Here is a 71778-nt window from a genome sequence, read left to right on the forward strand (position 1 = left end):
CTTAACTGGCCTAATGCAAAATGCAAGAAGAGACGGTGACGGGACAACAGGGCAATTTAACCGCCTTGAGCCTCCCTCTCCTCTCCTCTCCTCTCCTCTCCTCTCCTCTCCTCTGAAAGTGTAATAACATCAATTACCCAGTGGGATTGTCATTATTAAATTAAATAGCATATATTAAGCGATAAGAGAAAGACCTAAGATATATCATGTGGTAATCTAATATTTCAGTTCTTTCTTCTCCCTCAGTCCTCCCTTTCATCCCTTTTACTCCCCATCCCCCCTTTTTTTGGCTCTTTATTGGGAAAAGGGTATTTGAAATAATAGTGAGCATGGCAATGTTTGAGACCAGTGGTGTTTGAGGAGACAGGACATAGCAGAATTTCAAATATAGAGGAACTATCACTTAATCCAGAGAGGGGGGAGAGAAAGGAAGAGAAGTCACCCTTAAAGATCCATTTCTTGCCCAGAGGTTTGTTTTTCTGATTCCATTACAGGGAATGGATTTAAAGATTGTAGGTATTTAGTTACCTCTCCCCCACAGAAGTGGATATTCCCAGAATGATGAGCGAAGGATGGTCATAATTTGTTAAGATTTCTTGTGTAGTGTAACAGACACAGTGTCTTCTACCCAATTTTATTTTATTTTTTTCCCAGGGAAGAATAAAAACAAAGCAAAAAGCAAAAGGAAGTTCAGTGGACACCGTTGGATGGTGTGCAGAACCCCAGCGGAGAGCATGATCTAATATCTGAAATGAAACAAAAACATTTATTAAACCCGAGAATTGGGGGGCTGGGGTGTTCAGTGCCTTGGCTTCACAGATAAGAAAGCTGAGACCAGTGAAGTTTCTCAAGGCTGAAAAGTAATTGCAGAATTGGGCAGGGGTTCGGGGGAAGTCCATGGCACTTGGATTCTTTTCTCCCCGTGGAGGTGAAGAGGGTTTGTCCGGTTCAGGAAGGACTTCTTGGAAGGGACTTGTTTTGGGCAACTGAGAGGCTAATGTGACGAGGCAAGATGGGGAACTCCCTAGGGCAGTGGAACCCAAAGGGGACAGTTCTGGGGCCATTTGTAACCAATTACAGATGGAAGGCAGGTAAGAAAAAAATGAAGAAAGCAAGACGGGAGGACAAAAGTTTGAGCTACATGTGGACAGTAGCAAAAACGGAGACCTCAGGAAACTTTAGCGAGGAAAATCAGAGAAAAGTCCTTGTCAGGACCAAGAAAAAATAGGTAGTTTGTCAGCAAGGAGGACGGGAAGGGAATTAGAGACAGAGAATGGAAAGGAAGAGGAGAGAGGAGCTGGGGGAGGAAGAAGGGGTTGGGGAGGAAGAGGAGAGGGGACAAGAGGAGAGGATGTGGAGGAGGAGGAAGATGAGGAGGAGGAAGAGGAGGAGGAGGAGGAGGAAGATGAGGAGGAGAGGATTGCAATGGCAGCTAACATTTCTTAGGTGCTTACCACGTGGCAGACATTCTTCTAAGACACAGTGTTTGCATCTTTATTTATTTATTTAATTCTAAGGACAGCCCTTTGAGGCTGACAGCAGGCCAGACAGTCTCAGGTTCCAAGAGTCAGGAAGGATCATGGTCTGAGAAACACAGAAACAGCACGATGTTAGTTAAAGAAGGAAAGTGTTGAGCTCAGAAGCAGACAGAGGGCATTTGAATCTCAGCTCCTACTACTTTGGCCCAGATCTGCCCAGGAGGTACCTTTAAGCAAACAGCTGAACCTTCCTGATACACTCAGTGATCAGTCCTAAATTCATATTACCTGAAAGTTTGTTTACAGAGTGGCCCATGCTAAAAGAAAGAAATGGGGTGAGGAGAACCACCTGCCGGTCCTGTCTGTCACCCACTTGCCACGTGACCTTCAACCTAGGCATCGATATCTGGGCAGTTAAAAGACAGGAAGAAGGGGCGCCTGGGTGGCGCAGTCGGTTAAGCATCCGACTTCAGCCAGGTCACGATCTCGCGGTCCGGGAGTTCGAGCCCCGCGTCAGGCTCTGGGCTGATGGCTCAGAGCATGGAGGCTGTTTCCGATTCTGTGTCTCCCTCTCTCTCTGCCCCTCCCCCGTTCATGCTCTGTCTCTCTCTGTCCCAAAAATAAATAAAAACGTTGAAAAAAAAATTAAAAAAAAAAAAAAAGACAGGAAGAAGTTACCCCCTAAGATTCCTTCTAATGAAAAAAATTAAACCAGTCAATGTCTCATGGCTTTCATCCCCTAGCACTGAGTCCTCTGTTCAGCTGTTTCTGAACCAGGAACAATAAATATAATTGTATATAATTGTATAATTTGTAGCACATAAAGTCTGCTTTTGATTATAAAATCTGGATTTACAATGATAAGTCATGACCGTCAGTAGTGGTGGGAACAGAATGTGGTGATGGCGCGGGGTCAATAAAACTAAAGCCTCCTACTCCTCCGTGAGCCAACAGATAGTGCTTAAAGTGAAACACAGGAACGCGGCAACGCAAGAATGGGAGAGATAAGGAGGTAAATATCAGGAGAATCGACTGAAGATGGAGGAGAGTGAGTCTGAGTCTGGGAGAAAAAGGGCTATGGTTCTTTACAATAAGACTTTATTAGAAATACCAACTTTATGAACCATATGCCCTTAAAACTTTGATGAGACTAAATACTGAGATTAAATAACTATATCCTCTCAAAAACCCCAAAGGCATACGAACCTCATGGGGGAGAGAGCTGAAGCTTTGGTGGGTGTTGGAGCAGAAACTGGGTGAGGCTAATGTTAGTGGATATGGGGCAAGACCACGTGACCATGGACGCCATGATAAGAGTTTGTGTTTATTCTGAAATCTGCAGAAAACCCCAGAAAGAAGACGTGACACGATCAAGATTTACATTTTGAAAATGACAATCTGGCTCTCCCATAAGACTGGAGACGCCGTGAAAAGAGGAGCCAAGACAGTTACATCAGCCCTAGCATCTAAAGATAGGACCTAAAACAAAATGGCCCTTGGTAGACAACTGATGAATGAATAAACTGATGAATGCATGAAATCCTTCCCCATGTCTCAGTTTCCTCATCTGTGTAATGGGGAGAATAAACCCCCTTCTTACCTTGTCTGCCCTCTTTTTTGTATACTCCCAGGAATGCTGGGAAACAAATGATGTGATAAGGGTAAAATATCTTAAGCTTCCTATGAAGTACCACTCTTTAAAAGGGTGAGAGCTAAGTATTCTTTTTTTTTTTTTAAAGACTTTTTTATTTTTTTTTTATTTTTTTTTTATATGAAATTTATTGACAAATTGGTTTCCATACAACACCCAGTGAGAGCTAAGTATTCTGGTGAAACGAGGAGGGGCACTCCTGTAAATTAAATTAAATTAAATTAAATTAAACACAAATGTCTGGGTTCTACTAGTTTTCAATAGCAGAGAGAATTATCCCGAATGAAATATGGAGGGACTGAGTCCACCTCAGAATGGGACGGTTTTTGAAAACTTGATATTTGAAATTGTTTTTCCATTTGCATTGAAGATGTTTAAACTGAAGTGCACCTTTTCCTTTGGAAAGCCCACTCCAAATGCAGCCCGGTCCATACGTCAGAGTGTGTGTGTGTGTGTGTGTGTGTGTGTGTGTGTGTGTTGCATATTTATAATGTCAGTATAGTTTGCAGAAAAATTTATGGGAGCAGCAGGAGTTCATCATAAGCAATAAAATCTTTTATGTGGATTCTTTCCCATTCTTTCCAATGGGATTTCTCAGGATTTTTTTTTTTCCACAACTTAATTTCAGACTCAAGAGAATCCCTGCTGCTGTTTTTTTTTTTTTTTTCCCCAGCTGCTCCTGTCTTTCTCCCCTCTGCCACAGGGTACTGGGAAGGAAAGGCGGGCCATTCCCGCAGTGCCATTGGCTGACTGAATGAGGACTTTGGGCATTCATGCGTGGTCTTTTGCTTGACAGGTCAGGAAGAACTGGGGGAAACATTCCCACCCCGTATAATTCTGGACTCTGAGTTCAGGTGATTACAGAACGGAAAAGTGCATGGAGACACGACAGTGTCTCTGCAAGGTTACTACTGATAGGACCAGACTCATACTTGGAGGCCAGGGGACTACCATGGGGTATAATGGGAAGTGTGTCAAAGACCCCCCTGCCTTCTTCCATCTCTCCTTGCCAGAGCCGGATGCTTTTAGCCTAAAGTTTGCACTCTGTTTTTGCGGTGCCCAAATATTCTCCCTTTGCTTTGCCATTGCCAGACATTCAAGAATTGAACAGTCGACTCACTGCAGAAGCTCGGCCTCTCCCTCAGTCTCCCCGCACAGCCGTCTTTTTCCCTAGCTTCCCTCATTCTGTCTTACGAAGATGAGAGAAAGTTCTCGCACATTAACCTCAAAACTAAATTCTACCAGTCTTTCCGCCAGTTTGTAGAGAAACACGAGAAGTAGAAGACTTGTACATTGGAAAGTACAAAACATCATTGAAAGAAATTAAAAACCTAAATAAGTGGAAAGCAATCCCATCGTCGTGGGTCAGATGATTTAATATTGTTAAGACGGGAGTACTCCCTAGACTGATTTACAGATTCAGCACAATCCCCGTTAAAATCCTAACTGCCTTTTGTAAAAGAAATTAACAAGCTGATCATTAAATTTATATGGAAATCAAGGGACCTAAAATAGCCAAAACAGTCTTTTAAAAAAAAGAAGCGAAGTTGAACAACTCATGCTTCTTGATCTGAAAACTTTTGACAGTAATCAAGACTGTGAAAAGGGCATATGGATAGATACACAGATCAGTGAAATAGAACTGGTGGTCCAGAAATAAAGTCTTTAAAAAAAAATTTTTTTTAACGCTTATTCATTTTTTTTTTCAACGTTTATTTATTTTTTTGGGACAGAGACAGACAGAGCATGAACGGGGGAGGGGCAGAGAGAGAGGGAGACACAGAATTGGAAACAGGCTCCAGGCTCTGAGCCTCAGCCCAGAGCCCGACGCGGGGCTCGAACTCACAGACCGCGAGATCGTGACCTGGCTGAAGTCGGACGCTTAACCGACTGCGCCACCCAGGCGCCCCAACGCTTATTCATTTTTGAGAGAGAGAGACAGAGAGAGAGAGAGAGGGTGAGCAGGGGAGGGGGAGGGGAAGAATAAGAGGGAGACACAGGATCGGATTCAGGCTCCAGGCTCTTAGCTGTCAGCACAGAGCCCGTCGCTGGGTTCGAACCGTGATATCGTGACCTGAGCCGAAGTCAGACGCTTAACTGACTGAGCCACCCAAGAGCCCCCAGAAATAAACTCTTACATGTATGGCCAATTGATTTTCAATAAGGATGCTAAAACAATTCAGTGTGGGCAGTACGGTCTGCAACAAATGGGGCTGCGGCAACCAGATTTTCACGGGCAGTGAAGGAAGTTGAAACCCTGCCTTAAACTATATACAAAAATTAACTCAGAATGGATCATAGACCCAAACACAAGGCTAAAACGATAAAAAAAAAAATAAATGTAATTCTTTGTGACTTGAATTACACAATGGTTTCTTAGGATATCCAAAACACGACCACTATACACACACATACACACACACACGTACGTATTGGATTTCATCAAAACTAAAACCTTCTGTGCTTCAAGGGACACCATCAAGAAAGCAAAAGACAACCCAGGTGGCTCAGTCAGTTAAGCATCTAACTTCAGTTCAGGTTATGATCTCATGGCTCGTGGGTTCAAGCTCCACATCGGGCTCTGTGCTGACAGCTCAGAGCCTGGAGCCTGCTTCAGATTCTATGTCTCCCTCTCTCTCTGCCCCTCCCTCGCTTGTGCTCTCTCTCTCTCTCTCTCTCTCTCTCTCAAAAATAAATAAATATCTAAGAAAAAGACAATCCAGAGAATGGGAGGAAATATTTGCAAATCATATATCTGATAAGGGATTTATATCCAGTATCTATAAATGACTCTTACCATGAAACAATGAAAGACAAATAGGCCAATTAAAAAATGAATTTGAGTAGAAATTTCTCCAAAAGAGATATACAAATGGCCAAGAAGCTCACGAAAAGATGCCCAACATCATGAGTCATTAGGGAAATGCATATCAAAGCCACACTGAGATACCACTTCATATCTACTATGATGGCAACGTTAAGAAAGACAGTAAGAAGTATTGCCTGGTTGCGGAGAAAGAACTCTTTTTGTTTATAATTTTTTAAAGCTTATTTACTTATTTTGAGAGAGACAGAGACAGCACAAGCCAGGGAGGGGCAGAGACAGAGGGAGAGAGAAACCCCATTCGTGCTGTCAGCTTAGAGCCCGATGTGGGGCTCGAACTCACAAAACGTGAGATCATGACCTGAGCTGAAACTGAGAATCGGGCGCTCAACCAACTGAACCCTGAAAGTAGAACTCTTATACAGGATAGTGGGAATCCATTCTGGCAATTCCAACTTCTGGGTAAATGGCCAGGGGAACTGAAAATATATCAACACAAAAACTTGTACACAATGTTCACAGCAGGGTCACTCTTCATAGCCAAAAAGTGGAAACAACGCAAAGGTCTATAAGTTGATGAATGGACGAATAAAATGGCATAGCCATACGATGACTATACAAGAGGGCATAGCCATTCAATGGCTTATTCGGTCATAAAAAGGAATGTACTATTAATACATGCTACAGTATGGATGGACCTGGAGGCCATTATACAAAGTGAAAAAAGCCAGATGTGAAAGCCCACATGTTGCATGATTTCGTTTATATGAAATGTCTGAAATAGGCAAATACATAGAGACAGAAAGTAGATTAGTGGTTGCCAGGGATGGAGAGGGGGATATGGGGAGTGACTGTTAACAGGTACGGAGTTTCTTTTTGAGGTGATAAAATGTTCTGGACGTAAATGGTGAGATGGCTGCAAAATGTTGCAAATACTGAATTGTACACATTAAAATTTTATGGCATGTAATTATACCTCCAAACAAATTTGCAAAGAAATAACTGTTACAAAGAATGCATAATAACAGCTGATGTTTATTAAGGCTTTACTATGTCTGAGGCTAAAACTGACGTTGGCTAAAATTCCGTAGAGTAAAATTTGTTACCGGGGAAAACTAATGGAAAAATCAAATCTGTCAGAGAAAATTTACCTCTGTAAATTTGACACAAGGAGGAAACCACTACAAACAAACAAACAAACAAAAAGGCAGAAGTTATATCACACACAAAAAATGAACGAATCAGGGGCGCCTGGGTGGCACAGTCGGTTAAGCATCCGACTTCAGCCAGGTCACGATCTCGTGGTCCGTGAGTTCGAGCCCCGCATCAGGCCCTGGGCTGATGGCTCGGAGCCTGGAGCCTGTTTCCGATTCTGTGTCTCCCTCTCTCTCTGCCCCCTCCCCCGTTCATGCTCTGTCTCTCTCTGTCCCAAAAATAAAAATAAAAATGTTGAAAAAAAAATTTAAAAAAAAAATGAACGAATCAAATCTTTATGAAATATTTAAGTAGAAAATATTTAATTCTAGTAAAAATGCTTTAAATAATAAATAAATAATAAATAATAAATAATAATAAATAATAAATAAAGAGGATGATGGCAAATTTTAGAATGGCTTAACAGTACTTACAGGGAATGGTCTTAATGGAGCTTACAATGGAAAATGCTTTCCTTATAAAAATTGGTTAGGGTCTCCATTTTTCTCGGCCTCATCTTTAAATTTGTTCTTAGGTGCCCTGTATGAATCAGTCAGGCGGCCAATCTTGGACAAAAACCTGCCACCTGTCACCTGCCACATACACATTCGTGGACTTGCCCATGCAACCAACACTTGCTGCGTACCTACTATGTCCCAGACATCATGTCAACAAACACATGGCCGCGTGCTAAAAATAAAATGATTGAGACAGACATGTAAAGGGCTACTCAGAGAGCAAGGAGACCAGTGTGGTAATAGAGGTAAACGCAGGGTAGCATGGGTATACCAAGAAGAGGCACTTGACATGGCCTGGTATGAAAAAAATCTAGTTAAGAAAACCACTGTTGTCCTTCAGGTACTTCTCAGAGCTGTTTAGTTCTGAGATACTACATTTTTGTTTTTGTTTTTTTTTGTAAGTAAATTTTTATTTTGAGATAATTTTATTTTTTCGTTTATTTATTATTTTTTTTTTTTTGAGAGAGAGAGAGACAGCAAGCAGAGGAGGGGCAGAGAGAGAAAGGGAGAGAGAATCCAAGCAGGCTCTGTGCTGTCACAGGGCTTGATCTCATGAACCATGAGATCATGACCTGAGCCGAAACCAAGAGCCGGACGCTTAACCGACCGAGCCGCCCAGGCGCCCCTATTTTGAGATAATATTAGATTAATATGCAAATGTAAGAAATAATAGAGAGAGAGCCTGTATACCCTTTGTCCAGTGTCTCAGTCTGCGGGGGCTGCCACAACCAAGTTATGGGCAGCTTAAACAGTGGAAATTTATTTCTCGCCGTTCTGGAGGCTGGGAGTCTAAGAGATCAAGGCGTTGCCAGGTTTGGTTCCTCCTGAAGCTTCTCTGCTTGGCTTACCAGAGGACTGCCTTCTGTGTCTTTATATGGCCCTTCTTCTGTGCAGGCATATCACTGATGTCTCTTCTTCTTCTTATAAGGACACCACCAGGCCGATTGGATTAGGGCCCTACCCTTTTGAATTACTTTTTTCGAGGCTCCGTCTCCAAATGCAGTCCTATTGGAGCTTCCCAATTCGTGTGAATTCCAATTCATACGGGGGCTTCCCCATGAATTTTAGGGGATGCAACTCAGTCTATAACACTCAGTCTTCCCCAATGACAACATCTTGGAAAACTGCAGTATGACGTCATAATCTGGATACCGACAGGGATACAGTCACGATACAAAACATTCTTCATCACGAGGGTCCTTCATGGTGCCTCACTGCTCTCCCGCCCCGACCCTCTCCTTCAGCCCCTGAAACCACGTAGACTCTAATTCCCTATTTCTGCGACTTTGACATCTCAAGAATGTCATCCGATTGGAATCACATGATGTAACCTTTTGGTTTTGGCTTTTTTTTCGGTCAGCATAGTTCTCTGGAGATTCATCCAGGTTGTGGTGGCTATCAGTCATTCATTCCGTTTTATTGCCTGGTAGTAGTCCATGAACGGATGTAGCACATTCTGTTTAACTATTCACCTGTTGAAAGATATCTGGCCTGTTTCCAGCGTGTGGCTTTTACAATCAAGTTTCTGTGATGATCTGTGACGATGTGTATACAGGTTTGGTGTGAAAATCGGCTTTGGTTTCTCTGGAGTAAATGCCCAGACTGCATTTCCTGGGTGGCGTGACGGCAGCCCCGTGCTTAATGTTTTATTTTAAAAGCTGCCAAACTGTCTTCCAGAGTGACTGTGCCATCTCACCTATTAGCCAGGATTGTGTAAGTGATCCTGTCTGTTCGCATCCTGGGCATCATCTGTTTTATATTAGTCATTCTGATAGGTGTATAGTTAGTGGTTGTAAGTTGCATTTCCCTAATGACCAATAACGTTGGACAGCTTCCCTTGTGCCTATGTGCTCTCTGGACACCTTCTTCAGTGAAATGTCTGTGTGTGTCTTTTATCCATTTCCTAAGTGGGTTGCCTGTTTTTTGCTTTGTTTTGTTTCACTGTTGAGTTTTCAGAGTTTTTAATATATTCTAGACCCTAGTCTCTTGTTAGATACGTGGTTTGCCAATCTTTCCTCCCAGTCTGTGGCTTGTCTCTTTTTTCTCTTATTGAGGTATTTCGAGGCACGAGTGTTTTTAATTCCGATGAAATCCATCTTATCCATTTTTCCTTTAATGCATCGTGTTTTGGGTATCAAGCCTAGGAACTTGGCTTAACCCCAGATCCCAAAGGTTTTTCTCTTTTTTGTTTCCCTAAAAACTTCACAGATTTGTATTTTACATTTAAGCCCATGATCCAATTTTGAGTTTATTTTTGTGTAGATCAGGGATCATTATTTTGCCCTTGGATGACCAGTTACCCCAACATTGTTTGCAACCTTCTCGAAAGTAAGTTTGGCATATTTGTGTGGGTCTACTTCAGGATTCTCTGTTCTCTTCCTTTGACCTCTGTGCCCCCCCTCCCCCAACACCACACAATTTTCACTACACTAGCTGTATTTTCAGTCGTGACATTGGGTAGATCCCACACGTTTTACTCTTTTCAAAAATTGTTTTAGGGGTGCCTGGGTGGCTCAGTCGGTTAAGCATCTGGATTTCGGCTCAGGTCATGATCTCACAGTTTGTGGGTTCGAGACCCGCGTTGGGCTCTGTGCTGACAGCTCAGAGCCTGGAGCCTGATTCAGATTCTGTGTCTCTGTCTCTCTTTGCCCCTCTCCTGCTCACACTCTGTCTCCCTCTCTCTCTCAAAAATAAACATAAAAAATTTTTTAAATTGTTTTAACTATCTCAGTTCCTTTGCATTTGCATGCGAATTTTACTATTTTAAGTTATGTTACGTTACATTACATTACGTTACATTATGTCATGTTATGTTATTTTGAGAGAAAGAGTGAGCCCATGTGAGCAGGGGAGGGGCAGAGGGAGAGAGAATCTTGAGCAGGCTCTGTGCCACGTGGGGCTCGATTCCATGACCCTGAGATCATGACCTGAGCCAAAATCAAGAGTCAGACGCTTAACCAACTGAGCCACCCAGATGCCTCTTGCATATGAATTTTAAAGTAATCTTGTGTATATCTATGAAAAGTCTGGCAGCATATTTAATATGAATTACATTAAATCTGTATGCCAGTTTGGGGAGAATGAACTGCTTTATGAAGCTGAGTCTTCCAATTTATGAACAGGGAATGTGTCTCCATTTATTTTGGTCTTCTTTGATTTCTTTCATCAGAGTTTTGTAGTTTTCAGCATACAAGTCCCATATATGTGTTGTTAGATTTACACCTGAATATTTCTTTTTGTTGAGTAGTCGTCAATGGAATGGTGTTTTAAATTTCAGTATCCACGTTCATTGTTAGTATATAGAAGTCCAGTTAGCTTGTACACATTTGTCTTGCAGCCTGTGACCTTGTTGAACATGTATTGGTTGTAGGAGATTTCTTTTGTTGATTCCTTAGGATTTTCCGCAGACAACCATGTCTTCTGCAAAGAGACAGTTGCTTCCTTCCTTCCTTCCTTTCCTTCCTTCCTTCCTTCCTTCCTTCCTTCCTTCCTTCTTTTCCTTCCTCCCTTCCTTCCTCCCTCCTTTCCATCTTCCCTTCCTTCCTTCCTTCCTTCCTTCCTTCCTTCCTGATTTGCTTGCCCTTTATTTCTTTTTCTTGTCCATTGTACTAGCTAGAACTTCTGACAACATATTGTACAAAAGTGGTCAGAGAAGATAACCTTGCCTTGTTCCTGATCTTAGAGGGAAAGAGTTCCCTCTTTCGCCATTAAGAATAATGTTAATTATAGGGGCGCCTGGGTGGCGCAGTCAGTTAAGCGTCCGACTTCAGCCAGGTCACGATCTCGCGGTCCGTGAGTTCGAGCCCCGCGTCAGGCTCTGGGCTGATGGCTCAGAGCCTGGAGCCTGTTTCAGATTCTGTGTCTCCCTCTCTCTCTGCCCCTCCCCCGTTCATGCTCTGTCTCTCTCTGTCCCAAAAATAAATAAACGTTGAAAAAAAAAATTAAAAAAAGAATAATGTTAATTATAAATATTTTGTAGATGCTCATTTTCAAGGTAAGGAAGTTCCCTTCTATTCCTAGTTTTCTCAGCATTTTTATCACGAACAGATAATTGAATATTGTCAAATGTGTTCTTTAGTGATTAAAATGATCGTGTGATTTTTCCTTTAGCTATTAATAAGGTGGATTATGTTGGTTGACTTTTAAATAATGAACCAGCCTTCCATTTGTGGAACAAACCCCACTCTATTTGGTCACGGAGTATAATTTTTTTCTATATATTGCTGGATTCTCTTTACTAATATTTTGCCTCTAAATTTATAAAGTATATTGGTCTGTTGTTTTCTTTTTTTGTACTGTCAATGTTTGGTTTTAGTATTATGATATTACTAACTTTATGAAACAAATTGGGAAGTATTCCCTCCTCTTCTATTTTTCTATAAGATATTTTGCTGAGTTGGTGTTAATTCTCTTTTAAATATTTGATAGGATTCTCCATTGAAACCACCTAGGTCTGGATTTTTGGGACTTGGCAAGAAGTCCCTTGCCAAGTCCCTTGGCAAGAAGAATAGAGAAAGATATGTCTACTCAATCTTCCTAGGAGTGAAAGCCTGACTCCAAAATGTTAACGTGACCAGTTTACTGAAGAGCTTGGATCCCAAAGCTCCATTTTTGCCTCATCTCTACCCTTCAAATCCAATCTTCCCATCTCCCTTCTCTGGATGGTAGCGTGAGTGGGTCCTCAGACTTTCCAGGTCCACGTGTGAATGGTCTTTATTTTCAGGGGTCAAAAAGGCAATCCAAACCAAGCCAAAATTCAATTTTTCATCCACCTCAGAAGATTCTTTTTCTTTCTACCCACCGGACTTGGCCCCAGCTTTGTAACCTGCATAGGGCAGAACTTGGCTTTCTCCTCTGCTTTGTTCTTCCTCTCCCTGGCTTCTTTTCCATCCATGGTTGGGGTCAGGGGAGGGGAAATTAAAGGACAGGGCAAAGTGTTACGTTATGGCTGGAGCTGCTTCAGTCAGACAGGAGTGCCCCCTGCCAGTCAGGGGCCCAAATGTGGCTTCTCCCTCTCTTGCAGGCTCTCCTGAGCCCCTGCTCTAGGGGGACCACAGACGCGGCACCGCTCTGTCAGCCTCTACAGACCCAGGGTGACAGACACTGTCTCCTGGCAGCTGCTGCCCAGAGTCGTCCGTGTAGGGCACGGTTCTGTCATGACAGTTCAAGCCCAGCTGACTCCCACAGCATCTGCTAAAAGTGTCGCCAGTCTGCGATGTCTTCTTTTGACTTGCATAAACAGCTCTGGTCGACCTTTCTCCTCTAGAGTTCTCCCAAGGAGACTCAGGCAGATTCCAAGGGATGCTGTCATGTCCTCCCAGGAGCTCATCTGCTCCTCCCCGTTGTGTTGTCCCAGCAGCACTGGGCAGCAGGCTCTCCACACCGGCTTGAAAAGGGGGTGAGAAAAAGCTTTCCTCTGACTCTCACGAGGAGAGTGGAGGTACACACAGGACACTCAGATAAGCTGCTTTGAAGAAATCTTTACTCCCCAGCATCCTTGATCAACCTCTAGCTTTCACTTATATATCGGTTAGAGAGGGGCGATGGGCCACCCCTTAGCAAATCCCACATAGACGGTCTAGCAACTTCTTTAGAAAGTGGAGTCATTTGTCAACTTGGGGTCCTCAGGAGAAACGCTGAGAAAATAGGGAAAGTCTCACTGAACATTCTGTCAGGAAGAACGAACAAAACACCATAGTCTAAACCATGCCCTAGGCCTGGAGAACAGTGGTTCTGAGACGCAAGCTTATCCCTCAAATCACCTTCATCCTCATGTACGCGTTGAGCTTTAAGCTGATCGCAGCCCGCTCAGTGGCTAAGACGTGGTCTCCTTGTAACACAGCCACCTGTGCCATGGACTGGAGCACATTCAGCACAGACGGAATGCAATTAGAGCAAGTCGCACCTCAAAGGGCACAGCCTGCCACGGGACAGCTGGGAAGTGGCAGCAGCAGAGAGAGAAACCAGCTACAACAATCTGAAGCTGAAGAAGCCTTTTCTGAACAACAGACATTCTATGTGGAAAGTCTGTGGAACAAGAAAATGGGACTTCCTAGAGTAGTGGCCTTTGCGGCCTAAAGCTATTGTGTCCTACGCCTGTGGTAAGTCTTCCTGGGGTGTCCACGACAGCCCCTTGGTCCTCCGTGTGTCGCTTCAGCCCAGCTGGTGTCTTATAACACATTCCATGACATCACCCCCAAAATAAAGGATGAAGGGTTTGGGCAACACCCCACGTCTCATTCTGACAGCCCATTGTTCTGGTTACTAGAGTCTTCAAAATTGAGGCACACAAGTTGCCAATCTTCAAGGAATTTGAGTGAATAAAATACGTGGAGCCCTGAGAAGAGAGGGAGCTCAGAAGTTGACTTAGGATCTTACAGGACCCAAGGGTCATTAGCGTGTCACATGCTCTTGGACGGACAGCTGCAAGGAGTGTCAGTTAATTAGCTGTCCACTTAAGAGAATACACTTTCAAGGAATCTCAGGACCTCAGGAGGTAAGCTAGTTTGTCTAATTTCAAATTTTTTTTTAACGTTTATTTATTTTTGAGACAGAGAGAGACAGAGCATGAACGGGGGAGGATCAGAGAGAGAGAGGGAGACACAGAATCTGAAACAGGCTCCAGGCTCTGAGCTGTTAGCACAGAGCCCGACGTGGGGCTTGAACTCACGAACCGCGAGATCATGACCTGAGCCCAAGTTGGATGCTTAGCCAACTGAGCCACCCAGGCGCCCCTAATTTCAGGCTGTGGGTGTTGCAAGCTTGGAGCATGGGGTTCTGGACTCCTATTCCTTGGTTCTTCCCTCTAGCTGAGCAAACGCTGAGAGGGGCCCCCGAGGGTGAGCTTATCACTGACGTGGAGCTGAAGTGAGGACTGAGGACCAGACGTCAACAGGAGAGCATGGCATTGCCATCCACCTCCTCTACAAAGTAGCAAATTCCGTCCAGACAACAGATGAATGCAGTGGCTTTCCCTTTCTCTCAGTGGCCACCAAAAAGTGTCAGGCCAAAGCAAGACTATGCCCAAGCCTTCAGAGTCTTATTTTGTTCAGCTGAATGATAAATTTCCCCTGGCCAATCATTGTGCGGTCCATGACATCTGAAAGGAGGTATCTCACGCTGCCCGCCCAGAGGGCAATCCATTTGGAAGTCTCTGGGGGGAGAGCAGAGCAGGGCTGATTTATGGCACCACCGCAGGCATTACCGCAAGTATTGGGACCAAATGGAGGAAACGCCACAGAGCAGCCCTGAGGCCGGGCTTCCAGCCTGTGAACAAATCCTGCGGGTTGGGAATGCTGTTTTGAACCCAGCATGCACGAACCGCCTGCCCATACAGAAACCTCTGACAACACTTTCCTGTGAGAGACCTGGGCTCTAGGGAGGCCGGCTTCCTTCTGCGTCACCGTGATGTGACCACGAGGGTGGGAACCGGGCCCAGGAAAACTTCCTCCTGGACTGGGGCGACCCTTGTGCAGAATACTGGCTCGGAGCGGAGTGCTTTTCCCTGAGATATCAGGGCCTCTGTCACCCTGTCCAGAGGGGCCCCTCTGGCCACTGCCCTGCCAGGATCTGCCTTACTGCACCCTTGAGACTCTAGGGCTAAGAGCCGACTAATAGCAGGGCCTCTCTGTGTCCCAAGCCAAAGGGACCAGATTTAGAAAGTTTGATGACTCGGGTACCTGGGAATTCAAGGGCCTCTCATGCTATCAACAAAGCAAGCAAATTCTAAAAAATGAATACAATGTCAATTAGAACACAAAAATGCCAATGGAACTGTCTTGGAGCAGTAGAATTATGCTGATTTTTCCTCCTCGTACTTCATTGGATTTTCCAAGTTTTATATGCCTTTTGTATCGGAAACATAAGCTTTATGAAGTAAAAATGATCAGAATAACCACTAATTGATTCAATTTAATATTGCTCTTCAAGAGACTCGTAAATACTGCTAGTAAGTAAAGTCTTATAACTTAAAGCGCCCGAAGGTTGACTTGACTCCTGGGACCTTTTATTTCTCTGGGCCAGCTCCCCCAGATGTTGGCTGTCGCCAAGACCTTAGTTGTTACCATGTCACAAAACTCCTGAATTTTCTAACAAAGGAATCATCTTTGTATAGCTTCCTCATAGTCACATAAGAAACAAGACAGCTCAGTAAGCCCGCTACGCAACTTGTAAGAAAGCGACACAATGTCCAGTATTAAGAAGGAATGATGACATAAAGATAATGGCCATTTATTGAGTATATAAGGCACTTTGCCTTCATCTTTAATCCTTACAACAAGAAATAATGGGGGTGGGGCGGGGCTAGGATAGGAGCAATTCAGACTGCTGGGCTTGGATCCCGGTTCGACCATTTGTGAACTCTGTTACTTGCATGGTTACTTAACCTCTTTTATCCTCATCTGTAAAATACTATCTACCTGATCCAGTTGTTCTGAGGATTAAATGAGATTCCTCTGGTGAAACACGTAGCATGATGACTGGCATAAAACAAGAAGGCCCCATACACCAGTTGTTATTATATTTGTTTTACAGAGTAAGGCCAGGATGGGGGGGCGGGTGATGAAATGCATACCATATGGCTCCTGCCTCAGTGGAATTTATTTGAATGATACATAGATAGGTCTCCAGCTGATTAGTGCCTATATCCTCAAGTTTTAGGAGCAAACGACAATTGAATGTTCTCTTTTTGCCTTGCTATTGTGATTGGGAGTTTGAGGCCCAGTGTTGGAGGATGCCATTAGCTAGTTAGACGGCGGATGTCTGACAGGCTACCCATGACACCATGACACCACACATCTGTGAGAGCCAAGGTCTGTGTCAACTCAGGTTTCCAAGGGTCATTAGTACGTATTCCATAGAGTGATTACAGTTATTAGGAAAGACCACTGCCTAATGGGGACACCCTTCCAAGAAAATTCAAATGGCAATGTAGCTTCCTGGTGGAGGAAAATTCCAGAGCCCGCATCTATTCCTTTTAGTGTGGCCTTGTACAGTTAAAACCAGAAAAGTCTGTCTCCCAACCTGAAGCCTCAGGAGTGAGGATAAGGAAGAGGGGAAGGAACAGAACTGCCCTTGGAGCATTTCCCACATTAAGTTATTTCAGGATCTGTGTTGCTAGGTGTCCACATAAAATATATTCACCAGAGAAGCAGGAAGTTGAACACATTCTGCTCAAGACTTTTTTCAGCTGTGTGTCCACATTAGTGCCTTCTAGAAAGAAAACAGAGACAAAGACGGACCTGCTTGGATTTTATATCCAGAAGCCCCCCAAAACAAAAATACTTGGGCAACTTTGACCTATAGACTTGTTCTTTCATCTGAGCTATGAGACTATTGGACGAGGCAAGTCCTCTAGGCCACTAACATGTTTGAGTTATTCTTTCACAGACAGTGGGGAGAATTCTGGATTGGATGGGTCCCATGAGCAATGTAAAGGGCTCTCTCTGTGTGTCTCCTCTCACTTTCTGCCTCCTTCCTAGGTGATGCCATCACTCCACTGGTTTTTACTGATCACATATGATAATGTCTTGAAAAATACAGACATTATAGTCAAGGAAAAACTGCATGACTCATTTCAAGGTCTCCTCTATGCTCCAGACCCATTGAATCATTAAGACTCCTTTTAGCTGCAAGTAACAACAATAAAAAATTCAACTTACAGTGGTGTGGCAGAGTCTATTAGCTATCCACAAAATCCATCCTTCCATAGAAGCTGGAATATGGTCTCCTGGTTACTCTGTATTTCTCAGTCCCCCTTGCAGCTAGATGTGGCCACATGACTCAGTTGTCTCCCATGCAAAGGGAGTGGAAGTGAAATAGGCCATTCAGGGGCCTGGCCTATAAAATCTCCCTTCTCCCCCTGCTGGCCAACTGATTCTATGCTCAGAACAAAGTCTGAAGCCACAGGTTGAAAACAATAGATCCACTATTACCATGTGTCCCTGGGCTTTCCACCACCAACAACCCGCAACATCCAGCCTTGACCGACCAAAACTAAGAAATACGTGTTTATCATGTCTGAGCAATTACTTTTGGAATCTACTCATTACCTTACTGTATCCTACCCTAAATAAAACAAACGCCTTAAACTAACAGAACATTTTTATCTTACTTAACAAGAAATTCAGAGAGAGTAGCTGCAGGCATTTATCCAGATGCTCAAGGGTGCCATCGGGGACCAAGTGTCACCTTCTGCTTACCATCCTTAAGGTATTGTCTTTGTTCTCAAACTCTTGTCTCATAGCCACAACATTGCAGCTGCAAAGGGATATGTGGGCTATGGGGGTTATGCTCACCTCCGGACAGGGAGAAGGGAAAATCAGCAAAGTGTTAGTTCCCCAGTCGTGTGTCTTTTTATGCCTCAAGGGAAGCCCCTCGATATATTTTAGCCAGAATAAATGAGTCACTTGCCCACGGTTTGACTAAGTGGCCAAGGGGGAAGAGATTAGCACAACTGGTTCAGACCAACCTCACTTCATCCGTAGGGGTTGGGCCTAAACCCTTCCAATCTCAAAGGATTTCTGCCTGTAAGTCAATAAATTGGGGCTCTAGCAACAAGAAGGTGGGACATAGGGGATGGTTGTTATGTAAGCAAAGATCAGTGTCTGCCATAATTGTGTATTGAACCATTTGCTGAACATTTCCACCTACTTGGCATTTTTAACACCTTTCTTCCTCTCACTTCTAGATCCAATTTTATCTTCTAAATGTCCCCTCACTCCTGCCCTTTTTCTCTGTTCCCACTCCCTATTGTCTGCTCCAGCTGTCTCTAGCCTGCCCTTCTATTCCATTTCCTGCACAGTCACAGCAGGGATCTTACAGAAACTCAAACCTGACCTCAGCACTCCACTCTGTAAATTCTCCAACAGCCCTCGCTATGGAATCAACTCTTATGTGTGAAATCTAAATACCACATATTGTAAGTCATGCACACACACACACACACACACACCCTTTACACCTCTATGGTCTCTGCCCAGAATACTTTCCCTACCTTTTCATCTGTCCAACCTTAAAACTTAATTCAGTCTTTAAAATGACTCTTTCCCTGCCTCCTCCCCAGTACTGACTTAGGCCCTCTCCTTGCTGCTATGACTGTGCCCTGAAAGTATGCTATGTTCCACTAGTGCGTCTGTTCTAAGTTCTTCTAGTGCCTTGTCTACGTGTCTGTCTCCACAACCACCCTGTGACCTGCCAGAGGACAAGGGCCGCATCTTATTCATGCATCACCTCACCCAGTAATTGGCCCAAAGAAAACACTTCTGCAGGGGCGCCTGGGTGGCTCAGTCGGGTGAGCGTCCGACTTCGGCGCAGGTCATGATCTCACGGTTCGTGAGTTCAATCCCCGTGTCGAGCTCTGTGTGCACTCTCTCTGTCCTTCCCCCACTCGTACTGTCTCTCTCTGTCTCTCAAAAAATGAATAAATGTTAAAATAAATTTCAAAAAAAAGGAAACACTTTTGCAAATAGATGGAATAAAATCCGATTTTCATCGGCACAATACCAGTGGTTTAAAATGACTTTTTTGTGCATGCGGGGGGGGTGGGGGGGTTGGGTGGGGGGGATGCCTGGGTGGCTCAGTCAGTTGAGCATCCGACTTGGGCTCAGGTCATGATCTTGCGGTTTATGGGTTTGAGCCCTGTTTCGGGCTCTGTGCTGACAGCTCAGAGCCTAGAGCCTGCTTCAGATTCTGTGTCTTCCCTGCTTGTGTTCTCTCTCTCTCTCAAAAATAAATGAACATTAAAAAATTTTTTTAAATGACTTTGTAAGTCTTTTTTACACATAGAGCAGCCATACAATTTCATTAGTATTTTTCTTCAGGATTGGCAAATGAATGTCTGTCTTCATAGTGCACACCCTTAGAAGATTAATTCTTTGTTAAGTAGGATCTCCAGATAACCACAGTGAGTTACCAACAGAATAGTAACGTGAAAATGCGTTCCTGGGATGAATGAGGACCGCGGCAGTATCTGGGAATAATTATACTACAATATTATTGCTTAATAAGGGCGGTAACTGCAGCCAATTTTGGGGCACTTGAATTGTGACAGCACTTTGCAGCTGTTTTTAAATTTAATCCTATCACCTCATGAATGAGGTGCTCTTACTAGCTTCACTCCGTGGAGAAGAAAACCGAGGCCTGAGGGTATAAGAGATGGCTTAGATTCACACAGTCAGGAAAAACCGGAACCAAGATGGAAACCCACTTTTTCTGACCCCAAAGCACACCTTTAACTGATCTACTGCCCTCCCTTTAACGTCATCAACCAGGAAATCTTGAGAGCTTCTTTACTATGTGAAAAAAGATGGCTAGAGAGAGTTTTTTTTGGTTTTAGGTTTATGTTTTTATTTTGAGAGAGAGGGAGAAGAGAGCAAGCAGGGGAGGGGCAGAGAGAGAAAGGGAGAGAGAATCCCAAGCAGGCTCCACACCACCAGCATGGAGCCCAATGAGGGGCTCGAACTCACGAACCGCGAGATCGTGACCTGACCCGAAATCAAGAGTCGGACACTCAACCGACTGAGCCACCCGGGTGCCCTGAGAAGTTTTTTTCTTTTTTGTTTTTGTTTTGTTTTTCCCAGAAAGACTGAAGTTAAGCCTGGGATTGGATTTATTCCCCATAATGAGAGACCCCAGCTTGATTGAATGGCGGTTGGCAAACACACAGTTCACCCTGTGGTTCGGCTGTTGCCATCGGAGAATTTCCCTTCCTGTGATCACAGGGACTCCTTGAGAGAAGTGGGAAGGTTTGGGTGGGGTTTTTTTTTTTTTTGCCTGTTTGTTTTGTTTTTAGCTCAGCGCTTCTGAAACTGGAAGGTGCGCGCCCATGACCTGAGGTGGGATCTTGCTGAAACGCAGACCGAGGACCCCTGCGCCGGATCCGCGTCAGGCGTGGTCACAGCGGGGCCGTGTGGCTCCCGCACAGCCTCACCTCGCGGGGGCACCAGGCCCAGAGCCCAGCCCGCCGGGCCGAGAGGGCGATCCTCGCCCTCCAACCACAGGCCCAGGGGGAAGCCAAGCAGTTCCCACCATCCTCTGCGTGAGGGAGGAGGGACGGCCTGGCGGGTGAGGCTTGGTTTTCTCCCTCCCTGGAGGAAACAAAAACCAACTTAAAAATAAGTTCAACATCCATTTCGGTATGTGCCCCAGCCATTCTGTGAAATCCTCAGAATTTGATCAGCCCGTCAACCTCTCTCTTAATTACCTTTTCACCTCACACTTGCCTGACCCAAGAAAGTCTCCTGCCATAGAGGGATGCGAGGTGTTTTCAGAAGCTGGAAAGCAGCTGAGCACAGTGTCGGATCCTCGCCCCCGCCCCGCTCGGGCCTCGGGTCAGGCCTCGCCTGGCAGGTGCACTCGTGGCCGCTCTGAAGTGACCGTCCGCTCCCAGGAGGCCTGCAGCTTCCAAGGGCGGTTGGCCCGCCACGGGGACTCACCCCGCAGCGCGTCCGGCTCCAAACGGAGCAGAGGAAACACCATGTCCTCAATGACTTATCCTTGACTGACACCATTTTTTTTCCCCCTCAGCGGGGCTCTTCTTGTTATGTGGTTCCTGCAATATCCTCTCCTCCCACACATTTTTTTCCCCCCCTGTCAAAAAAGTTTCTATTTTCTTCCTTGAAATCTTTTTCCTGGTCTTTTTTTTTTTTTTTTTTTTAATCTCGCTTTCCAGCCTTCCTTTAATGAGGTCAAAGACTACAGACAGACCTATAGATTTTGGCTTCATCTGAGGACACGGAATTCAAACATCCAGGTTGTTTTTTTTTTTTTTTTTTTTTTTTTGGTGGGGGGTGGTAAATGTTGAATAAGCTGCAGCACAGGAATGGAGGAGAGAAAGCGCTATCTCTCGAGGGTTGACCATGCGCCAGTGACCGTGCTAGCTGCTTTTACAGACCTACCGCGTGGGCTCCTCACGGCATCTCTGCAGAGCAGACCGGTCCAGACTGTTACCCCTTTTCACAGGTGGAGAAACCGAGGCTTAAAGAGATCAAGAGGCTGCCCACACTTACACAGCTGCTAAGGGACAAGGTCAGAATTCAAACCCAGTTATTCCCAAAGCCAGCGCCCGGGTCCTGTCTACTGTACCGTGCTGCATTCTAGACCCTGACACTTCTTGGTCAGAAAGCTTCGACTTTCCCTCTTTAACTGAGAAGGAAGCGGAGACCCCAGGGCTTTGGGGACTTGCCGTGGTGGGTCCAACTGGCTTCATTCTTTCCTTCACCAACAGGAACTTTGTGTTCTTCCTGTCATGGGTATTGTCGTGTCCCTGAGGGTTTCTCAGCCTCCTGATGACCCCGGCGTGGCATACCCAAAGCCTCAGTTTCCTCCTCTGCAAAATGGAGGCAATAATGGTATCTACCTCATAGGAATCGATGAGAAACATTTGGCCCAGCATATGACTCATAATAAACATTTAATTATTATTTCCTGTGAGTATTGTGGCTGCTGCTGCATTATCATCATTATGACTGGTGCTCAAGATGAAAGTCAATAACAGTATGCCCCATTCGTGTATTTAACAAATAGCCACTGAGTGCCTAACTGTGCCAAACACTCTTCTGTGAGCCAGGGACAAGGTAGTGAGGTCTCGATCATCCTGGAGCTTCCATCCCGGTCATGGGGGAGAACCAACACATAAAACACAGGGCAATTTCTGGCAGTGAAAAGCACTGAAAGAACCAAAACAAGAAATGAGACTTAGTAACTGGGGCTTGAGGTGGGGAGGGCTGCTTTGACATGGGGGTCAGGAAGAACACTTCAAGAAATACGTCGGAGCCAAGCCCTGAATGATGAGAAGGGGCCAGTCAAGCAAAGACAAAGGTAAGGAAGGCATTCCAGGCAGAGGGAAGAGTCACTGCAAGGTCCAGAAATGGGAATGAGCTCAGCACGTCAACCATGCTTGTCCGTTTCCAGAACGTTCCTACACGGGGTAAGAAAGAGTGGTATTTATAGCGGTTACAAGTACAGACAGATGCTGGAGCCCATGCTGCCTGGTTTTATATCCAGACTGTGACCTTGGGAAAGTCACCCAACCTCGCTACATCCCAATTTCCCGGTTTTCAAATTGGGGAAAACAATAGTGAATATGAAATTAGTTAGACGTGAAGACACTTTTCACAGTTCTTGTCACATAATAAGCAGTCAATGAGGGAAGCTTCTTGACATGATGATTATGAATCCTTCGTTAAAATGTACACAGCCCTCGAACAGTTCTTGGAAATAGTAAGTCAACAGGTGTTAGCTGTTGGTGGTGATGCCCAGCACCTGCTGGGGTGTCACCGTGTATCCAGAATGAGTAGGTCACTCTGGTACCCTTCTACCTAGATCAAGTATAGAAGAAACACTTGGCATATCATTTTACCATTTCATTTTAAAATGCACCAATATAATCTCCATGGTCAGGTTGACTTCTGTTTTATCAACATGTGTTTATCAACATACCCATTCCGTACTGAATGGAAACTATGCTTTAAAAAAAAAAAATAGAAGAAAGGAAAAACAGAATCACAAAAATCAGGGCGTGTATTGGAAACTGATCACTTATTTGCCAAGTGATTTAACTACTGTTTCCTCAGCAGTGACTTACACAGTGTGGTACAAAATTCCTCTATTTTCTTCATCATTTCCTGAGGACATTCATTCCCCTCAGGAGGTGAGGTGCTGTGAAAGGGTGAGTTCAGATTCGGCCTCCATGGAACTTGGGTTGATTTCAATGGTTTCCCATCAATGTTTTTCTGGCTTCGATGTTATTACCTATGGGTTCTTGGCCCTGGCGACACCATAATTCATGGCTGACATGGTTTTGTTCCCATGCCATCAGAAAGTGCAAATTCTCCCCCTTCAACCATCAACAACTGGGTTTTATGAGCCCAACCCAAGAGAATTCCTGGTGGGGCCCACCGTGGTACAGGTCTGTTGTAGCAGGAGACCCTGGTGGTGTTTCTCTGCGTGGGGGAACTTCCCCAGGGGTGGAGCCACCAGGCCTGGGCATCAGCGCTTCTTGGACAGCCCCCCATTCCAACCGTGTGGCCCTTCAGAGAGAAACTGATTTTACAGATTCTCTATTTAGGACATCAAGATAGGTTGCCATGGAAAAATGACATCTTCCAATTAAAAACACAGAGAGGTCACAAGTTTCCCAGAACAACTAGGGCACAGATCCTAAAAGGAAAGAAATGAAACATTTAAAAAAAAAAAAAAGTCAAACAACCCTCCAGAGCTGCGTCAGCCTGTAACTTTCCAAACCTGAATGAAATGCCTTGTGTGGACACAGCATGCCGAGTGGACAGTGTAAATTCACCCCAGTAGATGTCGATTTGGGCTGGCAAGGGCTCAGCAGGCAGAAGTTCAGGGATGCTCAGGGAATATCGACCTAGGACAATTATCCATGTAGATGAGCCTTCTCAGCACTGGGGCAGTGGGTGGTACATGGAAGGGAAGGGCGAGCAATCAGGAAGCTGTTAGTTGCAGAATGGTCTTAACACTCTCTGCCAATTTCCCTTATTTGTGTACTCTGTGCATGTATTGCGAACACCCACAACATGAGTTGTACTTATTTCTGTCTCCCCACACTGGACTAGGGGTTGCTCCAGGACAGGCACGGTGTTGTGTTTATTACCTCCATATCGCTAGTGCTTAACATATTGTTTGGCACATATAATGTGCACAGTACATCCTGGTTGAGTGAATGACGACGATGACGCTGATAGTGTTATGCCCAGAATTCGTGATCCCCAAAGACCACCAGGGAGCCGAGTCCGATGCAAAAGCAAAAGAGCCTTTATTCGAGCTAGCTCGAGCTCAATCCCCTACCTGCACCGACGCAACGGTGAGATACCTGGGGAGAGAGAGCGAGTTTCAAAAGCACAAAGGTTTTATTGGGGTCTAGGGGCAGTTGGTGAGGTAATGGCTGTGGCCTCAGCCGATTGGCTGGGGAAGGGTCGTGGCCTCAGCCGATTGGCTGGGGAAGGGTCAGAGTCCTGTTACAAAGATGCCCAGGCTTGTTTTGATTGGGAAGTTTGAACGGGTGAGTGGGAGGTTACTCAAGGGGAGGAGGTGTGGTCAAGGTGAAGGACACAGAACAAGATGGAGTCGGCCGGCGTAGTCCCGCCCTTCCAATAGCTGCAGTCCACCGAGTGCCCTGGGCATTGGGACATTATTAATCTTCTTTTACAGTAAAGAAACTGCATCTCAAGGAGGTACATTAACCCACATACATTCACACTGCTAATAAGTGACAGTGATGGCAACATGACACTCTCTGACTCCAAAGCTGAGGAGTAAGCGAATCCTCATGGGGCTGATTTTCTTTCACTCAGAGGTTGCTGAACCCACATGTGGTTTGAGGGGCCCTTTGCCCTGGCTCCTCTCCCCCTTTGCTGACCGCTTGTTGGCACTTTCAAGTCCCCAGTAATTCCTGAACTAGACTAAGCAAGAAAAGGAAAAACTCTGCACTTCAGTCTGGCTGCTTGACCAAGGCTCGTGCGGAAAAAGAGAAGCCCACATGGCAGGGGGTGAGGATGTGGGATTCCTGGTTCTTTTCCCTCCCCTCTTCTGCCCATGCCTGGTCAGTGTTCCCCAAGTGGGGAGTGGAATCACACTCCCGGGATGCCAGCTGCCACAGATAGGAAATCAGCTGTGCTCTACGCTCCTTATCACTGGGGAGGTAGGCGTCCTGAGTGTGGACTGGGTTTAGAATGGAATGCCATCTAAAAGTTCTTAACGATGAGCTGAATGGAGTGGGTTCTCATTTACCCAATACCTCCCTGTCACACAAACCCATGGGCACCGTGTGCATAGAGCATTATGTGGATAGCACCCCTGAGGTCTGTGTAAGAATGTTTTTGATGTTATCTTTCAACTTTCAAGTATATTTGGCATAATACATTATCAGCAGGTGTAAAAGGGCTTTTACCCACATAATTTCATTGCACCCTGTGAGGTAGGTACTACTGTTACCCTCCTGTAGAGATAACAGGACTAAGTTTTGAGGGATGAGTCACTTTTGCTCTATCAGCCCTATCCGAAGTATTGTCCACAGACGGCAAGTAGCGACATGAGCTAGAAGCTTGTTGGAAATGCAGATGCTAGGGTCCTAAATCCCCGACCTCCTGGATCAGGGTGGTTGGGCCCAGGAATCTGTTTCAACAGCTCTCCAGGTGGTTGTTGTACATGATGGAGTTTCAGCAGCGCTGCCCCCGGACACAGAATAAGTGATAGTCTCTCCCACCCTGAGTCAGGCCATGCTGCAGGTACCAGGAAAGGTAGAGAACAAGCCAAAACCTTTAGTACAAATCACAGGGCAACTTCTATTTGTTGAGAGAATGTGAACTAGCCATTTTGCTTCTGTGAAGTTCAGTTGTTCCATAAAACAGGCATACTGTTTACTGGGAAGGGGTGAAGATCAAATGCAATATTGTGTATGAAAGTACCTTGCAAGTTGTTAAATAGTAAACACTATAAACTTTTGTTCTTTACTATTGGTTTGTAACCATAGTAATTTTATTATTAGTATTATTGTTGTTGTTGTTGTTATATTTTACACATAGAAAACCCAGGCACTAGTGGGTAAACTGAGATTTAAAATTTGTACTAATTCCCAGTAGGTTTCCATTATGTAATCCTATTCTGTAAATATAAAATTATTTTCACAGAAGAGAAAACAAAGGCACATTGAGGGAACCCAAGCTGATAAACAATGACAACAACCATCGCGATAATTACTTGTGTAAGGAGAGGTGCCATTCTGTCTACCCGCAGGGATAAACTTGACAGTGGAAAGACGATGGGAGTCAGCTCAGTACCTGCATCAGCATCCGGGCTTCCCACTTGCGGGTGATTTGATCTCAGACAAGTCTCTTCACCTCGAAAAGCCTTGTTCTTTCCATGCAAACTTGAAATTATAATAATAACTACATGAGAATAATACTGATCTGTTGGATGTGAGGCTGAGATAAGAGGAGGTCTGTGAAAATGCTCGGCAAGCTGCAGCTTACCGTTCAAGTGTTAATTGCGCTGGTCGCTATTGTTGTTTACACTAAGAGAGACTAAATGGCGCTGAAGAGAGAAAACAACGTCTCATAGAGGAATCTTGGAGGCCTGGTAGGAGGAAGGCTGGGAAAGGAGAAAAACAAGAAAAAAGGAGGGGGAAAAAAAAAGGTGTTTTTTTTTTTTTTTTTAAAAACTCTCTCGACCCTGGTCAGCAAAGAAAGAGAGGTCTCTTGGTTGGGAGGAGGATGAAAAAGCCCCCAGAGCCCGAGAGGACCACGCAGTCACCCAGGAGCTGATGGTCCTAGTGGCTCAGACCATCAGAAATGGGCCTGCCAGAGACCAAGGGTGTCCAGCTCGGGGCTTGTCACATGCCTGGCTCAACTGTTCGGGATTCGCATTCACAATGGCCTCAGATGTAGACTTTGGACGCCACTTCCAAATGAGTATGCGTAGGCACAGAGATACTGACAGAATGAGAGATGTGGGTCATGCAGCCTCACGCGGGTGTCTCATCACCAGGCTGGGCCTCTCTGTGGTGCACTAAGAATTCATTTTTTTATAAATCCTTTGGTCACATTGCAAATCTCCCATTATATTTTTTTTATAAAAATGTTTGATTTGTTAATTATAAAATGTTTACGATATTCCGGAATCTTCATGAATGTTCGGGCCTGCTTTCACTTTTCACTCTATCCGGAGCCCCTGAGAGATGCCAGTCAAGATCGGCAAATCTAGAAATCCGGCTCCTCTGTGGGACGTAGCTGGAAACTCTGGCACGTGGACATAGATGTATTTGTGTGTTACCTGCGTTGTCCTGTGATAACTGTGTTTGTGCAATACTTTAAAATGTACATGAACAAAAAAATAAATAAATAAAATAAATAAATAAATAATAAAATGTACATGAACTTCATGTACATTCTTACTGCTTCACAACCACCTTGTAAGTAAAGCAATTTTATCCTCATCACTCGTATTCTCCATCGCAATGTCACACACTACCCCTAATCGAATGGGATAAAACAACCAAATGTACTTCGTTCACGAACCTTCCACCTGCCCTGGGGAGGGACAGCTCAGCTCTGCTCCACTCAGCATGGGCTGTTGTGGCTCCAAGTTCGGGAACTAGAATCACCTGGAGCCTTGCTCACTGGTCCGTATGTCTGGGGCTCTGGCCAAGGATATCCAAACCGAGAGCTGGGACAACAGGAGCTCCTCCATTTCTCTATCTCATGTGGTCAGTTACTGATTGTAGTAGAAGATACGGAACTTCTAAGATAGCTAAGATAGTAGAAGATACGGAACTTCTAAGATAGCTAAGATAGGCCGCTTACGCGAGAGGTGCTCAGCAAATGACAGCTACTTGTTTTTGAAAGCACCTCTCCGGAGAAAAAACTCTGTAAAGTTATTGTTACACTTGGCAGAAAGTCAAAGAGAAGACTTTCGGTATGGTCAGATATCTGAGGATCTGAGTGGTATTTGCTTGTAGGGGATGTCACCAAAATAGCTCACTCATTTTCTGCTTTTGAGTAGGGGCACTTCTCAGGGTTTGATTGCAGAAAATGGAAATAGACATGGACACTGAGCTGGTCACCTCAAATGCCCTATCAAGAACTTCTAACTCCCAAAACACATCTTTGGAGAAACAGGCCCTACGTATACTCACATGCCTGTGCCTGTGTGATTTTTGTTTCTTAATGAGCTTGCTTTCCAACTCTTGCTGGGGTTTTTAACCTCATGGTAGGTCACCCACCCACGTGACCCAAGATCTAACTGCCCGGAATGAGGTGGCAAAAAGTCAAGTGGCTTGGTAAAGAGCATAAAATGAGAAAGCTGCTCTCAGAGGCCTTATCTCCCCTCTGCTTTCAAAGCCGGACACACTTTAATTGGGTTTATGTATCTCAAAGTGCACACAGTTGTGGCAAAGTCTAACAGACAGGGCTATAACGTACAAGTCCACAAAGGATGCTTGTCTCTCTCAGATTTTTAAGCGCCGTGACTAATCAGGAGGAGGGCTGGATGCGTGCAAGTTCTTTTAGGATGCTGACCTATCCTTTTGCGAATGCAGAAAATGCCATTCATTTTCACATAATGAGAAGGGATCCTCTTTGAAGTCTAATGCCTCAACCTTCTGACCATAGTCTATCTGTTGATCTTCAACTGTGCACCAGTGCTGAATTCCTTGTGGATCTGCTGGTAAAAGTGGCTCCAGTATGTTTTCTCTGAGAAAGAAACATTCAAAGCCTTATTTAGGAGGTAGGAACTAGGCTGCCTTTCTCCTTCTGAGTTTCCTTTCAAAAACAGGGAGTTTAGGCTCTTGGCTGTTCGACTGACCCCGGAGGCATGGTGACGACGATGGTGACGATGGTGGTGATGGATAGTTAGCACTTACACAGCACTTACTATGTGTCAGACACAGTTTTGTACATATTCCCTCAGTTCATCTTTGGAATAATACTATGATGTCGGTACTATTTTCCCGGTTTTGCAGGTGAGAAACTTGGAGCCCAGGGTAATTTGCCCAAGGGGGACACAGCTAACAAGCGGTGGGGTTAAAATTCAAGGCAAAGCAGTTTGGCTACAGAATCCACACTCACCAAGGACCGAAGCATGGCCAACTGTTGCATTTAGGGTGTGGAAGCAAGAAAAAAAAAAAAAAAGTGTTTGCAGAGCTCCCATGGGGCGGTGAGTCATGGAGCACTACCTTCTCTGTGGATGTGTGGGTGCACACGTGACCCAGTTGGCCAATCAGAGTGCTTTATCTAGGGGCTTCACTCACTGATCCAGGGTGGGCTATGTGATCAAGCGGGACCAATCGGAATTCCTAAAAATGCGTGGCTTCTGGGAGGAACGGTCTCTCTACTGAGATCAAGAGTGCTAGGAGAGGGGCAGCCAGGTGGCTCAGTCGGTGAAGTGGGTTAAGTGTCCGACTTTTGATTTCGGCTCAGGTCATGATCTCATGGTTCATGAGTTAGAGCCCCCGCGTTGGGCTCCAGTGCAGAGCCTGCTTGGGATGCCCTCTCTCCTTCTCTCTCTGCACCTCCCCTGCTCATGCACTCTCTCTCTCTCTCAAAATAAATAAATAAATAACTTAAAAAAAAAAAAAGAATTCTAGGAGGAAACCTGTAAAGTCTTGAGCTGCCAAAGACTGTCTTATGAGGGACAATCATTCCTGAGACTAAAGTCACCACGGTGAAAACCTGAACTGGGGGTTGGGTGGAGAGTGGTGGAACTCGTAACATTACTTGACTCAGGTGGGTGGGAATGCCAGCCCCCCTCTCCCTTCTACCTCTGCTCCCCCACCTTCCAGTCACCTGGGCCAATACATATCCACTTTTGCGAAAGCAGGTTTGAACAGGGTGTCTGTCACTTTGCAATAAAGGACTACCAGGATCTTCACCAAAAACATTTAAGGGAGCATAGTGAACACGGCAGAGCTAGGATGACCAGGCATAACTTAAATGGAAGGAGATTTGTGTCAGTCTGTATTCAGTGACTACAATGTCATAGTGTTTAAAAACAAACAAACAAAGAAACCCCAAATTTGTGGAAGAAAACGTTGAAAAACTGTTTCTAGGTCTGATCAGACTACAGGTTACTGACCTATTGCATCCACCAACATGGATTGGTTTCTGGAGTTCCCCAGGATTATTTCCAAGTGACTTTCCTGGGAGCAAACAGTGCCATTCTGGGCCTGGCTGCTACTCCTCTGGGTATCCCGTCTAAAGCACGGAAGCCCTCAAGACCAACCTCAAGGTCAGAGATAGGAGAAGACTGGCACCTTCTTCTCCCTTCCGGATGGCAGTCCAGGGCCTATGATGCTCCGCCCCAAAGTCCCACAGAGTTTTAAGTTCGACTGCTTGTTCAGTTTCTACTTGCAGCTCCTCTGCCCTTTCTAGAATTCAGAATCTTATGGAGAGTGGACTGGGAGATGAATACGAGTGACAGATATTGAATTATTCTCTCAAATGTCCTCCAATACCAAGATCAATGTTTTTTTTTGTTTTTTGGGTTTTTTTTTTTTTTTTTTGCTAGGTAGTGTTAATTATGCCTCTTTCTTTCTGCCCTTGATTTGGATTGTCCCAAGGGACTTCTAGAACCACCCCTCCCCCCCCCCCCACAAATGGACTTCTTATGGTCAGCTTTATGGTCATTGAACATGCCCAGACTTGCTGGATCTCACGTGTATTGCACATTTAGTTAAGTACAATAAGGTTGAGAGACAGGGATGTAGCATAGAGTGTCTGGAAGACGAAGGTAGAGAGGCCCCTAGAGGGCCCAACAGGGACCGGAAGTGACTTTCCTTACCAAGAGAAGGGGAGATGGAGAATAGAGAGGATAAAAAACAAAATAATTCCCTCCAACAGAAGAGTTCAGTTCTTCCCTGTCCCCCTACTTCTGGCAGCATCAGAACAGATGTCTACTGCCCTCTTGTAACTTTCATAGTGGGTTTGACAGGCATCAGTTACTGCCTGTTAAAGGATATGTATTTTTTGAAGCTAAAAAGAAAAATTCTCATATAAATATAAAGTAAACACATGTCAATGACTTTTTTTTTTATTTAAATTTTTTTTTCAATGTTTATTTATTTTTGGGACAGAGAGAGACAGAGCATGAACGGGGGAGGGGCAGAGAGAGAGGGAGACACAGAATCGGAAACAGGCTCCAGGCTCCGAGCCATCAGCCCAGAGCCCGACGCGGGGCTCGAACTCACGGACCGCGAGATCGTGACCTGGCTGAAGTCGGACGCCCAACCGACTGCGCCACCCAGGCGCCCCTGTCAATGACTTTTTAACTCATTAAAAACTAATAAGATTCAGGGCGCCTGGGTGGCACAGTCGGTTGGGCGTCCAACTTCGGCTCAGGTCATGATCTCGTGGTTCGTGGGTTCAAGCCCCGTGTCAGGCTCTGTGCTGACAGCTGGGAGCCTGGAGTTGGCTTTGCATTCTGTGTCTCCCTCTCTCTGCCCCTTCCCCGCTCCTGCTCTGTCTCTCTCTGTCTCTCAAAGATGAATAAACGTTAAACAAAAAATTAAAAACTAATAAGATGCAACGGGAGAATTAATGGAACATTCAAAAAGTGCACACATATATTGACCATGAAGACTATGAGATGAATTTACAAATAAATTCAGAATTGGTCTCTATCTACAGGGCAACCATCAAGTGCATCTCCAGGAGACATAATTTGGGATTCTCTACACAACAATTATTTGCATTACTATCAGTATTCTACAATTTACAGAGCTTTCAAAGAAACTCAAAGACAATGAAAGGTGGGGATAACCTGGAAGAGTGCCCTAGACAGGACAAGCTGTCATCATTTTTGCCCATTTCCAGTCTTTCACAATTCTTCCTGCCATGCCCAGTTGGTTGGGGGGCCCTAGGAGACAAGAAGCAAGGAAATCATGATTAAGAACCAGTTCTGGGGAAGAAGAGGCACTGTGCAAGTCTGACCAAGTGGGAGTTGGAAAGGAATCTCTATGCTTCCCAGATTAAGTGGATAAATGGCTGTCCCAGTGGATAAATGCTGGGAGATCTTCATGGAAGCCAATTTATAAAGGAATTAAGTTTCAGTAGCTCTAAGTAAGGTGAATGAATTTTGTAATAGTGAATCACCCAGTAGCTTTCTAAGATGGTAGAAAGGATCAGTTAGATCTGAGGTTTCCACACTGTTTGACAGAGCCTTAGAACTCCATGTAGGGGCCCTGAGGTCATGATTGGGACAAGGAGATGGCCAAAGAAAGATCAGGACCCCTCATTCCTTCTACTAATGCAGCTCACCTTCATCTATTTTATATATTTGAACGATGCATAAGACTTCATTTGAATAAAGGATTTAAAAAATAAGTTGAGAAGGGGCGCTCAGTCGGCTGAGCATCCGACTTCTGCTCAGGTCATGATCTAGCGGTCTGTGGATTCGAACCCCGCGTCGGGCTCTGTGCTGACAGCTCGGAGCCTGGAGTCTGCTTTGGATTCTGTGTCTCCCTCTCTCTCTGCCCCTCCCCTGCTTACATTCTGTCTGTCTCTCTCTCTCAAAAATAAATAAAGATTAAAAAAATTTTTTGAAAAAAAAATAAGAAACAGTGAAATTTATGTGAAAATAACTAAAGAGTTGGGCAATGGGTTGATACTTTATAAATACTTTATATATGATACTTTATATATATATATATATATATATATGACACTTTATAAAATACTTTATTTCAGGAGATTGTATGTTACATTATAATATTTTGTGTTTATATTGAATAATATGAAACAAACAAGAACTGCTTGCTGGATCGTCCCTGTCTGCTGGGATGCCTAGGCTCAGGGCTAGGACCTTGTTTGTCATACTTACAATGAATCTTCTCTAACTCTCCTTACACTCACACTGTTATAAACCAACAAAAAGCAGTTTGTTAATAAGGCTAACACCCAAAGTAAATAACCATCCTCTCCCTCTCTTACAAATTCACAATCAACCTGGGCACCTGGGTGGCTCAGTCGGTTAAGGGTCTGACTTCGGCTCAGGTCATGATCTCACGGTTTATGAGTTTGAGCCCCACGTCGGGCTCTGTGCTGAAAGCTCAGAGCCTGGAACCTGCTTCGGATTCTGTGTCTCCCTCTCTCTCTGCCCCTCCTCTGCTTGCTCTCAAAAATAAATAAACATTTAAAAAATTTTTTTTAAAAACAAAGTTACAGTCAACCACCTTTCCTACTGGCCCTTGTTCATCCTCACCACACCCTACCTGGAAAATTAGGTCCTTGGCATTAATCTCTAAACTTCTACCAGAATAAGTTCTAATCACAGAGATAATGGAATCCTATTTGCTTTTCTCATGATTTCCCACGTCCCACGCCTCAGTGAGGAAGCCTATTTATAGATAGACAAATTTATAAATCCCACACTAAAGACAAAAACAAAAAACAAGCTTTGCACATCAACAACTTCTTCATCCTGTATCCTTTTTTTTAAGTTGATTTATTTATTTTTGAAAGGGAGAGAGAGAAAGAGCATGTATGTGAGCAGGGGAGGGGCAGAAAGAAAGGGAGAGTGAATCCCAAGCCGGCTCTGCACTGTCAGCTCAGAGCCCCATGTGGGGCTCTATCTCACGAACTGTAAGATCATGACCCGAGCTGAAATCAAGAGTCGGACGCTTAACCGACTAAGCCACCCAGGTGCTCCTTGACCATAAATATCTTTAAGTTTATTTATTTTGAGGGGGGGGGGAGTGAGTGAGCAGGGGCTGACAGAGAGAGAGAGAGAGAGAGGGAGGGAGAGAGAATCCCAAGAGAGCTTCCCATCGTCAGCTCAAAGCCCGACTCGGGGCCTGAACTCCCGAACCGCAAGATCATGACCTGAGCCAAAATCAAGACTCTGACACTCAACTGACTAAGCCACTCAGGCATCCCCCTTCATTCTGTATCTCGGACCCAGAAATTTACTGCATCCTCCCCCAGACATCTGGGCCTTTTGGTCCTTATATGTCATACTCCCTCCCACCAGGTGGCCTTGACAGTCTACTCCATCTGGAAAGGGTGGTCTTGCAACACCCTTTGTTGAATTAATGCCTATTCATCCTTTAGACCTCAGCTGAACAGTCTTCCCTGACTTTGATTGGGTCAAAACCCCCCTATTATATGCTGTCATAAAACCAAGTACTTCAACTTACCACATAGGACAGTCATAATTTTACTCTTATTTTGAAAACTGTTTGATAATTCTTCCCCTTCCCTGAAATGTAAGTTTGATGAAGGCAGAGAACATATAATTTTACCCACATTTCTATCCCCAGCACTCAACATAGCAGGGGCTCAATACATATTTGCTGAATGAATCCATCAATATGACCATGTTTTCAAAATAAGAATTAGACCTTGCATGGTCTGGTGAGTCCCTTACGTCCTTCAGACCTTCACTCAAAGCAAGTCCTTAGTGAGGTCTTCTCCAGTCATCTGAACTGAAGTTTGCATCCTCACCAGCCCTTAACCCCTGCCGCTCTACTCCGCGCATGCGGGCACACGTGCCCACACGAACACACACACGCATACACACGCACACACTTCCTAACCTCTTGGTTTAATTTCCTCCTTCGAAATTTATCCATATCTAACAGAGCATAGGATCCATTTATTTATTTTGTTTGTCTCTCCCAGCCACCAAGATGAAAAGCTCCACAAAAGCAAAGATTTCTATTTTTACATGCATGTCTGGCACGTGGTAGGTGCCCAATAAATATTGGCTGGACAAATGAATAACTTCTTTTTTTTAATGCTTATTCTTTTATTTTGGGAGAGAGTGATAGCACGAGCGGGGGAGAGGCAGAGAGAGAGGGAGAAAGAGAATCCCAGGCAGGCTCCACGCTGTCAGGGCAGAGCCTGATGTGGGGCTCGAACTCACAAACCGTGAGATCATGACCTGAGCTGAAATCAAGAGTCAGACGCTTAACCAACTGAGCCACCCAGGTGCCCCACAAATGAATAACTCTTTAAAGTGCTAAGAGGACAGAATATTTAAAATCTGAATTGCACCGGTAAATCTAGTTGAGGCCACCACAGTGATGTCCCTGGTCTCCCTAAGGCCACCTTTGCCCCCCTTCACACTTTTCACGACACAGAAACTGCAGAAATCTTATTTCAAAGTAAGTAGGATGATTACTCTGCTGCTCAAAACTCTCCAGAGACTGTTTATCACACTTGCAACAAAATCCACAGTGCTTACTTACAAGGCCAGTGGGACTGGCCCCTGGCTCCCTCTTTGACCCCATTTTCAACCCCTCTCCCCCATCTCTGCTCTGCCCACCCCACCAACCTCCTAGCTGCCCCTTCAGTACCCCACAGTTTTTCCAACCTCACACACACACACTCTCTCTCTCTCTCTCTCTCCTAGAGATCTGCATCTCTTTGTCTCTGTGTGTCTCATCACTTCCTCTGGAAGCTTTCTTAACACTGTCTAAAATAGGGGTGCCTGGATGGCTCAGTCAGTCGGGCATCGGGCTCTTGATTTAGGCTCAGGTTGTCATCTCATGGTTCGTGACATTGAGCCCCGCATCAGGCTCTGCTCTGACATCACAAAGCCTGCTTGGGATTCTCGCTCTCCCTGTCTCTCTGCCCCTCCCTCCTTGTCTCTCAAAAATAAATAAACAGACTCAAAAACCCACTGTCTAAAATAGCCACATCCTCCCCCATCATCTGCTGCAATATATTTTCTACAATTGTTAATTATCTGTCCTTCACCACTAGAATGCAAGTTCCATGAGGAAAGGATTTTTTTCTTTACTTATCCAATCCTTAGTACCTAGAGTAATGCCTAGGCGCTCAGTAAATCCGTGTTAGTTGAATAAATGGTTGTCTACCCTGTATAGTCTCCATATCCATCAAACTAAACAGTAGAGGGAGCAGGAAAATTCAGATTCAGTCTGTTGTATCAGATACATCAGTGAGCCACGCTCTCGACACCGATGTAGCTCCCCACAATTATGGCATGAGTTTGCATGCAGGGAAGCCAGGAGGAGTTGGATGGGGAGGCTTTGTGATGCATTCACAGAACATAATGTGGACAGACAGGGCAAAGGAGAGGATGAACAATGCAGGTAGGAATGAAGGGATGGTCTCCTCGAAGGACTCTAACCTACAGCAAAAGCAGAGCCACTAAGGGTTCTGGTGGCAGAGCAGCAGAGGTATAAATTCTTCTTATGTCTGCAAGGAATAGAGCACAGCTTCAGTGCCCTGAGGACAGAGAGAAAGGAGCCATCGGGTGGCCAGGGGAGCAGTGTGGAGGCAGTCCAGGGCTGCGATGGGGCATTCTCATGGAAAACACTTCCCCCCAGTGGCAATGATGAGACGTCTCCCAAGGGGCTTCTGGGCAGTGGACACACGCAATGTGGCTAGAGAGAAAAAAAATCCTTGCCCCTCAAAAGACACTTGGTGACCCCTGCAACCCCCAAATAACTGCTGAGTATGATAGACGGCTTTGATAGAAGCTGAGATAACTGAGGCTTTGATAGAACTGAGTAATATGAAAATGGAGGAAACAAGTCAGCAAATTAGGATATAAGTGGATAAAAAGAACCCATGTGGCTCCTGAGGTGTAGGGGACATTTTTGCAGCTGTTCTCCAAGGAATTGCACCGTCCCATATTATAGCACATGCTCTGAATTATGAAAATTGACGAGCAGATTGAACCTCTTGTCCATAACCAAGGCTCGGAATTTGTTGTCAATTCACTTACTATGGTGTTAAGACATTGTTCATTTGGAATTACGTATCAAGATTTTTAAAATGTTTTGTGCTCTTTGACCCAGAAATTCCACTATGGGTCTCTACCCTGAGGAGATCATCTGAAATACAGGGAGAAAGAAAAGTTGGGTGCACGGAGATGTTTATAAACATTATTTATGATAGGGAAAGTTTTCCAGGTTCATAAGGAAGTAGTCACATTTTTTATTACGTAAAAATAGTGGAGAAATGATGCATGAACTCCTACAACCTGAGAATGAGGAAAACCTTTGTAGTTATGGCTTAAATCCGGAATCAACAAAAAGAAATACCGATAAATTCGGGAAGACCCAAAGGAAAAACCATTGTTTTGCATGGCGAAACAGCACTATATGTATTGGAAGAGGGAAAGCACTGAGTTCAATAGAGAATTAGGCCAAAGACATGAACAAACAAAACTCATAGAAGGAAATAAAAAATGGCCTTTAAAATACTAAAATTGCTCAAGCACATTCATAATTACGGCAATGCGAAATAATAGCACAGCAAGATACCATTTGTCCCCTATCAGATTGGCAAAAATCTACAAGTTTGATAACACATTCTGATGACGAGCCTATGGGGAACTAATTTTCCCCTCATTGCCTTTAGGAATGCAATGGCATTGCCCCTCTGGAGGGGGGTTGGCAACATCAAGCTAAATGGCAGATGCACTGACCCTTGGGCTTGGCGGTCCTAGTTCTCGGAATCTGTCTCAAAGATTCAGTGACGTGAAAACAGATGCAAAATAGCATACCCACGAAGTCATTACTGGTGGCCTTATTTGAAATTAAAGGATTGAAATCAACCTGAATCTCCATCACCCAGGGATTGATTAAATAAAGTATGGTAGGGGCACCTGGGTGGCTCAGTTGGTTAAGCAGCGGACTTCGACTCAGGTCATGATCTCACAGTTGGTGAGTTCGAGCCCCGCGTAGGGCTCTGTGCTGACAGCTCAGAGCCTGGAGCCTGCTTCAGATTCTGTTTCCCTCTCTCTCTGCCCCTCCCCCACTCTCTCTCTCTCTGTCTCTCTCTCTCTCCCCCTTTCAAAAATAAATAAACATTATTTTAAAAAAATTTTTAAAAACTATGGTAAGCCCACCCAGTGGAGTGCATGCAGCTGTGAAAATGATGGGGAAGAGTTCTAGCAGTTTCGCGGAGGGATCTTCAGGATATCCTGTTAAGTGAAAACAGAAAGAGGCAGAAAAATGCAAATGATGTGCTATTGTTGGGTTAAAGAGAGGTGAGGGTATAAATACAAATGCGTTTTTACATATACATATTTTTTTTTGTATTTGTAAAAAAAGAAACACGGGAAGCATAAATCGAAATCTTACAAAAATATTTGCTATAGGATGAGAAGGAACATGGTGAAGAGACAGGAAGGAAGCAGGATTCATCTGCATAACCTTTGGCCATTCATTGACTCGCTGTACATTTGCTCTACAAGCGTGGTGTGATTTCGTCAAGGACAAAATTTTAAAATAAGTAAGCATAACACCAACAAAAAACTTTCCGAGGAATCTAAATCTTTTAGTTACACCCTATTGTTAGAAGTGATAATTAGCACTGTCATTTTGAAGCTAGCTTTTGTTTTCTAAGATAGTTTTATAATGTAAGATTTATACTGCAAGATAGTATAAAAGACATAAAAGTGAAAAATGAAAGATATTAGGTAAAAATCCTATATAGTTAAACTTGAACTACACATATTAGTGTAAACCTAGACATTCAGGGGCTCCTGGGTGGCTCAGTCCGGTAACAGTCTGACTTTGACTCAGGTCACGATCTCACGGTTCGTGGGTTGGAGCCACGCGTTGGGTTCTGTGCTGACAACTCAGAGCCTGGAGCCTGCTTTGGATTCTGTGTGTGTCTCTCTCTGTCCCTCTCTGCTCATGCTTGCTCTCTCTCAAAATAAATAAATAAACAGTAAAAAAAAAAAAATACCTTAGACATTTAATGATGTACATACGCATGCCACACTCTTTTGTTTTTTAAGAATTTAAAGCTCTATCTTTGCTCTGTCCACTGGAAAGCCCTGGGCTCAACACCAGCCCCTGTAATGAACATCTTCAGTGCCCAGATTTGGTTTCTAAATATCATTCACCACTGAAGGGGATTGGAGGGGTGCCTGGGCAGCTCAGGCGGTTGAGCATCTAACTCTTGATTTCTGCTCAGGTCATGATCTCAGGGTCATGGGATCAAGCAGTGAAGCTCTCAAAGGTTGTGGTGTATTGTCTAGGGGACACAGAAGCCAGTTTGAAGAGGCTCTCATAAGCCAAAGTCCAGACAATCTGTGTGCCACAAAAAAAAATAGATTGAAACACACTATTAAAACAAAATAAAATGAAACAAAACCAAAAAATCATTGTATTAATAATGGTATTGAAAATGAGAAAGCCTCACACTCAGTTCTCAGAAAAACATCTAAATTTGTCACCATTCAAAATACCCATTATACTGGCCTCTTACTCTAAATACTGATAATTAAATGGGTAGAGTTAAACATTTATTTTCCTTTCCTGTAGGAACTATATTTTAGGTTGTACTGGACTGTATTTTCCAGAGGTGGCCACAGGGTCTCCCATCCCACAAGCTCTTCTGCAACATGACTATTGCACTTTCCCATCACAAGGTGGGTCTGGGGGCACCTGGGTGGCTCAGTCAGTCAAGCATCCAACGCTTGGTTTGGGCTCAGGCCATGATCTCAGTTCATAAGATCAAGCCTTGCATTGAGCTCTGCGCTGACAGTGTGGAGCCTGTTTAGGATTCTCTTGCTCCCTCTGTCTCTCTGTCTCTCTGTCTGTCTCTCTCAAAAAAAAAAAAAAAAAAAAAGTGTCTGCTTCCCCTCCCCTTGAACCTGGGCAGGTTTGGGTGCCCAAAGGTGATGCTTTGTAGTCTGAGGATAAGTCACAAAAGGCAGCTGGGCTTCTGCCATGTCTGCTGGAACATTAATTCGGAAGTCCTGACCATCTCAGTAAAACAGTTCAGATTCCCTGAGGCCACCATGCTGTGAGGAAGCCCAAGCCACAGAGATGGTCCAGATGTACAAACTCTGGTTAACAGTCCCAGCTGAGCTCAGCGTTCAAGTCATTCTGGGCCCCGAGAAACTTGGGAGGGAAGGAGTTCCTGAATCAATCATGCATCCAATAGCTGAGTAATCCACACCTTCCCGTCTCCTCACTTGAGGCCCAGACATCACAGAAAAGAGACACGCCACCCCACTGTGCCCTGTCTGAATTCCTTTGCCCACAGAATCCACAAACATAATAAAATTCTTGTTTTACGCCACTGTCTGGGGTGGTTTGCTACATACCCATATTAACCGGAATGCAGGCTCACTAAATAGCTCTAGCTAATAAGGGGAAGCTCTACTTTACAGAAGAATTCCCATTAATAAATTAGAAATAAATAGAATCTCAATAGAATTCCAGTGACTAAATTAGAGGAATTACTAGAACAAGAAATTGACATTTTGTAACTCTCGATGAGATATTTGATTTAGGGGCTGTTCAGCCGTGGAGGCTAAAATCATTACAGTAAAGATTGAGGGAGAACTAGATATTTGTAGGATGCTAGAACATCTCCCCCATTGATTACTTGTTGGTCTAAAGGAGGGGCGGGGGGGGGGGGAATGTACAATTCTAAAATGGACAGATCAAGCTGTTGCTACCTAAGCTCACTGATCAGTTAAATTTATCTTTAATTTTTTTTAGATTAAAGATCAAAAGATCTTTAATTAGATTAAAGATCTTTAGATTAAAGATCGACACTTTTGGTCGAACAATTTTCTATTATGTACCTGCTGATACAATATGAGACATGGTCCTCTACGAAGTATTTTTACCAAGAATATGATTAAGACCCAACTTTTCATTTAAATGCAAGGATAAGGAGAAAATGTTTAATGACACTTCCAGAAAGCAATCCAGAAGGTAGAAAAGTCTAATGGAAAACTGACCCAATTTCCCCATCAAGTCAATGGAATAGAAAAATATTGGGACCAGGCAGGGGATTCTAGGTTAAAAGGGACTACTCAAAAGCCATAACCACAAAATGCAATGCGTGGGTGGACCTTGTTTGGATTTAGGTTTGAGCAAACAGTAAAAAGACATTGTGGGGCTATTGGGAACTTTAATATTGACCAGGTATTAGAAGATATTAAGGAATAAATGTTCATTTTGTTAGCAATGATTTTGATTTTGACATCCTTTAAAAAAAATTTTTTTTTAAGTTTATTTATTTTTGAGACAGAGAGAGGCAGATCATGAACAGGGGAGGGTCAGGGAGAGGGAGACACAGAATCCGAAACAGGCTCCAGGCTCTGAGCTGACAGCACAGAGCCCAACGCAGGGCTCAAACTCACAGACCGTGAGATCATGACCTGAGCCAAGTCTGATGCTCAACCCACTGAGCCACCCAGGCACCCCTGGTTCTAACATTCTTAAAATTAAGTCCTTATTGTTTACAGATGCAAATTGAAGTATTTAGCAATGAAATGTCATTTTGTTTACATTTTTTTAGAAACCTGATAATTATTTTTAAAAATGTAAGCAGCCTAGGGGCACCTGGGTGGCCCAGTTGGTTAAGCGACCAACTTCAGCTCAGGTCATGATCTCGCAGTTTGTGAGTTTGAGCCCCGCGTCTGGGTCTGTGCTGACAGCTCAGAGCCTGGAACCTACTTCAGATTCTAAGTCTCCCCCTGCTCACCCTGCTCACGCTCTGTGTCTCTCTCTCTCTCTCAATAATAAATAAACATTTAAAAAAATTTTTTTTAATGTAAGCAGCCTAGGGGCACCTGGGTGGCTCAGTCAGTTAAGTGTCCGACTTCAGCTCAGGTCACGATCTCATGGTTCATGGGTTCAAGCCCTGCATCGGGCTCAGTGCTGACAGTTCGGAGCCTGGAGCCTGCTTCGGATTCTGTGTCTCCCTCTCTCTCTGCCCCTTCCCTGCTCGCACTCTCCCTCTCTCTCTCTTTCTCAAAAATAAATAAACATTTAAAAAATTCTTTTTAATGTAAGCAGCCTAAGTGTTCAATTATCAGGAAATGTATAGCTCAATTATGGTTCCTTTTCTGGATAGAACAGGTAGTTATTTACAATCAACATTATTGAAAATATAAAAATGAAAAGAGTTTGTAATTTATATTAAGTATGAAGATACACAATTATGGTTTCATAGTGACTTCAATCATACCGGAGTATGTCTGTCTGTCTGAGTGGATAGCGACATCTTATAAACTGAATCAGTTCTACATCATTTCACGTTTTCTTATTGATTAGCCTCAGGAATGGAGACCAATGCCACCATGCACTGTACCAGATACTCTGACGGGACAAAGATCATCTCAAGTATGGCATTCAGCATCACCTTGAAGGAGCTTCTGATCATTTTTTTTAATATTTTAATTTTTTTCAACGTTTATTTATTTTTTGGGACAGAGAGAGACAGAGCATGAACGGGGGAGGGGCAGAGAGAGAGGGAGACACAGAATCGGAAACAGGCTCCAGGCTCTGAGCCATCAGCCCAGAGCCCGACGCGGGGCTCAAACTCACAGACCGCGAGATCGTGACCTGGCTGAAGTCGGACGCTTAATGACTGCGCCACCCAGGCGCCCCGGAGCTTCTGATCATTAATGGGAACCCCAGATCATCTCTTACCCACCTTACGATGTGAAAAGACAGTATTCTTGTGGGCTATCCATTTAAAAAGTTTTCAAAACCAAGGAGAGAAACTGCCAAGGTTGAGAAGAGGGCCACGTTGAGATTCTAAGTCCCGTGAAAGGTAGCGGTGTCTGGCTTTTGTTTTCTTGCCCTGAAGACCTTAATAATGACAGTGCCGGGCAGAGGCTCAGATCCTGGAAGAATGAGAGAAACGCAATCAGGTGAACTCACTCTTCCCCTATCCTCTGGCGCTGGGTTGGTGAGCGTTGCTCCCCTCCTCCCCACGACCCTTCTCATTTCTGCATCTTTCCCCGGAGCGTGCAGGTAAAGCCTGAAATCGAAGAGTTGTTATTCTGGCCAGGAAGCTTCTAGGGGGCCAGTAAGGTAGGCATTTACTTTTAATACATGTTTTCTCAGAGCTCCTGAATTCATACTGCATTGCTTGTCGCCTTCTCTTCTTCCAGGTAAGGTGCTTATCCTGGCTGAAAGAAATACTAAAAAATTAAGAAGAGACCCTTTTGGGAAATTATTGAGGGTGTTGATAAAATGGGCCCACAAGGGTAAGAAGGCATTTACCTAGAGCTGAAATGTTCCTTCAGCAGACAGCAGCTTTTACTGAGTGCCTATCCCATGCCAAGTGCCGTGCCAGGCCCTGGAGACTGCATTCTCTGCCACTGAGCAGAAATATGTCAACAGATGACTTACCATACAACGAGGTAAATAATAGAGATCGGTACACCGTGTCATGGGAACACAAAGCAAAAAGCAACTAGTTCTGCCTGGGTATGTCTGGAAAAGCTTCACGCAGAAAATGACATTTGCCTTGGATGACTAGGGACAGCTCATTTAACTTCCCTGCGCCTTGACTCCTCATCTTTAAAATGGAAATAATAAGACTACTGTTGCGGCATCGTTGTATTCATAGGTCTGTATTTATAGGTCTGACTCTGCTTTTCGTTCATTGATTCATTAGATTCCACTTATGAGTGGAATCATATGGTATTCACCTTTCTCAGGCTGACTCCTTTCGCTTAGCATGATTCGCTCTAGGTCCAACCACGTTGTCTCAAATGGCATGATCTCTCTTTCTTTTTGTGGCCATATAATATTCCATTGTTTATGTACACCACATTTTCCTTAATCATTCATCTATTGACGGACACTTAGGTTGCTTCCAGATTTTGGCCTTGGTAAATAATGCCACAGTAAACCTAGGGGTGCATATATCTTTTCGAAGTAGTGTTTTCCTTTTCTTTGGGGAAGCACCCGGTAGTGGAATTATGGGATCATATGGTACTTCTATTTTTAATATTCTGAGGACCCTCCGTACCGTTTTCCATGGTGGCTGGACCAATTGACACCCCCACCAACAGCGCATGAGGGTTTCTTTTTCTTCACATCCTCGCCAACACTAGTTGTTTATTGTCCTTTTGATTTTAGCCATTAAGGAATGTAACTCTGGAGTGGTGGAGAGAAGGCATTAGAATTAGGTGGGTGCTGGCCTGGGGAAGAAATAGTTGGCTTCAATCATTTGTGCATGGGTTTGCTTTGGTCTGGTCTCTCCTATTATACTCTGAGCTACTGAAGGACAAGGATTTTTTTTTTTTTAATTTTTTTTTTCAACGTTTATTTATTTTTGGGACAGAGAGAGACAGAGCATGAACGGGGGAGGGGCAGAGAGAGAGGGAGACACAGAATCGGAAACAGGCTCCAGGCTCTGAGCCATCAGCCCAGAGCCCGACGCGGGGCTCGAACTCCCGGACCGTGAGATCGTGACCTGGCTGAAGTCGGACGCTTAACCGACTGCGCCACCCAGGCGCCCCAAGGATTTTTTTTTTAACTGCCAGCACCTATATCGTTACCTGCCACAGAGTAGGTGCTCAGCAATTGCATATTGAATAAATTAATAATAAAGGGAATGAAATGAGAGGTTGAAACCCGGAATTAAGGCAGTGGTGGTGCAGAGGGAGCGAAGAGGCCAGATGTGGAAGATAACCCCGCAGCCGAAGCAACAGGACTTGGTGGCCAATGTAGGAGTGGGAAATGAGGGTAATACAGCAGCAATAACGTCACTAGGTCTCTAAGGTAGGCACAGAGTGATTGGCGGGTAGAAGCATTCAGAGAGATTGCCCATGAGGAGACAGACGGGTTTGAAGGTCAGATATAAATTCTTTATAAAGATATAAAACTGGACTGTGAACTGAAAGGTGGCAGGAAAACCACCCACGGAAGAGACTGCAAGCTGTCACCCCATATCTGTCCTTCGTGTCCTCTGTGGTCACAGATTGTTGCATGGACCCACGGTTACCCAACTGAAGACTCCATTTCCCAAACTGCCTTGCGGCTAGGTATGGCTCTGTGACAAGGTTCCAGAACATGAAAAGAGGCCACTCACACAACTCCCAAGTGGGGTCGCTATAAAGCCTGGGCCAGCCCCCACCTGCCTCTCCCAGGCCTGCTGGCTGTAGTGGCCCAGATCTGACAGCTGGAGCTGTGACAGGTTGCCCGGAACGCAAGGTGGAGGCACATCCTGAGGGTGGCAGGGCAATAACACAGAAAGATCTTCAGCCCCTGATGCTGTGGGCCACGACGATAACCCTCGCTAAGAGAGGAAAAGATAAATCTCTGCCTTGACTAAGTCACTGCCATCTCAGCCTTTGTTACAGTAACCAAACCAATGTTCTAATATCCCTCCCCAGCCCAAAGAATCTTCCACACCAGTGCTGCTGCCTGAAACTCCACAACTAAAGATGTATTCCTTTGGATTAAGCGCTGCTCTCCTTTTTCATTCTGAGGAAGAGAAACCTATCCCTTCTGAATTCACATTCAAAGATTTGACCAAAACTTACTTTCTTCAGTGAAATGGGATCCAGAGAGGGAAACTAGTGACATCTAATAAGGGATCAACTCTTTCTTTGGACGATGAAAGTTGGGGGAGGGGGGGAGTAAATATCTCTGGAAATAGTAACCTCCAATTTCTGAAATTTTATAGGTCACAAAGAGAGGGGCTGGGAGTGCCCAAAGACATCCTTCTCCTGTGATCTAATCCTGTCCAGGCTCTCTCCTGGTAGGGACTGAAGGTACAACGGTACATCTGGACACAAGAGCTCATTGTCAGATCAGTGTGGGAAGACCTCCACAATGGAGGGGTGAGGTAGCTGCAAAAAGGGAGGAGAACCTACTCCGAGTGGACATTTTTAGATAATGGGAGCAATAAATGTCATGGTATAATTTTTAAACTGGTGAGGAAGCCAAAAATTCTCTCCTTTTCTTTTCTTTTTTTTTTTTCCCCTCTTTGCTTTAGCTATATTTGGGTGCCAATTATACACAGAAAAGCCAAGCTCGGTTTTGTAATGTCAGGCTATAGACACATGTGATCTGGCAAAGGGCAATCCCTTTGCAGTTTGGGAACTTGTCATCAGGATTAATGGACCCAGAGCAAAATGTCTAGAGCGATGTTTGGTCCTTCAAAGACCCTGAAACTCACATCCAGCAGGGCTGGGCAACCTCCCAGAGCTGGTCAGGCACATTCCCATGATTCCATATCTCTTGGCAGACTTCCAGGTCTGCTGCTCCCACTTCCCTCCCCCACGCTGCAGAAAAGTTCAGAAAGTGCAGGTTACTCCCACGGGTCACCTGGCAGATGCCCAATCCCTCTGCGGAAGAGGCTGGTTCTGAAATCAGGGAGTGGAATATTCCCTGGAATGATGTATAGGTCTTCTCTTTGCAGTCAGAGGTGGTGATAACCCCCAATGCAGAGATGGCCACCTCTCCTGGGTCAGTGGTAGTGCACTTTCTTCTCGGACCACTCACTTGCTGGGGGCCTTGGACTGACCTTGGTGTGCCTGGGATCATGAAGACCGAAATAGGCATCTGGAAGAAAGGTCAAGACTCTCTCAAAGCCTTGCACATATCCTTGGAGCTATGTGAATAGTGTTTATCTCCTCCACTAGAAGGCAAGAGGGCTGAGTCACATCTAATATCTTCCTGCCACACCAATTATCACAAAGGACTTCAAGTTCTGAAGAGATATGTGCTTTTCAGCTTTGTACCTACCTTCCCTCCCTGCCTTAAGAACTAATGATACTCTTTCCTTTATTAATACCTTAACTTCTGAATTATTTGTGGGGTTTTTTTAGAAGTAGACTTGCCCACACTCCATCCATTCATGCCTACTATGTAGATATAGAGTTGGTGCTGTGCTGTGAACAACTGTTATTTCCAAGCCCAACACTCATGATCGGTTTGGGAGAAAATACCTCATGTGTTCTGGGAAACAATACCCATCCACACCCACTGGTTGGAGGAGATATTAGCCCCCCACTCCCTTAACTGAGGCATGGGCATGGGACCAAGCAAGGCCATCCAGACTACCCCAGGGTCCCAATCCTGGGCTGAAAAAAAAGAGGAATGAAAATTCATTGGAACTAATTCCTCCAGCATAAGTCCCTTGAAATTAACTGCCCATGATGCCCACACAGAGACCTCCAGAACCACCTGGTCTTATCCTTTGCAAGGCCTGGCTCTTCTCTTTTCCTTCAATTCTAAGAGTTCTCTACGTATTCCCAATAAATTTTTGCTTGTGTAATGTTAGCAAAGATACATTTCATGTTTATAACCCAGTGACCCTGACCAAACCACAGGGACATCTGTGATCTTTAAAGCTCCATTGGCCTGCAGAGTGAGCTCAGACACCCTGGCCATCCACGTGTCAAGATCTATGATGAGGTTCTACACACATTTTCTCATTTAACCTCATAAAAAATCCAACAAGTAAAGAAAATGAGGCCCGCAGAGGTTTAGCGCCGTACCACAGGTCATATAGGTAATGAATGGCAATTCTGGGATTTGAACCCATTTACTTCTGAGGCCTCTCAATCTCATTGCCAATGACAATGCTATTCCACTCTCTTGGTCTCCCATGGCCCTCTGACTCTTTTTAATGTTTCATTGTCTACCTTTCGTTCAGTCTGTTATGTGTGTGCCTACTAATCTGTATTATTAAACCATGAGCTCCTTGAGGGCAGGTTTATATTACGATACACTTTTATGTGTCCTAATATGGTACTTTTCGTACTTCTATGCTACATACAGAAATTCCCCTACATTGTTGAATGAGTGAATGAACGAATGAATAATGATTATTGGTTACCACACAGGGTGAATCAGTGTGTGACTGGCCATTGCTGAATTCATATTGAAGTGAGGAAGCAGGAAATGTTGACATGGATTGACATCAACATGTGACCACGAAGGCATTTCTTCTTCCTCAGACTCATCAATTAGTGACTTTCCTGGACCCTAGAAGTTTTTCTTCCTTCAACTCCCTAGACAGCTCCTTTGACACCCGACCTCAGCTACCTTTTCCAGACATCCTTCTCTCTCCCTGCTTCAGGTCTAATAGCTGAGGAGAGGCAGATAGGATGAATCAATCCCCACCAGCTTAGAGAATATCATAATTTCTCTTGATCACCCCAAAACAGAATCTAGATAAGCCAGGACAATAGTCTGGATAGGATGAAGCTCACATTCAACATGAAAATTCCCTGGGTTTCCCAAGCAGGCTGTAGGCTCGGAGCTGTCAGCACAGAGCCTGACGCGGGGCTGGAACTCACAAACCGCGAGATCATGACCTGAGCCGAAGCCGGTCGCTCAACCAACTGAACCACCCAGGTGCCCCAGTAAGAAGAAGTCTTAAAGGAGCCCATGGTCAACTAGGGGAGACCAACCTGTAAACAGGCTATTTCAACATGGGTGTCAAGAGCCAAGGTGAGATGAGTTAGAGGCTACTGGGGAATGGAGGGGAAGGTTGTGAACCTGGCCCCCTTATCTCCTGCTGGGGCTGCCTAGAGAAGGTGTTTTTGACAAGATAGAACTTTCTTCACATAAAGTAGCTCCCTCCAGACTTCTACTTAACTCCATGAAAAGCCTTTTGCCCCCTGCTATCCCAAAGGACTTTACTTACCCAAAGGACTTTACTTCACCATTGTTGGTACTGAATTGTAAGTGACCATAGCACAGCACAGGCCAGTTAAGATGGGACAAGGGGTCAACTGTATTTTTGCCACCGGTAGTCAAACACTCACTACATGCCTGATAGCACACTGAGAAATTCACCAAAGTATCTTACTAAATTCTAACCAGACAGATTTCATAGGATAGGCATTTTGACTACCATTTTCTAGGTGAGTCCACTGAGGCTCAGGGAGGTTCAGGAACTTGCCCAAGATTTCAATAGAGTGGAGCCAGGATTCAAGCCCAGGTCTCTCTGACTCGACTGCATGTGAAATCACTAACACACCTGCTTCCCAAGCTCAGGCACATGGCATATACTTTAACAAGGAAGATTTCATTCCAAGAAAGACTTTGCAAATCCATTATAGAAACAAATGAAATTTTAGGGTTTACTGTAAATCTCCATCTACCCCAACTTCATTCTTAAAGTTGCAAAAAAATGTGAAGTTCAATTTAAAAATTTTTAAACATTTTTATTTATTTTTGAGAGACAGAGAGCGAGCAGAGGAGGGGCAGAGAGAGAGGGAGACACAGAATCCAAAGCAGTCTCCAGGCTCTGAGCTGTCAGCACAGAGCCTGATGCAGGGCTTGAACCCGTCAACTGTAAGATCATGACCTGAGCTGAAGTCGGGTTACTTAACCGACTGAGCCACCCAGGCACCCCAATATGGAGTTTAATTTGGAGACAAGTTCCAATATGCAGGACAGAGCCCACGGGCCTGAACATGCTAGAGGAGTCTGGAGAAGTCCTTTCCTTGGTGCAGTGAGCCAGCTGACAGTCGAACATGCCAGGCCCAGGTCCAAGGCCCCCTCCTTCTAGAAGCCTTCCTGGATCCCCCCCATGAGGGTAAATCTCTCCCTCCTATGCAGCCTGACCTGTGCCTGTCTCTCCTGGGAATCTGCAAGCTTTAGAGACAAAGCCAAGTTTTTTTCACTTCTCTTTGTATTTCCCCTGAAGCCAGGTGGGTGCTGAACATACAGTAAGTCCCCAAGAAATGCTCACTAAGAGTATTGAAGATTTTGGAAACAATAGGCCCATTCTCAATACAAATAGTTGCATTCTTCATCACTCAACCCTTTAAATAGCTGCCTGAAATATAAACCAAAAGAGGCCCTGACACGCACACCCCCAACAGACTCCAGTGTTTTTCATAAAACACTTTGCAACATACCTCTACATACACTTTTCCGAGAACTGATGAATGGCTCTCAAAACCGCTTTTAGTTATAATCTGAGACACACATCATGATCAAGCACAAACTTTGCTATTTTAAAATTAAAAAATGGTGGTGTCACACACACACACACACACCCACAATTTCAAAGGGCTTGTTTATTTCCTGAGTCTCACAAAAATGTCGGTCTGTAAAGTAACCTGAAAAAAATCACCTATGGCAAATTCTTGCCAGACTTGGATCTCAGAAGCGCTGTCTCCCTCCAAAGGCAGTTAGAAAGTCTGTGGTACGTAATTAAATCAAAGTCGTTTGTTGTGATTGCCCTGCAGACTTTCTGCAAAGCTTTGAACCTCGGTGCATTAGCCTCTACAGCCAAACCATTTCAGCAGCCACTCGGCCTGTGTTTACTCCTGCTGCCCCCAGGAGCTCCCTTTGGGGGCCTCCCAAGCTGCCTTGAGGACCCCCCTCTCACCTCCATTGTTCTAAATGTGTCCAGATGGCCCCGGCTTACTGGCTGGGCTTCAGAGCCCCATAGAGAAAGCCGGGGACAATTACAGGGGGCCTTGTGCTTTGCTCACTTGAAACACGATTTGGGATCTTTAGAATTGTACTGTGTGTTTGCACTGAGAATCCCGGGCGGTTGCTCGAAATGAGACCTGAGAGAGAAATCTCAAGCCATTCTGGTAACGCCCTACGTTCCGTCTGCAATACTAGAGTCCAACCGCACAGGACGACACTTTCCACAAGGACAAGAACCACAACTGTCCTGTCACTGTTGAATCCCCAGTGTCTAGACATGGGGCCGAGACATAACAGGTACCCCACGAACGTCTGGAAAATGAGTAGCTGAAAAGGGAATCTTTTAATAAGGCTGCAATGTCACCCCTGCCACAGACGATGTTTACTGACCGGCTTCGTTGCTTTTCCCCCGCACCAGACTGACCAACCAGATAGACTGGCTGTCCAGGTATCTGACACACACTTGGAGCGTTGTCATTCAGGCCTGACTTTCGTCCCAGCACACACAAGAGACCCAGTGTCAAATCTCTCAGGAACACGCCTGGGAATAGAATTTGTTTTCTCGGCAGCAATATTCCGTAGAAAGAACTTTTTCTGTGATGATGAAAATGTTCTCTTAAAATACCCACGTGTAAGCGAGACGCTACCGTCCTGGACAGCACAGCTCTTGATATTCTAGATTAACTTGTCAGATTTCCCAAGAAGGCGCCTGGAAACAACTGGCCAGTCCCTTGTGAATAATCAAGCCTGTTCGGGTGACATGCTGGTTAAGACGATTTCGATTTCTTGCTGTGCCAAGCCCAATTCGCTAAGGCAGGAGTCTCAGAGCCACATCCCGACCACTTGGCGTCTGGACATACGTGTCGTCTGAAATTTACTAGCGCCGTATGAGGCAGGTGTGATAATAAGCAGCCCTGATCTGTGCGGCCACGGGCACTTCCCAGGCGCACGGCCCCTGCTGGCTTCTCCAGTGATTCTGGTAAAATTGGTCTTCAGACCACAGTGAGCTGTCCGAGGAGTAAGTCCCAGTAGGCCACCATTCCCTGGAAACCACAGAGACCTCACCACTCCCCCCCACCTCTGTGCTCCACCTGCCCCTGACCTATGGGCTCCTGTGTCCTGCTTCCCCCAGTAACATCCTCATCAACGTTCAGAATTCTGTGCACACCACCTCCAAGGGAGCCGCGTACGCCTCACTTGGCTCCCGGTGTGGGCAGGTGAGACGCACAAGGGCAGGGGGCGGCCTCGTTCAAGTCTGCAGACGCAGTGGCCCCGATGCCTAGCCCAGCATGGGTATCTGTCGTCCCCTACCTCCTGCTCAGATTCCTCCAAGTCCTCTCTTCCAAGAGGTCACCACTCATCCTTCAGACCCGAACGTGGTCCCGGGAGCACAAAGCAAATGAGAAGATCAGATAAGAGACACCAGAGTGGCGTAGTCACGGGCAGAAGGCTCTGGATTTCCCACACCAGGGAGAAACAGAGAAGTTGCAATCCAACTTCAGGTCAGATTCAAGGGCCCTGGGGGGGGGGGGGGCGGGAAGGGCCTTGGCAGCTTTCTGGGAACTCTGGACTCTGCCGTGTTGCTCTTCTCCCAAGGGCTCCAGGGCCCTGGAGAGCACGGCGCCCCCAGCACCCACACACACACTCGCACCGGGCCACGTTTCTGCTCATCTCCCGCCACCACCGGCTGGGGTTGTGGTCTACCCAGAGCTCCTTGCACTACTGGCAAAATTAGAGTTAATTTAAGCAGCCTTGCATGCGAGGTGCCTTCCAGATTGGCCTGGTTGACCCTCAGGTGAAGGGAAGCAACTTCCCAGGATGGGGAGAGGCAGGGGCTTCAAGTGACCCACAGATGCTCGCTCTTTGTCGGGTCTTTACTCAACTTACTGGGGCGTCCCAGCTATTATTCGCAGAGACCAGACTTGGATCCCAGGGACGTGAAGGCACAATGGTGTTTGCCTTCTTTCTCAACTCCTGTTTCCACAAGCGATTCCTTGGCTTTTATATATTTCACAAGCGTTTACTGAGGCCCTACTACATGCAAGGCATCACTTCAAGCACCACGAGGCACGCGGATGTATGAACACGGCCTCGTCATCACCAGGAATTCACGGTCCACTAGGGAAGCCTGATACAGAGACTCGGCAGACCAGCCAGGCAGAGCAGGAAAGCGTGGTGTGCAACAAGACTTGACTTATCTTTATTTCCAAGCTGTACCCCATTTGCTCCCTAAAAGTTAGCAATTTTGTATAAAACACATTGAAAACTATTCTGGTAGACATTTTCTTTCTTTCTTTCTTTCTTTCTTTCTTTCTTTCTTTCTTTCTTTCTTTTTTAACCTTTTAAATATGTATTTGTTTTTGAGAGAGAGAGACAGAGCGTGAGCAGGAGAGGGGCAGAGAGGGGGGGAGATAAGGAAACCGATGCGAGCTCTGGGCTCCTAGCTGTCAGTGCAGAGCCCGCCACGGGGCTCAAACTCACGAACCGCGAGATCATGACCTGAGTCGATGCCGGACGCTTAACCGACTGAGCCACCCAGGCGTCCCTTCGGTAAACATTGTCAGTGAAAGCCATGCAGAAGGAGGGGGCAGCAAATGGGTTGATCACTAAGATAAGATCCTGCTGGTTCTGTACGGCATTTAGCTTTGAGCGTCCTACATGTCAAGGAACAAAAGGAAATTGCAGGATGGGGTGGAACAGGTGTTCCATAGCCATCCCCTTGCACCTGCAGATACCTTGGCCTCGCTGCAGTCTCTCCCGGTGGCTCTCTGTCCTAGGCCAGCAGCTGGGACTCCTGGACCCCTGTCCCCAGTGTATTGAAAGGAATCCCTCCTGGCCCCTTGAAGAGCCTTACTTTGCCTGTCCCTCATCCCCCAAAACTCTGTGGGGCCTGAAAAGCCAGGCCTGTGGGCTCCTTCACCTCCAACCACCTGGTCTCCAAACTCAGGCTGGTGCTGATACAGCAAGGGAGGGACCTACATCTAGACTTTGGCCGTGCTGCTGGAGACCAAGGTTTAGGCACTGGGATGGACCGAGGGCAGAGATTCCAGGCAATGAATTTCAAACCAGGGACCAGGGCTCAAAGAGCGTGCGAACTGGGGCCAGGGCAAGCTCGAAGGGGATTGGAGTTTCTGTCCTAAGGCAATAAAGAAACAGCTGCCATGTCACCAACGTGTGATCTGTCGCTAGTTTTTATAACCAGTGCCATTGAGGTTGTATGTCTCACTTCACTTCATCCTCGTAACCACCCAGGGAGATGGGAATGTATTGTCCCCATTTTTACAGGTGAGAGACCTGAGCTTCAGGAGGATAAATAACGTAAAGTGCACAGTCAGTGAATAGCAAACCCAGTACTGGCCACCAGGGCTCCTGATGCCACAGCCTGGCTCTCCCACTGCCCTGTGACACTTCTCTGAAATGGCATGGTTTCCACTGGATTCAGCTGTGGCAGAGATCAAAAAAAAAAAAAAAAAAAGGGCAGTTGACCTTGTGGGGACACTTTTGGGAACCCCAACAACTATTGAGTTGGAATTGCTCTAGGAAGGAGTAGAGCTTGTCAGTAGGGAAAGCCCAGGAAATCCACACGCACCCGCAAACAAGAAAACGCAGCCCTCCTCGACAGCCTTGGGCTACTCCCATTCTGCTTGATCTAGGATGGAAGTGTTCTTTCCCAGAGGGACAGTGGGGCTCACTACCGTACCAGAAAGTGCCATGGCATTCCATTCATGACAGAAACCAGGACTCTATGGGATGCGGGCAGAGTTGTGTTGCTATCGCAATGACATTGACTGCCATGGGAATGTGACAACCTGTCCCCACCCCGTCTCTACTCTTGAAATCATTCTCAAAGGGCTCTCAAATGATCAATAATGCTGTGGGCTCATGTCATGGCATGTCAGGACAGGGGTGGTGCTGGGGATTTGGGGGAGGGGATGAAATGCCCTGGGGTATATCTCTGTATCTCTGGGTAAAGAAAGTCACAAACCCAACACCTATTCTATAAAGTGAGCCATTCTCCTGTCCCCTGGACCACTCCTCTCTCTGATGACCCCTGTGGGCAGGAAGAAGGTAACACAGGATGTGGCAGAGGGGAGATTCAATCCCCACTCTGCCACTTACCAGCTAATAATTAGGACGTGTTACCCAACCTCTTAGGTCTTGGTTTCTTCCTGTGTTATAGGGGTACTGGTCCACTCCCCTTGCATCCAGGGCCAATGTGGCATTGGGAGAAGACCCTTCTCCTTTCAAACTCATGACTTTTTACCTCTGAGCCTCTCTGCCAACTCACTACTGTCATTACCAACCTTCCAGCCCCTACCCTGCCCCCACCACATCATTAATCAAAAACTTTGGCTCCCGACTTACAGGCTTCCTCCACCTCAAGCACCCAAGATCATCTTGGATGGACCACCATCCACACAGAGGGTGACCTGGCCGGCACCCCGGCCTCTAAGTTCCTTGAGTGCCCTTCTGTCACTGACCTTCTTCCTCACTCCACCTCAGCCATCCACTCCCGTGTCTTTCCCTGGACTTTGTCATCATCTGTGACTGTTCCACTTCCAAGAAGACCATCTCAAGCATCCCCCTCTCCACCAGCTCCTTACCTTCCAGCTTTAGGCTCCAGTATCCCCACCAACCTGCTCTTTCTTCTCACCTGTCCACAGCCCTCTGCTTTCCTCCAGTGCATCCGTCTGGTCCTGTCTGGACTTCTCTCCCATATCCTACTTATTATATTCCACAGTCTATCATCCAGTAACGTGTTTTTGCCAAGACCCTACATTCCTTTGTGCCTCATCCTTAATCAACACATTTGGCAAAGCCCTGGCCCTGGATGAACCCAGCCATGCACCGTCTCTGCATTTGTACCCGAGCGACCAAGCACTCTGGTGGTGGTAGGAGAGTCAGAAGATAGGGCAGCCTGGTGCCTGGTTTCCTATGCAGTGTCTTCTTAATTCCTCCCAGAAATTCTCTTGGTTTCCCTGGTCAACTCCTTTCTTCTTTCCATAATTATTTCACACCTTCTTGATTTTCCTCATGCCTCCAGACGTCTCTGGAGAGGTCCCTGCTTCCTGCTTGTCAGAGATGAAACCAGCCACCAGAGAGGGAGTCCCTCAGCTTCCATACCAAGCAAATAAACTACCAATGCAGCACACATCCCGCCTCCCTTCTGTTCCAGGGCAGGGGCTGCGGTCAGAGCTGATCTCAGGAGTCTTGCTGTATTGATGAAGTCTTCCCCTCAGGTGAGTCCTTTCTATGCCTTTAAATATAGTCAACTCCCTCCCATTATGAGGAAGGAAGGAAGGAAGGAAGGAAGGAAGGAAGGAAGAGAAGGAAGGGAGAGAGGAAGGCAGAAGGAAGTGAAGGAAGGAAAGAAGAAAGGGAGGGAGGGAGAGAGGGAGGGAGAGAGACAAAGCCTCTCACTCGGTCCTCATTCCCCTCCAGTTCTCACCATCTTTCCTCTTTACAGCCCAACTTCTCCAAACAACTGCCTATACTATGCTGTCTTCTTCTCCTGACCTCCTTCCTTCGTTGCTCAGCTATCCCTGGCTTCCTGCCCCTCTGCTCCCCCCAGAAAAGCTCCTGCTGGCAGCACCCATGGCTGAAGGTCCACTTTTTAACCAGAGTCTTACCTGACTTTGCGGTGAGACCATTTGCTCATCGCTCTCCTCCTGTGGCTTCAGGGACCCCTAGTGGTTTTCTCTGGCCACTCCTTTTGGGTCTCCTGTGTGGACTTTGTCCAATACTGGTCCATTAAAGCTTGGAGCCCTGGACCTTGCTCTGTACTTTCTCCCTGGCTGGTTTCATTCAGGACCCGTGGCATTAATTACCCATGACAAAGGGCGCATAAATCTTTCTCCAGATCCACACAGCCTGCCATCTGCCATTGGACATCTCCCCTGAGATGTCTCACTCATAGCGTCACACTCAACCGGTCTTCAAACTCATGATCTCTCCAAGCCTCGTCCCCTCCTGGAATCCGCATGCTTTTCCACAGCACCCTCCTTCTTCCTCACTCCCTAGATGGGATTCACCACCAGGTCTTGTGAATTTTATTTCCTAAATTGCTCTCAGTTGGATGCAGTCTTCTCTATCCCCACCATGCCCACCCACCCTAGTCCAAGCTTCCACCAAAACTCTCAAGTTCAGGGGCGCCTGGGTGGCTCCGTCCGTTGAGCGTCCGACTTCGGCTCAGGTCATGATCTCGCAGTTCGTGAGTTTGAGCCCCGCCTCAGGCTCTGTGCTGAAAGCTCAGAGCCTGGAGCCTGGTTCGGATTCTGTGTCTCCCTCTCTCTCTGCCCCTCCCCCACTTATGCTATCTTTCAGACTCAAAAATAAATAAAAACATGAAAAAAAAAAAACCCTCTCAAGTTCAACCGCCATGCTTCCTAACGCATGTATGCTACACTAGCCTAGACCCATTCTAGTTCCTTGCTCATCCCCATTGTAGCGAGGGGGCCTTTTGTGAAGTGCAGTTTGAGAACCTTCATGGTTCAACACTCAAGTCAGCAATGTAAGGAGTTCTGGATCTTGCTGCTTAAATATGCATCCTGACCTCACCACTCCCTGTCAGTCTGAGCCTGGGCGAGTTACCCCCTGAACCCCCCGTATCTCAGTCCTCTCACCTGTAAAATGGGGTAATTATGACATGTACCTCCCAGTTCTGCTGAAAGCTGTGCCTTGTCTGCGTGTGGAATGCCGCCTGGCACACAGTAAGCACTCAGTAAGTGTCTGCTGTCGTCAGCCCCCACTTCCTCAGCCTCCATCTTTCACCCCACCCCCTCTCATCCGTCTGTTTTAATCATACAGATTCTCTTACACCCTCTTTCTCACTCTCTCCACAGGCCGTTTGCATGCACTTCTGCCTGCAATATCCCATTCCTCCCCTGGCAGAAAGCACCGTCACGGAGGCACAGAACATAGAATGCTGGAGTGTCTGAGCTGGGAGGCACCTTAGGGGACATCCAGCCATCTGCCTTATTATACTTATTTAGAAACTGAGGCCCAGAGAGGGAAAGGGACCGGTCCAACATCACACAGCAAGTTCATGATAGAGCCTCGTCCAGAGTTCTTTGCACTGCCTGTCACAGTTCACTAGCTGACTCATTTGACAAGTGTTAGGCCATACTTTGTGCCGGGCAAGATGCCAATGCACACACACGTAAATAACTGATCCAGGGGGAACTGAGGTCGTGGTCTCATGGAAGGCTCATTCCTACACTGTGTAGCCTGCTGGAGAAAGCAGTGGATTCCAGGCTGAGTCAGGGCCTGGTTCTGGAGAAGGTGCTGATATTTAAAGTGGCGCTCTTTCCCATAAACACCTGCTGCTGACAGACCCTTGCCGGGAGGCGACACTGAGGCCCCTGGTCTCCTCCAGCAGAAGGAGAATTCACCCGTCTTCCTGATGGGAAAACTGAGACACGGCCTGGGAGAAGCCAGTCAGGGGCATGGTCAAGGTTACTACAGAGAATGGAGCTTCAAGGACAGGGTGGGTGGGGTCTGGGCAGGGAGTTTAGAAACCCAGGTTCTCTGCCTGTCTCAGCCCTGACTTTGTCCCTGCATAGTGCTGTTTATTCCTTACCAGCCTCTGCCTCCTCTTGGGGGGGACCAGGGCCAGGCTGAGACAGAGTGCTGCTGGCATCACTGGGCACAGCATCCTCTCTCACAGTCCCTTGTGGCCACTCCGCACCCACCTACCTCCATGGGTAGACTTATTAGTGACTGCCTGCCATGCGCCCTGGGATGATAAGTCAGTGCATAGGAAAATCGTAACTTCCTCATGCATGCAGTGGACAAAAGGGGAGGGGCTCTGGGGCCACAAGCTTCAGTGGATCCCAGAGAGAGAGCCTCACACTGAGGGAGGGCAGGATGCCTCTCTGGGGACTCCTGCTGGTGTCCTGGGACTCCCGCACCAGCGGTCTCCATGGAGACCCCAGTGACCCAATGATTCAGGCAGAGGGCAGTGGCAGGGGCCCAGGGGTCCTTCCTACTCTGCCGCCACTGGCTTTCGGATATGTACTGTCATCCAGTCCTCCGGTCCCATTCAGAGAGGTCCTGGCGACTTACCCCAAGTCACGTGGACAATTGAGAAGTAGTGCAAGACCCAGAAGCCGTTATCTTTTGATTCCTGCCCAGAGCTCCTTCCTGCCAGGCCCAACCCCCCACCCCCCCCCCGCCCTGGCCCCAACCACGAGGTACCATGGGGGGATTCAGAGGTGATGAAGTCATGCCCTCAGGGGGCTCACAGCCTAAGCAGCACGAAGGGTGTGGGCACAGGGCGCTCCACCGGGAAAAGCACAGGGAATGGATTTTACATGCTGCTCCTCTTAGCAGGACTAGCCGGCTCCAGAACCATGGACAAGTTCCCGCTTGTCCTCTGAAGCCTCAGTTTACTGATTTTTAATCCAAGGATAATGCCAACACCTACAGCCCTGAAGCTTGACTCAGACGATGCACGTAAAGCCCTCAGCCCAGTGCAGGAAACGCGGTAAGAGCTCAGCTGCTATTCCTAACACGGGGCAGATGGTCATGAAGATTTAAGATTCAAAAGGCAGCCAAAAAGGCAAAAGAACGGCTTAAGGCAGCCCAAAAGAGGGGGGAGAAAGGCTTAACATCCATCTGGTGCCGCGCCCTGCCCTGTGGGAACAAGTTATTCATTAGGGGAGACGCAGGGTTGGGAGGGGGCTTCTTGGAGAAAGTTTGGGGACTGCACACAGGACAGGAAGGCTTAAGAAGAGGCAGGTTTGATAACAGTAATAGCGGCTAAGCCCGTGAAATGCCTAGGATTTCACCGAATCTCTTCTCACGTCTCATCTCAAATCACCACCCTCCCAACAACCCAACGGTCCCCTTGTACAGATGAGGATATTAAGTCTCCATGAGTAAGTAGCAGGGGGATTCGGACACATGCCTGCCCTGTTGTTTTCAAAGCCGGTTTCCCCTGCTCCAAGGTTTCCAGAGAGAACCTGCCCGGTTGGGAGGAAGGTAGGAAGCCTAGGACGAGGGTAGCCTCCCCCCTGGGCGGTGGGGTGCGAGGTAGGGGAGGGTAAAACCATCCTCCCTTGCTTCTCCAAGAGAGAAGAGTCAGGCCCCGGAATTGGGCGGCGGAGGGGGGGTCAGGCTTTGGAAACACAGTTGTGCAAATTTACCAACTGCTGTGTGCAGATCCTCGTACAAGACACTTTGGGAGCTCCGAGCACGTGACCCCCATTCTCAAGGTGCTTTTATTGCCTCATATGCGCACAGAGACCCTCCAAGGTAGGCAGTATGGTTACACCCATTTTATAGAGGGGCTCAGGAGGCCCAGAGAAGTTAGGTAGGGCGCTCAGAGACACACAGGTAGTAAGGGGAGGCTCCTGCAATCAGGCATGTCACACAAGCACTCGGGCCTCCTGCCATCCTGTACTGCCTCCCCACCATCAATCCAGACCACGCTGGCTGCCAGCTCGGGGGGGCAAGGAACAAGAGCTTAAGGGGAGGCAAGGCCAGTGTGAACTGCAAGCCTCCAGATAAGCTGCCTAGAGGACGGGAGCACGCTGGGCTTTGAAGGATCGAAAACCTGGGAAGGGGCACCTGGGTGGCTCAGTCGGTTAAGCAGCCGACTTCGGCTCAGGTCATGATCTCACGGTCCGTGAGTTCCAGCCCCGAGTCGGGCTCTGTGCTGACAGCTCAGAGCCTGGAGCCTGTTTCCGATTCTGTGTCTCCCTCTCTCTCTGACCCTCCCCCGTTCATGCTCTGTCTCTCTCTGTCTCAAAAATAAATAAACGTTAAAAAAAAAAATTTAAAAATAAAAAACCTGGGAAAAAAAAGAAAGGGAGAAGCAAGATATTTTCTCAAAGGGCATTGGCAAAAGTAAAAGTCCCAGAGCAGAAGGCACCTTCTTTGAGATAAAACCTCTGACCTTCCATTTCCCCATCTGTAAAATGGGAACCATAAAATTACCAGCCTCACAGGAAAGCTGAGGATCAGATACGATCATAATTGTGAAAACACTTGGGACACCTGGGTGGCTCTGTTGGTTAAGCCTCGGATCGGCTCAGGTCATGATCTCGTTTGTGAGTTCAAGCCCCACGTCAGGCTCTGCGCTGACAGCATGGAGCCTGCTTGGGATTCGTTCTCTCTCCTCCGTCTCTGCCCTTCCCTGACTCCTGCTTTCTCTCTGTTGGCCCTGCCGGCTGTGGTGAGCATCTGCTGCCACCTATAGGCCCTGTGTGGCATTGCTTCCCCTGTCCAGCTTTGAGGGCCACTCCCAGCCTCCTCCTCCGGGAGATGTGGCTCCGTGTTCCCTGGTCTGTCTCCAGGCCTGCCGGCACTCCCTGGTGGCTGTGACAGTCTTCTCTAGCTGTGTCTCCAGCATCCAGCTCCGTGCACGCGTACAAACGGGTGATCATGGGATGGATGAATGAATGAATGAACAAATGGCCTTCCAGTGGTGGAGATCATACACCACAGAAGGAACTTTGTTGAGGGTTCTTTCCTGCCTGCACAGTTGACTCATAGAGGCTTGTAAATTCTCCTTCAGAGGCCTCCAGGAACCGAACGATTCCTCGGTGCCTTTGGGGTGGCTGTAAGAGAAGTAGGGGCTTCCCAGACTCTGCCATTACAGGAGAGACCTGGCCTCTTCCATTTTTTTCTTCCTCACCCTGGGCCAGGATGTCCTTCAAGGACGCGTCCTCAGTCCAGCAAATGCTGAGGAAGCGAGGTCTGAATGCGGCCAGTCTCAGTGCAGAGCGGAGTCAGTTTGCTCCTTGGCGACAGCACCTGCTCTGTGGTCCTCACCAAGCACCTGGAAGAACCGACGAGCACATGCGTACTGTAGAAAATTCCCATTCGACAACTGGAAAGCCTGAGGCACAGAGGACAGGAACGAGCACAGGGACCGGAGGAGGGGTCAGGTTTAGAACCCAGGAATCCAGTCTCTTGGCCTCAAGCCCAGGTGTCCCCGGTAGGTGGAAGAAGTGTTGACCTCAGGCGCGGGTTTCTGTGACCAGGCTGAGCACAGCTTGACCTCTTATGCGCCAGGGGTTCCTCCGGACTTTGGACACTTTGTTTCATCTTCAATGTTTCTATTTTGCCCTTTTATCTCACTGAGGCTCCCGCTTCCTGGGAAATCATAAGACGGGGCCAAGCCTAGCCTGGACGACCTGCCTAATCCCACCCGAAGCGCTTGAGGGAGGGGCCAGGCAGGACCCCAAAGCCCAAGCCTCTCTGGAACCCTCAGGCAGCCTCTTTCCTTTCAGCCCCACAAACTCAGTACTACGGCAAGATCGGCATGGGCACCTGTTACAGACTGAAAGTTTGTGTCCCTCCAAATCCACGTGGTAAATCCCAATCCCAGTGTGATGGTACTAGGAGGTGGGGCCTTTGGGAGGTGGTTCGGTCACAAGGGTGGAGTCCTCGTGAATGGGATGAGTGCCCTTCTGAAAGAAGCCCCAGAGACTCCCTGGCCCTCTTTCTACTGTGTGAGTGCTCAAGGGGGAGTCGGCAATCTGCAACCCATGACACGGCCCTCACCAGAACTGAGCAGGCTGGCACCCTCATCTCGGACTTCCGGCCTCTAGAACTGTGAGAAATAAATTTCTGTGTTCGATCAGCTACCCGGGTTTGCCAGAGCAGCCCAAATGGACTCACACAGCTCCCTACCCCAGACCTTGAAGTCATCTTTGAAATGGGTTCAGTCAACCTCTGGGAGCCCCAGCAAGTACAGCTCTGTCTACACTGCTTGTAGTGAGACTCAGGACCTCTGGGCTTCTGGCTGGGCCCCTGCCCTGCCACTCTTGGGTAGTCCTGCCTCTCGCCCAGCTAAACCCCCCTGCTGCTACTTGAACTCTTCCTCTGCCTCTGCTCCCCATGGCCACCAAGATGAAAAAAAAAAAAAAAAAAGGTAAGTTCCAGAAGACTTTGGCCCACCAAGAAGGCCATGTCCCAGTTCCCCTGAGACTAAGACAGAACTGAATTCTCAAATTCACCCAGGCACTGTCACCCCCGCCCCGTACTCAATCAGAACTTCATACTGACTACTCTGTGCCCAGAATCTTCTCCCCAACCTAGTGCTAGCAATTTGAATGAACATTTGAGACAAAATTCTCAGAGGCATAGGCACAACAGGGGCTCCAGAAACACAGTCCCTGACTGATGAAAGCCATTCGCCCAGTGCCTGGCCCCAGGACTCCCCATTTCCTGCACCAAAGTGCTCGAACACACCAGCCAAACCCACAACACAGCGCTCTCTGAGCCCCCACCCGGGTCTCTCTTGCACAGACCTGAGCCTAGGTCCCTCCGCCAGAGAAACAACCGCTGCAAGCCTCCAGCCACATGGAACACGGGACAGAATTCACCACAGACTAGAATTCAGAGAAGGGCAAAGGTTTCCTGAGCCTAGGACACGGGAACCACATGTGGGCGCCCCCCCCAGGTCATGTGACCCTCTGCCTTTCCTGTCCCAGGGCTCTGCTGCCCCTGCAGGGATCACACTAGGGGAGGTGGGCTCCAGCACATTCTGAAGCCTGGGCGGTGGGGGACCACCCTGCTGTGCCACTAGAAGCTAAAACAGCAAGGGAGCAGTGCCTATGACAGAGCAAAGCTGACTACCTTCCTCCAACCTGGTGATTCTGAAGGATTTTGCAGCTTCCTTGTATGTAGGGCAAGTAACCTTGGGACGTTCCCTGTGAGGCCCATGGCTCCTCTCACACGGACACAGCCCACTTCGTTCATTCATCCATTTGCACACTCGTTGATTCGACAGCTCCAATAGCTTACGTGCCAAGCACTGTGCTAGGCTCTGGGGGTCCAGCCATGAACACAGCGTGTGACACAGAGGCCCCGCCTTCACCAAGCCTACAGTCCAACAGGGAAGACAGAATCGTTATGCTGTGATGAGTGTCACGGGCACTGGGAATACATGGCTGAAAACCAGAAGCTGTTCAGGTCTAGGCTGAGCTTCCGTGCCCTTCTACAAGCCCCGGAGGAACGGCCGTCCGCTCTTGAACCGGATGTGATCTGCCCAACCTGCTGGGTTAGGTAGATGGTATGAGCTGCAGACAAAGGGGTCATCAGGGGGCCACCGCCAGTCCAGTGGGTCCTGAAGTTACCAGGGGAGGGACAGGCAGGAGGGACTCGTGCTAACACATGCACATGTGTACTGAGTTTGCAGGCATGCGATGTCACCCGCACGAAGTCACGTGCACGCCTTCACAGGGCACACACACGCGTCCCGCTGGGAATGCTGGAAAGCCGCATCCCACGCACGTGCACACCCTGGAAATCAGGCCTATGGCGGCCCCTGAGCCATGGGAGCATCATGCGGTGTGGAGGCGAGAAAGGCATGGGAGCCAGCTTCTGACTGCGCACCGGGAGCCCTGGCTCCAGTCCCCCACACACCCCACTAGGCCTGCCTGATTTTGGGGAAGTGACTTCACATCTTGGTGAGTCCGTGGCCTGAAGGGCAATGAGAGTGACTCGTAACCACCCCCCCCCCAACCCCTGGCAAACAATAGGCTTCACCAGGAACAAAAGCCAGTTTCCTACGGGCTTTCCTCTATAGGTAAGGAGGTGAGCCTCACATGGCCCTGACCTGCCAGGACCCCCTGACCACCCGACCCAGAGCCCCATATACCACCTGCCGCCTGCTCCCAACCCACCTCAGCAGGCTCACGTTCAGCCGCTTCTTCCTGCTGGCCTTACACCCCCGCTCACCCCCACCCAACAGCCCCACCCGCAGCAACCCAAACCCAAGTGAGGGGGGCGCACCTGGTCTGCATTATTCTACTCGCTGTCCTTGTGCCTGGCCCTTTGCTGGGATGTCACTGGGGACGCTTTAATGGGCTCAGCGAGACTCTCCCGGAGACTCTGCGGGTTGGGTTGGGGGAGGAGCAAGGAAGATGGAGAAGCTGTGTGTTCTGCCTGCTCCGTGAGGACAGCTTCCCAGCCTTGCCATCTGTCCCACCTTCCTCTGCCCCGCCGCACCCCTGACCAACTTGCCCTTGGGTCCCTGTGTCTCGGAGCTCACAGGCCTGCAAGAGTTTCTGCTCTTTTCTTTAGGAGTCCCCACTTGCCGGGGGAAGATTGTGCTGGGAGGCCGTGACCCCCACTGTCACCGAGGGACTTTCCACCGCTGAGTTGTCAGCAAGAGCGGCCCCCGGGCCGATCGGAGCAAAGGGTCGGGAATCCGCAACCCTCCCTGCTCTCCAAAAGCACTGCTGCCACCCTGCCCCGTCCCCCCTGGCAGCCCCTTGTCAAGGCACAGCCAGCATTTGCTCTGCCCAGCCCCAGGAACGAGGAGATGTAAGGACCGGGCTCAGGGTGGGGCGGCGAGTGAGAGACGGTATCTCCCACCCGCTGCCTTACCTGCCTCTTACTGACCCCACTATCCTCCACCTGCCCTCGCTCAGGAAACTGCAGCCCGCTGGTGCCCCATCAGCTCCTGGCTGTCTGACCGTGGCCTCCCCTGGGGTGTCTGTGAGGTCCGTCGAGTGGCTCTGTGAGGAGGCCTGCAGGAGTGGTGGGTGGACATTAGCCCATCCCTCAACCCAGGGGCCGTCAGCTCCCCGAGGCTGCCCATGGAGACAAGGGGACCGAGGAGCTGAGCACAGATAAAGAGAAGCCCCAAAGGGGGGCAGATGGGGTGGGACACCACCTGGTCCAGGCCCTAAAATCACCCCAGGCAGCATGAGGCCCCACACAAGGCTTTCTCGGGTCTTCCTGCCCCCACCTCTCACATATTTCACATATATAACTTGTTGCCCCAGGGAAGGAGGGCACAGTCCTCTCCAGACCGGCCAGACACTGGGCTCTGTCTGCCGGAAGGACCTCTGCGCTCAAACGTCCAATGGACTCCCTCTGCCACTTCCCGCAGTACGTTGAGGCTTGTAAGCAACTGTGACATCCTCTTCCCCCTCCGAGATGTATTACAAGGGAGGCTCAAATCGGACCCTCCATGGCAGGAAGGAAGGGGGGGGGCAGTGGCCTCAAGGGAGGACAGGTCATTATGCATAGATGATATTGTAGACCAGTGGTTCTCAAACTTGGTGACATGTTAGACTCACCTAGGGAGCGTTTGAGATCCTAACGCCCAGGCCACATCTCCTGTCTATTAAATCCGAAGCTCTAGATACGGCCCCCGGGGCATCAATGCCTTAGAAAACTCCCCAGGGGACTCCAATGTGCAGCTAAGTTTGCAAGCCATTATGTTGGTCCCTATACCTCCATTTTCTCATCAAACGCTCCCAGGAATCTTTTGCTGGGAATATTCTCATCCCCTTTTCTACTCAACGGGCTTCGGTACGTTCAGTGCCTTGCCTGGGATCCGAAGCTCTGCTCGACTGTAAGGTGCCTGATGCTGTTTGCCTGGTGTCCGGCCTCCGCCCGCATCCAGGATGGGCGTAACCCATGACGGGGTTCATGGCTGCACAGCCAGGATGTGATGGAGGCCTGGTGCGGACCGGGAGAGGAGCAGAGGTGTAGCCGAAGATGGCTGTGAGGGTCGGGCAGGGTGAGGAGGGAATGGGCGGGCATATGCCGGGCAGTAGGGAAACACTTGTTTTGGGCCACAGCCTCTGGGAGGTTCCTCTGTCTGCTCTGTGCCCTCACACAGATGTGGAGCTCCCCCTGCATACTTGCCTGACCCCCAGCACTGGCTCTCCCTGCTTTGGGGACAAAGAACAAAGATCACGTTCACAACACCATCGCTCTTGGGTTTGCTAAGGACTGGGACAGAGGGAGGGGCAGCTGTGTGGACATATGATGCAGAATGACAAACCACACCCTGAGCAATGTCCACAGATGCCAGTATGCAGGGGATGATGCCATCTGTCTGCCATTGGTGGGGCTCCTAAGTGTGGAGGTCTTTACACAACCACAGGTGGGAAGTTTGCAGAGAGCCAGCCCCGTGCCCCCCTCCAGCCCCTTGGGGACCAACGCTACGGCGGTAGGCTGTGCGTCAGAGACGTGCTCGCAGTTCACGGGAGCCAGCCCTGGGCTCGGTCTCTGCACCCCTGAGCTGGCCAGCCCTGCTTCGGTTGCCCTGCAGAACTCGTGAAGCCAGGGTCTCACCTGGCAGATCGCCCTCTTCCCCCGGTCCCACCCCACAGAGCCGCTCACACACACAGCCTAAAGTGCCACCACCTAACGACACAAAACATCGGAAATCTGAGCAACATTTCCACTTTACACAGGGGGAAACTGAGGCTTAGAGAATGGAGGCTGTTCAAGATGGCTTAGAATCAAGAACCCAGAACGCAGCCCGTCTGATTCAGGTCCTGGGAGCTCTCCACCTTACCACGTGCGGTTGTAGCGTCCAGGGACATAGCTTCCCACACCCTGGTATGGGTCCACCTGCACACAGCAGATGCACACAGCGCTACTAGGGTTGCAGAGGTGGAACCCGACAGGTAAATGCTCTTCTCCCCTCCCACCCCTTGGGCTGTCTGCAGGGGATGTGTCCCTGGAGGCGGAGGCAGCATCATCTGAAGACACTGAAGCCGTCCCTCTTCAAAGGAGGTCCCTCTTCAAGGGAGGAGTTTAATAAACTCCATTTATTAAAAAGGCTGAGTCACTGAACTGGGTTGAACGAGACCCAGGCAAACCTCCCGCTTCTAGAATCGTAGCCTGGGGCTCCCCTAGGGCAGCATTCCTGCAGACAGGAGACCTCTGCAGCGTCCCTAGTCCCTATGCATAACCAAGAACATGAGCCCGGGATGGGGACACTGGCCCCCCGCCTTGTTTCCCCATAGATTCTCGGAGTTCCTGTGCCCTGCCTGGCTTTATTTCCCCACCGCAAAAGGAAGGGTCAGGGTCAGAATCCTTTTCAGCTCCGACATGCTGAGGCCCATGACCTTAAGTGGGCACCCCCTTCAGTACGGCAGCAACTAGCCACACATGACTATTTACACTGACATTTAAATTAAACCAAAGGTTGCACTAGCCACAGTTCAAATGCTCAGAGGTCACGAGTGGCTAATGGCCACTGCATCGGGCAGCGCAGATACAGAACATTTCCATGACTGCAGAAGTTTGGTTGGATAAAACTGGATTCCAGACGATAGAAGACCCATGATTAAGAGGCCCCTGAATAGGCCAAAGGGAAAACAAGGAAATAGAAAGGGCCTTCTCTAGAAACACTTTGGGGTAGGAAGTAAGGGATCTGGCCTCTTAAAAAAAAAAAAGTGCCGGTGACTAGTTAGGTCCCAGAGGCAGACAGAAGGGGGGCTGACCGAGGCCTCACTAGGGCAAAGAGGGCTGGCATGCTACAGTGCCCTGCTCAGTGGGTGACAGAGGAGAGTCTGCCTAGCAAAGGGGCTTTCTCCTAAGCTGGCCTGGCCACTCACCATGTCCCCTCCTACCCCCTAGCAACTGTGCTCAGGCCTATACCCCCAGTACACACACACACACACACACACACGTACACACACACTCACCACCTGATCCCACCTTGGTGCTACCTTTGTGCCAGGCCTTCACCTCTTCACTCCTAGGGCAAGCACAGACTCTCCCCATCACCAGACCTCTAATGCCCCCAGCAAAGTGGTAGGCTCAGGGACACCTGCTTGCCCACCGCCTGCCCCCAGACTCAGGACAGAGGGGAGGCTTTAAGAACTACTTAAAGAGGGGTGCTTGGGTGGCTCAGTCCGTTGAGCTTCTGGCCTCTGCTCAGGTCATGATCTTGCAGTCTGTGGGTTCGAGCCCCGCATCGGGCTCTGTGCTGACAGCTTAGAGCCTGGAACCTGCTTCGAATTCTGTGTCTCCCTCTATCTCTGCTCCTCCCCCACTCATGCTGTGTCTCTCTCTCTCCTTCAAAAATAAATGAAAACATTTGAAAAAAAAAATTTTTTTAAAGAATTACTTAATGACCCAAACTCAGTCTTGCTCAAACTCCTGGCCCAAGGAATGTCCAAACACTCCCATGCCCCATAACGCTTGGTGGTTCCCCTCCTGCCCCCATCACCCTGTGAGCCTGTGGATGTTGGGGGCTGAGCCCCTGAGGCTCCCTGCAGGAATGGGCCTTTGAGGTGCAGCAGGGTCCCCTGGAAGAGCCTTTCCCAGGGGTCCCCAGACTAAGGGAGGGAGCAGGGACGCAGTGGGCCTGTCTGAGCTGACCTCTAGGAGGGGTAGATCTCCAGGCTCTAGGAAGCCTGGGGCACCAGAAGGGCTGCCCCCCACCCTGTCCTGCCCCAGCCTGCCACCAGGGCCCCCAGCCTGGGAGGAGGGAAGAGGCCACCTCACTTACTGCTCCCGGAGAGACCTCGGGGGGACCTAGTGGGGGCGGGGTCTCAGGCGACCTGCCCCAGCGTCACCCTAGCCCAGAGCTCCAGGTAGTGCGGGTCCCCAAGGGCAACAGGGGCTGCTGGCTCACCCTCGAGGCTCACAGGAGGGGACTGGAGGGAGGTGTTTCTGCCCGCTGCTGTCTCAGGCTTTTAGCAAATCAAGAGCTGAGGCCACCCTGAAAGCCAGAGCAAGTTCTGGCCAAGGGGGAGCAGGGCTGGCAATGTGCACCTGTCCCTGCACCCTTCCGGGCGTCCCAGGGGCGCATGGGTCCTGAACGGGAAGAGGTTTGCATGGGTGGTTTGTGCATGTGTTTCTCTCTCCACCTCTCCTGTGCACCTGCCCCTTGTCACCCGCTGTGCGGGTGGACCCATGCCAGGGGCCCTGCGGGGACCAGAAGCGCATAACTGGCCATCTCTGAAACCTGAGGAGACAGGAAGCTTTGAGGGAGCCCCCACACTCTCAGACACACACTGCCGCCCCTTCTCCAACCCATGGTGGAGAAGCCTCCAGGCCCAGACTTGTCCCAGCTGGGCCTCGATGCCCCACTGGAATTCTATTAGCACCTGGCCTCTGCCCGGGGTGGAGCCTTCCCCTCAGCTGCAGCCCCCAGGGGTACCCTCCCCGCTCCCAGCTGGGCACCTTCTCCTGCACACAGATGTGGGCCGACTGACTTTCCAGATGACCTACCTTCAGAGAAAAGACACCCTCAGCAGTTCACCAGCCCCTGGGGTTGCCTGTGAGGAGGTAGAGATTCACTAGGTTTCAACCTGCCAATGCTTTTGTTGTTTCCCAGGGATTATTATTCAAGCAACCGGCAGAGGTGAAGGCAGCTTGAGTGTTGAAGCCTCGGCAGAGGTTGAGGGGCTCCAGAAAGGAGGCAGAGGACAAGGGGCCCTGGATGATAGGGTCCTTATCGAGGCCCTCCCTCTCTAGGTGGTCAGTCCTCCAACCACCCTCTGCTCTCCCAGAAAACTTCCCCAGAGCTGTTTTTTCCTCTTCACACAGCCCCTTCCCTCTCTCCTGGGACCTTGGATAATGCCTCCAGGAGACCTTGAAAATAGAATCCTGGGAATCTCCTTCTGGGGAGACCCTGGTGGCTTGGGGCAGGTTGAGGGGAGACAGCAGGGGGAGCGTCCTCTAGCTTCCCTGGCAGCGGAGGTTGGGAGGGGTGTGGCCTGCCCCTGATGCCTGCTGGGTTGGAGACCTGAGCCTCAGGCAGCGGCTCCCAGGGTGCAGATGGGCCCTTTGGTGGGGAGGGGAGGGAGGAAGTGGGAGATCTGAGAGCTGGGCGATTTTGCCACCTTCCTCTGTCCTGAGCCTTGGGGGGATAGCTGCAGGCAGGGCCTGGAACTGAGTTTTCTCCCATTTGTGCCTCACTCAGCCCAGGACAGACTATGGGACTCCGGACTTGGCTGTATTTCCCACTTTAGCCAATGGCACCATGGGAAATATGGCACAAAAAGAGGTGTGGAATGTGCTTGTGCTTTGGGGCTCGCTTACTTCCTGCTCTTTGGCTCCCTGAGGCTGCCATGTGAAAGAGTCCAAACTAGGCTGCCAGATGATGGAGCTAGGTGAGTCATCTCAGCTGAGACCCCCGAACCCCCCAGACCAACCTAACATGGGAGTGAGGCCATCTGAAATCATCCAGCCCTGTCAAAGCTGTCCACACCAGAAGAATATCCCAGCCAACCTACAATCGTGAGGAAAAAATAAATGTTTGTTGCTTAAAGAAGAAGAAGGAGGGGCGCCCGGGTGCCTCAGTGGGTTAGTCTGACTTTGGCTCAGGTCATGATCTCATGACTAGTGGGTTCGAGCCCCACATTGGACTCTGTGCTGATGGCTCAGAGACTGGAGCCTGCTTCGAATTCTGTATCTCCCTCTCTCTCTCTGTCTCTTCCCCACTTGCACTGTTTCTCTCTCTCTCTCAAAAATAAACATTTTTGAAAATTAAAAAAAAAAAAGGAGGAAGAGGAGGGGGAAGAGGAGGAGGAGAAGGAGAAGAAGAAGGGGAAAAAGAAGAAAAAGAAGAAAGAAAAGAGACAGAGGAAGGAAGGAAGGAAAGAAGGAAGGAAGGAAAAAAGGAAGGATGGAAGGAAGGAAGGAACGTGGAAAGGAAGAAGGAAGAAAAGAAAGAAGAAAAATAGAATGTTAGGACCTTTGGTGTCTGGTCCAGAACATAAGGAGCTTGGAAGTCACTACTCCTGTTCACACCACAAAGAAAAAAATAAAAAAGATGAACAAATGGAAAAATCAACAACTTTTCTTAGACCCAAAAGAGAACTGAGGCCACAGTGCAAACCACTGCCTCCAAAATTAGAGAGACAAGACGAACAGGGAATCATAACTTACCGGAGCAGAAGCCTCCATGGGCACCAGTCCACGGCAGGGAAACCTGAACTGTAATTGACAAATTGCTGGAGGCTCAGTGTGGTGAACATGTTCGAAAATTAAAAACTACGGAGAGACCCAGCCTTGGCGAGGGAGGGGAGGCGGTGGTGCACACGCGTTTATGTTTTACCTCCAGGAGCTCTATCATGTTCTCACAGGGAAAATCAGGGAAAAATCCTCTTGTGCTTCCAGCAGTGGGAGAGCAAGATAGACATTTGAAACACTACCAGAGGACTCTGTTCTTAACAAGGTCTGTACCAGAGCCTAACCACATGGGGTTTTACCAGAGCTTAATGGACCTGGGAGGAGGGAGCTGGGAGAAGGGAAACACGGTTTCACCTAAGAAATCAGGACATGAGCATGAGATAGGGTAGTGAGAAGGACTGAAAAAACACTTGCAAAGGTCATAGTCCAGGGACACAGGCTCACCAGAGACTAAGACCTAATCAGAGGACCACAAGAAACGTCCCCTCCCCCTACATCTTACCATCATTCACTAAAGACCTATTTACCTCATTCCCCTTCCCCAGTACATCACATCCAGTTTTCAGTAGAAAATCACGGAGCAAACTAAAAGACAACAGAGTTTGAAGAGACGGAGCAAACAGCAGACTCAGAATCAGACTCCAAGGATTTTGGAGTCATCAGCCTGGGAATTTAAAATAATGATCATTAATAGGTTAATGACTCTAATGGGGAAAAGTAGACAGCATGCAAGAACAAATGGGTGATGTAGGTAACAATGGAAATTCTAAGAGAAAGTCAAAAGGAAATGAAGAATGCCTCTGATAGGCTCATTAGTAGACTGGACACAAGCCAAGGAAAGAATCCGTGGACCCGAAGAAAGTATCCAATCTGAAGAA

At 47.5% G+C, this 71778-nt stretch overlaps 3 long non-coding RNA genes across 4 annotated transcripts; 1 reads left to right on the top strand and 2 right to left on the bottom strand.

The window, feature by feature from the left end:
• Positions 1 to 618: 618 nt before the first annotated feature.
• Positions 619 to 21021, bottom strand: LOC109503114. 2 transcript variants are annotated; one of them, XR_002162014.3, is made up of 4 exons: positions 20867 to 20999; positions 16807 to 16875; positions 1455 to 1584; positions 619 to 746 (listed from the first exon to the last, which is right to left on the bottom strand). It is a non-coding gene; the product is annotated as an uncharacterized LOC109503114 (long non-coding RNA). The 2 variants fall into 2 exon arrangements; XR_002162015.3 differs by lacking the exon at positions 16807 to 16875 and having other exon boundaries at positions 20867 to 21021.
• Positions 21022 to 21037: 16 nt separating this feature from the next.
• On the top strand, positions 21038 to 22085 carry LOC109503113. Its single transcript, XR_002162013.3, has 3 exons — positions 21038 to 21415; positions 21625 to 21690; positions 21890 to 22085. It is a non-coding gene; the product is annotated as an uncharacterized LOC109503113 (long non-coding RNA).
• A 9627-nt stretch (positions 22086 to 31712) lies between these two features.
• LOC123379370 lies at positions 31713 to 44177 on the bottom strand. Its single transcript, XR_006583759.1, has 3 exons — positions 43890 to 44177; positions 42561 to 42753; positions 31713 to 32034 (listed from the first exon to the last, which is right to left on the bottom strand). It is a non-coding gene; the product is annotated as an uncharacterized LOC123379370 (long non-coding RNA).
• Positions 44178 to 71778: the final 27601 nt, after the last annotated feature.

This window comes from Felis catus, chromosome C1 (genome assembly GCF_018350175.1).
Source record: "Felis catus isolate Fca126 chromosome C1, F.catus_Fca126_mat1.0, whole genome shotgun sequence".
Taxonomy (NCBI): domain Eukaryota; kingdom Metazoa; phylum Chordata; class Mammalia; order Carnivora; family Felidae; genus Felis; species Felis catus.